Here is a 72,089-nt window from a genome sequence, read left to right on the forward strand (position 1 = left end):
TACCAAAGTGCATGGCCATATACTTCCCTAAACTTTTTTTTGTCCCTTTTCCTAATCTAAGTCCTTCTGCAGATTGTTTCTTCAACACCGACTACCCCTCCATCTATCTTTGTATCATCCACAAACTTGGCCACAAAGCCAACAATTCTGTCATCCAAATTATTGACACACAACATGAAAAGAAACAGCCCCAACACCGGCCCCTATGGAACACCACTATTCGCTGTCAGCCAACAAGAGTAGACTGCCTTTATTCCCACTGATTAACGTCAACTGATTATCTATCCTGCCTGTCATTTCCTCAGAATTCCAACAGAATTGTCAAGCAATATTTCCCCTTCGGGAAATTGAGCTGATTTTGGCCTACATTATCATTTGTCACCAAGGTCTCCAAAAACATCCTTAATAATGGACTCTAACATCTTCCCAACCATTGATGTCAAGGTAACTGGCCTATAATTTCCTTTCTTCTGCTTCCCTCCCTTCTTAAAGAGTTGAGTAACATTTGCAATTTTCCAGTCTTCCATAACCATTCCAGAATCTACTGATTCTTGAAAGGCATTCACTGCTAATGCCTCCTCAGGCTCTTCACCTATCTGTCAGAACCCTTGAGTATAATTCATCTGGTCCAGGTGACTTATCTACCTTCAGATCATTCAGTTTCACAAACTTCTTCTCCTTAATAACTTCTGCTCCGATGCTCTTGAATTTCTGGCATAGTGCTGATGTCTTCCAGTGAAGACTGATGCAAAATGTCCTCTTTTGCTCTTATGCTGTCTTTGACTTGTGAGCCACAGCATTGCATTTGTTTTCCTTACTACTGACTCAACCTGCAAGTTACCTTGTACAGAATCCTTCACTTGAACTCCCAAGACCCTTTATACTTCCAATTCTGAATTCACCCATTTAGAAAAATGTCCACACAGTTATTCTATTAAAGTGCTTGACCATACACTTACCTATACTATTCCATCTGCTTTTTTTGCATATTTGCCTCATCTGTCCAAGGTCTGAAGATTCATTACTTCCTTAACACTCCCTGCTTCCCTGCCTATTTTTATATCATCTGCAAACTTGGCCATAAAGCCACCAATTCCATCATCCAGAATGTTAACATAATGCAAAGGTAGTGAACCCAACATTGACTGTGGAACACTAGTTACCAGCAGCCAACCAGACAATTCCCCCTTTATTCCCATCTTTATCTTCTGCTAGTCATCCATTCTTCTGGCCATACAAGTATCTTTCTTGTAATAGCATTGGTTCTTATCCTTTGTGGCATCTCATCAATGACTTTCTGAAATCCTCAATTCCAACAGATTTGTCACACAAATTTTCCCCTTAAGGGAACCAGGGTGACAGTATTTGATCATATGCCTCCTAGTAACCCAAAACCTCATCCTTAGTAATGGACACCAACATCTTAGCAACCAGGCTATCTGGCCTATAATTTCCAGTCTTCTGTCTCCCTCCTTTACAGGTGGAGTGGTATTCAAGTTTTCCAGTCCTCTGCAAACATTCCCAATGTAGCGATTCATGTAAGATCACTAATGCCACCAAAATCTCTCCAGTTACCTCTTTCAGAACCATCTGGTCCAGCTTCCTAACAACTTTACTATTAATAATGGCCAATACACTCACCTCTGCTCTCTGACACACACATTTTTTGGCATACTGCCAGTGTTTTCTACTGAAAAAACTAATGCAAAATACTTTTTATTCATTTCCTGCACCATTTCTTCCCCTGTCTCAGTTACATTTCCAGTGTTGCTTCAGCAGTCTGATGACCACTCTTGCCACTTTGGAAAATTTTTAGTATCCTCTTAATATTGGCTAGATTACCTTTTTATTTCATCATTTCTCTCCTTGTTTTTTTGTTTTCTGTTGGCTTTTAAGAGCTGCCCATTTATTTTTGCTATTTTTAATGCTTTTTAGAACAGGGGCTCCCAACCTGCTGTCCATGGACCTCTTGCTTAATGGGATTAGCTGCTTTAGAATGTTTCAATGGGATGAACTATCCTGCATCTTTCAGAGGACTCCTAGAATCTCTAGCTATTGTTGCTCTGCCATCATCCCTAGTGTCCCCTTTTAATCATGTTTGGCCAGCACCTTTCTAATTTCCTTTATTCCACTGTAAAACTAATACACCTGAATTTAGCTTCTCCCTCAAATTGCAGGGCAAATTCAATCATAATGATCACTGCCTTCTAAGGGTTCCTTTACCTTCAGCATCCTAATCAAATATGGTTCATTACACAACACCCAATTCAGAGTTGCCTTTTCACTAGGGGGCTCTACCACAGCCACTCTAAAAAGCCATCTTATAGGATGCTAAAAATTCCTCATTATAGGATTCAGCACGAACCTAATTTTACCAATCTACCTGCATATTGAAATCCCTCATTACCATCATAACATTGCCATTTTTGTACATGCTCTATTTCCTGTTGTAACTTGTATTCCACAACCTGGCTGCTGTTTGGAGGCCTGTATAACTCCCATGAGGGAGTCTTTACCTACAAGGATTATACATCTTCTGATCCTGTGTCACTTCTGTAGGGAATTGATTTAATCTTTTAACAAAGCCACTCAATCCTCACTGCTCACCTGCCTGTCCTTTTGATACATGTATTTTTGAATTTTAAACTACCAGATGTTGTTTTCTTTCAACTACAACTGGACTCAATACATACACACTTACAACTCAATCATACTTTATTTTACTTGTGCACAGGAACTGCATACCTCCTATCACATTACCCTGAAGCCAGGAATGAAAAAAAAACTTTTATACAACATTGGCTCATCAGTTACAGTTATTGACCATTTGGTAAGTAACCTTTGAATTCCTTACTTGCAAGATCAATCACCATTCACAGATGTTAAAAGTCAATGGAAGCTACAAGCTGATAACTGATAACACATTGAAGCTAAAGCAATTGCCCTCGAGTTGTTGGGTACATTTCACATCCTTCCATTATTCTCATCTCATTTGTATCTAGCACCTCCTGTGCAAAGGGAAGCCATGTTCTTCAAAGACCTTTCTAGAAAAGGTCTCACTTCAGAAGCCCATCTCATCTGCTGTATACAGGGGTGTCTCCAGCAGTCTCTCTTCAAAGGGCACTTGTCTGGGATGAGTACAAATGCCCCAGGCTATCCTTGCCTAGACATTGTTTTTAACCTTGTGTTACCATGACTCCCATACCCACATCATGCCTGTGAATTTCTAACTGTTGAAAGATCTACCTTATGTATACTGCCTGCACTTAAAATAGAGAACATTCATTCTTGGAAAACCATGAGACATAGGAGCAGAATTAGACAATTCAGCCCAATGTGTTCCACCATTTCATCATGGCTGATCCATTTCCCTCTCTGCCGAATCTCCTACCTTCTCTCCATAACCTTTCACACCCTGACTAATCAAGAACCTATCAATCTCTGCCTTAAATGCACCCAGTGACCTGGCCTCCACAGCTGCCCATGGCAACAAATTCCACGGATTAAACATAGAAAATAGGTGAAGTAGGCCATTCGGCCCTTCGAGCCTGCACCACAATTTATTATGATCATGGTTGATCATCCAACTCAGAACGCTGCACCAGTCTTCCCTCCATACCCCCTGATCCCTGTAGCCACAAGGGCCATATCTAACTCCCTCTTAAATATAGCCAATGAACTGGCCTCAACTGTTTCCTGTGGCAAAGAATTCCACAGATTCACCACTCTGTGTGAAGAAGTTCTTCCTAATCTCAGTCCTAAAAGGCTTCCCCTTTATCCTCAAACTGTGACCCCTCGTTCTGGACTTCCCCAACATCAGGAACAATCTTCTTGCATCTAGCCTGTCCAATCCCTTTAGGATTTTATACATTTCAATCAGATCCCCCCTCAATCTTCTAAATTCCAATGAGTACAAGCCAGTTCATCCAGTGTTTCTTCATATGAAAGTCCTACCATCCCAGGAATCAATCTGGTGAACCTTCTTTGTACTCCCTCTATGGCAAGGATGTCTTTCCTCAGATTAGGGGACCAAAACTGCACACAATACTCCAGGTATGGTCTCACCAAGGCCTTGTACAACTGCAGTAGTACCTCCCTGCTCCTGTACTCGAATCCTCTTGCTATAAATGCCAGCATACCATTCGCCTTTTTCACCGCCTGCTGTACCTGCATGCCCACTTTCAATGACTGGTGTATAATGACACCCAGGTCTCGTTGCACCTCCCCTTTCCCTAATCGGCCACCATTCAGATAATAATCTGTTTTCCTATTTTTGCCACCAAAGTGGATAACTCCACATTTATCCACATTAAATTGCATCTGCCATGAATTTGCCCACTCACCCAACCTATCCAAGTCACTCTGCGTCCTCTTAGCATCCTCCTCACAGCTAACACTGCCACCCAGCTTCGTGTCATCTGCAAACTTGGAGATGCTGCATTTAATTCCCTCATCCAAGTCATTAATATATATTGTAAACAACTGGGGTCCCAGCACTGAGCCTTGCGGTACCCCACTAGTCACTGCCTGCCATTCTGAAAGAGGATTCACCATCCTCTGGTGAAAGAAATCCATCTGTTTTAAACAGATATTCCTTTATTTTGAGGCTGTGCCCTCTGGCCCTAGACTCCCCAAGGAAATATCTTCACATCCACTAACTAGGCCTTTCGACAGTTGATTGGATTTAATGAGATCCCCTCATTCTTCTAAATTCCGGTGAGTACAGGCCTAGAGTCTTTAATTGCTGCTCATATGACAAATTTCATTCCTGGAATCATTCTTCTGTGAACCCTCCCCAATGTCAGCATGTTCTTGGAAAAAGGTGCTCAAAAACTGCTCAATACTCCAACTGAGGCTTTACCAGTGGTTTATACAACCTCAGCATTACATTCTTGCTTTTATATCCTAGTCCTCTTGAAATGAATGCTAACATTGCAGTTGCCTTCCTCTTCACTGATTTAACCCACAAATTAACCTTTGGGGAATCCTTCATGAGGGCTCCCAAGTCCCTTTGCACCTTGAATTTTTGGATTTTCTCTTAGTTTAGAAAATAGTCTTTCATTTCTTCTACCAAGTGCATGACCATACACTTCACGACTATTCCATTTCCTATTTCCCCCCCATTCTTCTCACTTGTCTAAGTCCTTCTGCAGCTTCTCTGCTTCAACACCAGCCCCTCCACCTATCTTCATATCACCTGCACACTTGGCCACAAAGTCTTCAATTCCTTTATCCAAGTTATTGACAAACAACCTAAAAAGATGTGGTCCCAACACAGACCCCCCGAGGACCACCACTAGTCACCGGCAGCCAAACCAAAAAGGCTCCCTTTATGCCCACACTTTTACTTCCTGGGAATCAACCGAAGTTCTATTCTCGCCGGTACCTTTCCTGTAATACCCTGGGCTCTTCTTTAGTTGCCTCATGTGCAGTACCTTGTCAAAAGCCTTCTGAAAATCCAAGTGCACGTCCATCAATTCTCTGTTGTCCATCCTGTTGGAATTCTTTGAAGAAAGAGCAATAGATTTGTCAGGCAAGGTTTTCCCTTAAGGAAACCATATTGACCGTGGCCTATTTTGTGAAGTGCCTCCAAGTACCCCAAAACCACATCATTAACAATGGACTCCATCTTCCCAGCCACTGGGTTCAGGCTAACTGGCCTGCAATTTCCTTTCTTCTGCCTCTCTCCCTTCTTGAAGAGTGGAGTAACATTTACAATTTTCTAGTCCTCTGGAATGATGCCAGAATCTCGATTCTTGAATTATTACTAACGCCTCCACAATCTCTCAAGTCACCTCTTTCAGAACCCTGGGGTGTAGTCCATCAAATCCAGGTGACTTAACTTCAGGCCTTTTGCTGCTTGTAAACATCCCCATTCTCAACCCCACCACTCTGGTTCCCACTACTCTACCAAACTAGGTTAAACCCTCCCCAACAGCCCTAGCAAATCTGTCTGCAAGGATATTGGTTCCCCTCAGGTTCAGGTGTATCCCATCTCTTTTGTACAGGTCACATCTTTCCCAAATATGACCTGCAGAAAATCTGAAACAACCCCCCCAGCACCAGTTCCCCAGTCACACATCTGCCAAATCATTCTGTTCAGTCCTGATGGCACTGGCAGCAATCCAGAGATGTACCCCAGAGGTCCTGTTTTTGTTTTCTACCTAGCTCTCAAAATTCTCTTTAGGACCCCCTCTTTTCCTTGGTACTAACATGTACCAAGACACCTGGTTGCTCACCCTCCCCCTTTAAAATGTCATGAATGCAATCCAAGGCATCCTTGATACTAGCACCCAGGAGGAAACATACCATCTTGGTCTATCATGTCAGACTCTCCTATCTACTCTATGAAATCTCTCACCACTGCATTTCTCCTTTGAGCCCTTCCCTTCTGAGCCAGTGCCAGCAATTGTTGCTGCAACTCTGCTGTTATGTACGGAATGGTATAACTGTTATTGAGAATGGCCACATGGTTACTCTGTACTAGCTGCCCGCATCCCTTCCCTCTCCTGAGGAACCCATTCACCTGCCTCCTGCAACCTAGGAGATACTTCCTCCTTGTCATCTTAGTTTCCCTTATGAGCCAAAGGTCAGCCAGTTGCAGCTCCAGTTCTTTAACACATTCTGTGAGGAGCTGCAGCTTGGTGCACCTGGTGCAGATGTGGTTATCTAGGAGGCTGGAGGCCTCCCAGGATCTCACACAGAGAAAACAGTCTGTGGAGCCATTCTTACCAGTTCAACTACACATTGGCAGATGAAGATGAGGAAAAGCTTACCAGATACCCATGTTGCTGACACCTGTTGAGCCAAAGCCAACCGTCGCCCCACTAACACGGCCCCAATCCAACAATGGCCACTGTTCACACTGAGAATATGGCTATGAAGCACCAACCTTTAAAGCTGTCTCCTCAACCTGGGTGAAGACACTTCACCTCCGAACTCAGATTGGCTGCTGTTCAAGCTCGAGGATTGTATTCACCATCCTTTACAATTTCATCTATGTTGCCCTTAAATTCTTATCTCTTTCTAAACATCACTTTATTCTGTATTCTGGAGACTTCTGCAAGCTCTTCTACACTTTCCATTTTACTTACACACACACACACACACACAATATATAAAGCCCAACCCACAACCTTAGTTATGCAGTTTACTAGGACCCTGGACCCAACGTGGCTCAGCTGAAGCCCATCTCATCAGAACAGCTTCTTTCCTCAGAAACTGGTACCAATGTCCCACAAATTTAAACCCACTTCTCCCACATCCAACTTCATATCTTATTAACCCAATACCAATTTTTTCTGGGCTCAGGTAACAGTCCAGAGATAAGATAATGTCGTCCCTGGCTGCTCAACTTTCTTCAGCAGAACCTCTTCTTGTTCTTCCTATGTCATTAGTACCATATGGACAACTAGATCCTTCCCTTCCCACTCCAAATTTCTGTGAAGATCAGATGAGATGTCCTGAACCTAAGCACCAGGAGAACAGTTTTTGGGTCTGTCGAATTCTTGACAGAATTTTGTCTATTCCTATCTATACTATCCTAATTACATTTCTCTTCCTTCCTCCTCTTGAATGCCTCCTGAACTAGCGTCATGGTTCAGTTACTGATTCTTCCTATACCCCCCCCATTCTCATCCTTCGAGAATAATAATCACTGACCTGTTGAGCAAGCCCAAGGGCTGAGACTCCTCTAGCACAACTTCTTTGATCCCTCTGCCTCCCCAAGTCACACCCCTTTGTCCCTGTGTGCAAGCTTGCCAGATTTCCTACATAAACGGCCAGATAAAAAGTATTTCCTTAACAGATGTGCACTGAGGCTCTGAAGGTGTTCTAGTGCTACATAAATCTACACAAATAGTTCCATTATTTAGAAAAATTAAATGTGATCATTTAAACTACAAGTATTAACACTACTTGCATTGACTTGGCAGTCAATTCTTGGATTTTAAGAGTTATTGAAATCATTTGAAAGCCATTTATTACTCAAGGAAAAAATAGACCATTATTCAAAATTTTGATTTTCTTACAGTAAAAACTGTTTTCAAAAGAATGCTTCATAACAAACATCTACTGGAATGCACAAATTAGAAGTTACTATGCAGATACAGATGCATAAAATCACCCAAATCCCTAAAGGAAATTTTCATTCGAATTCCCTTCATTAGTATTAGCATATCTAAACATTTCTATGTCAGAATGAAGACAGAGCCAGACAAGATTCTGAATAAATGCATCAAAAACACCAAAAGGGTTCACTTGTGAAACTAGTCATTGTGGCACATCTGCTAAACCAGCAGAGATCATACAAGTTTTTCCAAATTGCTACTCTGCATGAAGTATATTCCAATGCATTTGAAAGTGAAGGAACAGCATCCACTCAGCAATTTTCATGTATTGTACCCACCGCATTTTAAAAACTACAAAGGCAACTGCCAGCAAGTTAGAAAACAAATGCTTGAAATCCAGGTCAGGCAGAAGAGAACATGTTAACACTTCAGACTATTCATTAGCAGTTGGAAAGAAAGCAAAATTTCATTAGCAGGGAAAGTCCAGGGAAGGGTAAGACAAAATAAAATTGCCCTCATCTCACCCATTGTTTTGCCCATCCCTCCCTCACCTCTGCAACTGAAGTAATTTTTCTTCCCAATTTCTGATCAGGGTCTTGGACTTGAAATGCTAATTCCACTTCTTTCCACAGATGCTGCCTAACCAGCTGAGAATTTCCTGTATTGTTTTTATGTCACATTTCTAGGATCAATTTTTGTTTTGATTCAGAAGTTTCAAACCATTTCGTAGGAAGAATGCTACAAGTATATTCAACGAATTAGACATCTGCATGTTCATTTCAGAATGAAGCAAGCACAGGATACAGCTAGCTAAATGATCATGCATTTGATAGAATGCATGAGAAATACTCTTTGGACCACAAGGATCATTGCTGTCAACTCAAATGTACTGTTGACAGAAGCAACAATTCCCTTGAACCCAATTCACCATAACATTCCTGAAGTTCTAGAAGACAAAAAGTATGCCACTAAACTATTCCTTTCTTCCCTGAGAATAGTATTTAGTGGCACTCAAGTGCCAATTTAGATTTTTCAGTAGTGGCATTGTACTTGTCTTGTTGTAGAGTGAGTCCCATAATAAAGATACATAATTCAATTAGAAATCTTGCAGCTGCATGAGTTATCAACTCTCCAGGACAGTTTCAATATCAAAATAATCCCCCAACTATTTTCCAAGATAGATTTAAAAGAATCAGTTGTTCACAAGCAGAACATTTAATCTTCTTTAATGCACACCAGTAATAATAAAATTGCAATACATTTATGTAAAATAAATGTTCCAGTTTATATATACAGAAACAGACTGTACATACCCCTCCCAGACCCAACATCACAAAACATACAGGCAAAGCACTGCCCAGCTAAACAAGCACAGCTGTGCATCTAAAATCTTAACTGCTCTGTGTTGAAGAATGTTACTTTAATCCATCCTGGACTATTTGAAGTGTTGCAAGCAAGCTGACAGATGCTCTCCATTTATGTTTAAGCATTGTAGCTCACCCCACAATGCTTTGAAGGTCATGAGCAAGTCACTGAACTTGTGATGAGAAACTTCCATTCATTGCCCCTTCCTCATAGTCCATTTGGCAGAGGATCATGTTATTCTTCAGAAAAAATTTGTCTCCCACACAAAACCTAGAGAAAATTGCAAGGTACACTGGTGAGCTTGACATTTCACAATTCGTATTCCACAACAATGTAATTTGGACCAGAGTGCATAACATTGGAGTTTGATACCACTGTATTTAATCATAGCACTGAATATGTTTATATACATTTTAAGTTTTATAGCTCAGGATCAGAAGGAAGTTTTTACAACTCCACCTGGCATATTTCAAATGCAAAAATACTATTTATAATTTCTAACATGCTTTCAGCAAACAATACTGCACAGACCAAAATCAGTTCTGCATTGCAAGATCTTGAGATTAAACTGCTGTGTACCTACAATAGATGCAGATTCAATTTCATTGGCTGCTATCACTAGTGCATTGAAGATTTTAAACATATCACACTTATTTCCTTATTATGGAAGGCAAATTACTGCCTGTAGTCAACATGATTGAGCAGGTTTTCAGAATGAGGTCTCCTGGTAGACGTCTATGATCTTGAATGGTCAAATCTGCTTTCAGATTTTCCAGATCTAACCTGTCTGTAGTAGGTTACCATATGATAAACTGGTGACCAGAAGGTTCCCTACTGATATTTCTGTAAATGCTTTAGATTTGCTCAGATTTTTGTCAGAAGACATCTTAATTGGCCTCTTAATTGGCCAATCTCCAGAGTGCTCAGGAAAATCAAGAGGTTGGAATTTCTGGTTTCTTGTCAGCCAAAGGCAATATAGAAAAGCAAGCAGACTCTTTCCAACCCAATACATGCTACTGAAGTGCTCAAGATGTGTTAAAATTGCACAAGTTAACCATTTATTCTGCAGAATTTCCTTCCCTTAAAAGCAACTCAAAAGGCATGTTCAATTGTTGTCAATTAGAATTCATGCAATGCCTGTTACCATGTAAAACATTCAGTTTAACACCTGCCCACATTTAGGGATTAAAGATTGGTAAACTTTTAAAGGACAACTGGAATCACAAAACAAACATTCCAGCTGGGTGTATTATAGACAATAGATGAAGCCTACATGTTTAATTACTAACATAAGGCAATTGCTCTCCCAAACCTACCTCTGGTTGCAAAGTTGACAGGCAAAGCAGTCCAAGTGGTAGACATTATCACGGGCTCTCATCACCATCTCAAAAGCAGGAATCAGTTTACTGCATGCTGCACAATTCCCAGTGGTACCAAAGAGCCTAGACAAATAAAACGATGTAACATGCAATGAGAAAAAAGGTAATTGGATAAAAAGCAAAACCTAAATTTAGGGCCTTGATCTTGTACTGCAGTTATTAATTGATGTATCTTATTAAGTAAAGAGCAATTAGGCAGAGTGGCACCTTCTCTTCAGAAGTTTAGTTTCAAGCCTTATTAGCATTCAAGGCAACAGTTCCATTCAGATTGTAGATTATTGCAAGGCACATCATACAAATCACCACCACTTCCATTTGCTTGTGGACAAGGATCCTAGAGCACTACTAAGAACAAATAATCTCTTGATCTTGACTATTCAGATGTTAAACACCTAGCAAGCAAATGTTTAGAGGCTACACAAGGTGCATAAAATGCCAAACACCCCAGAAGTCTTAATTCTGGGCTGTCAAGGAGCATCTGTGGAGAAAAACATTTTGGGTCAATGAACTTTCATATGTATGAGAGAGAAATGGCATTGTTTTTGCCTTTCCCCTTTATGTTTAATGCAGGACTGCAAAGATATGGAAATTTGCACATGAACAATCAAGGAAAAACCCAGTGACATTAAAGCCTGATTTATACTTCTGCGGCAATGCATCGCAAAAAGTACTGTGTCGCTGCAAACCCTACGCAAAGCCAACGCAGAACCCTACGTGAGAGCCTGTGTTGCTGCGACGCGCACCTCTCCCAAAATGTAACCGCACATTGCGGCAACACAGACTGTAAAAACTCAGATTGGTCCGCTTGGTAGCATCGCATTTCATCCTACGCTGCAATAGCTTCCCACTGGGCGACTGAAGGGCAGGGAAGGAACTCTGGCTGCAATGCTTTCCATAAAGCTTTACAGACCTCCGAAATTATGGAGGACACATTTGCTTTTACAAAAAAAGACGCTCGCGTCTTGTTTACCCCAAGAAAGACTACCATGACCACGAAGCCTTGCACAGGCGGGTGAGTGCACATGCGTGATGTGTGTGAATTGCAGAGCGACGCAGACACACCAACGCACAAGTATAAATGCTCACAACACGCGCAAGTCACTTGCATAGGTTACGGTGTCCAGTTAACGCAGAAGTATAAATCAGGCTTAAGGCTACGTCCACACTAGACCAGATAATTTTGAAAACACCAGTTTCGCATAAAAACGACAGGCATCCACACTAGGTTTTTAAAAATACCCCTGTCCACATTAAAATGGATATTTGGGCAAATCTCCTCCACTGGGCATGCGCAGGACACACAGAAAACAAGCAAAGAGGAAACTGGATACTTGGTGCACATTTGCCCAGTTATGGACTAGAAAAACTTAAGGAAATTGCCAAACGAAAGACTTGGTGCGCATTTGTCCAGAAACATTTCCTACAGCCGTAGTCTCTTCACCGATGAAAGAGACGACAGCTACAACTAAATGCAATAAGGCTTGTTACTGGGCATGGGTGAAATTTGCTGTTACCTCATTTGTTTGCCTTTACTTTTGCCATGTCTTTGTGTATTATTTTGCTGTATTTAACATGTGCAATAAAACGAGTTACTGGGCAAAAGTGACAATTGCACCTATTGAAAGTTTGCACAAGCAATACATTAATAAAGCACCTTGTTAACTGTATAAAACATGTCTGCATCAGTGTTATCTTGTATTTCCATACAATGTTACATTAGGATGTTACACATCTATTGTCAGATATTGTTGTGGTGTTGGAGGTTGCATCAACAAAACAATGAAATGCCGCACTGCCGCCACCATTTGTTCCGGCACGTCACGACAGCGGTTTTAAAAATATCTGGCATAGTGTGTACAGATAACCAGCTATTAGACATTTTCAGATTTATTCACTCTGGAGGGCATTTCTGAAAATCTCCATTTTTGGGGGAGGAAAACGCCATTTTAGTGTGGACTGAGGGTCAAAACGAGGAGAAAAAGCTTTGCTTACGGATTTATCCGGTCTAGTGTGGACATAGCCCAAGACAGAAGCTGAAAATTGTGCAAAGCCTCTAATGCTACCTGAATAGTTCAACACTTCTGTTTGAATGGCAGGGAGCCTTCTCATTATATAGTTCCTAATTAGCACATTAGTTGGATGCAGCTTAGGTGTCACTTAAAACATTAAGAATTTCCCCCCTCCAAAGACAATCAGAATACACCTCATTCCTGAAGTATGAATCAAGTTGCTTACTTTATTCAACTGTGTTGACTCAAGTCCGCAAGAGTCATCTATCAATATTCAGTGATGTACTGGTGCATTCTTAAATTTACTCTTGCCCCATTCTCCCAAATGGAGAATATCATATGCAAGTTACATTACCCATACTTCAGAACAAAACCCCTGAACACTTCCTGGAGAAAGCATACCATCTTTCTGCCCACCAAGCCTTAAAGTTGGCATCAAATCCATACGCAGGTCAAAACTACAAACGAATTTATATACCTTAAATTAAAAAAATAGCACATCTGTAATTCCTACATATTAACAGTCCCTTCCCCCACCCTCAAAAAGCAAATTGGTTCAAACTCGCATATTAATCTGGTGTTCCCAATGGTCAAAAACTTGGTGTAATTAGTCTAGTAATTAGAGTGAACCAGATGTTAGTGCAGGTGGTAATTGTCTAATCACCTTTGCAATGGTGTTTGTTATTTAGAACTATTTACATGCTCCATTCCCTCAGGTTATTGGTGGTGTGAGAAGGAGACTGATAACATGCATCTCTATCTCTTGGTAAAGCACCCCATTTCAAATTTTAACTTCATTCAAATATCTGCATTGGTAGCTTTAAACAGCACTTTGAGAACCATTGTACTTCCACAATCCAAATTACTTCTTGCTAATTGTCCCTAGTCACCCAGTTTTTTTTTTACTCCACTAGAATCAAATTTAGCATCACAATTTCATACATTACAGATCCCAATCCAAATACAACAGATTTATAGGGCAGTCCATATTCCAGAAATCCGCATGCATTACTCGCTCTTTATCTTTAATGAATCTATCAATCCACTTCTTCAAACATGATCAAAGCTTCAGATTAGTAAATGCTCCAGCATCATCTTCCAAAGGATTGTTCTGGGAAACTTGGTTGGAATGGCTGACCCAGGAGTTTGTGCCTATTCCATGGGCCATCAGCCCTTGTTTTCACTAAAAGGCTAAAAGGTGGATGTTCCATGCTTTAGCATCACAAGTGTTCCTTCAATTAAAGGACTTTCTTCCTTCTCATTTGCACTCAAGTGCCCCACTTGTACAGAACATTTTTCTCCTCAAAGTTCATACAATGTTTGACATCCAATATCCAGCCCCACACCCAACCATTTATCACCATCCTTTGGATTCTTGTACTTCACTTTCTTGATAAACATTACGAGAAGACCTTTTAATCCTTCAGTTTTAGTTGACCAACATACTAATTCAATAAATTCTCCACCCTCAGATCACACGATTTTTAAAATCGATATTTTATGACGAATACCAAAGACATGTGCAGATCAACTGACTGGCATGTTCAACAATATCCTTAACCTCCTGCTTCAGCAGTGAGGTACCCAACTGCTTCAGGCAGACTTCGATTACTCTGGTGCCGAAGAACATAGTAACCTGCTTCAATGACAATCGTCCATGATGACGAAGTGTTTTGAGAGGTTCGTGACAAAACACCAACTCCTGCCTGAGAAACACCAATTTGTTTACTGTCACAACAGTACGCATCATTTAATTGGCTACTCGCTCAACTCGAACATTTGGACAGTGTACACTAGGATGCTCTCATGGACTACAGCTCAGAATTCAATATCATCCCCTCAAACTTGCTCAACAAGCTTCAAGACCTAGGCCTCAATAGCCCATAAAGCAACCAGATCCTTGATTTCTTTACTTGCATACACCAGTTTGGATTGGCAACATCTCTTCCACAATTTATTTCAGCATAATTGCACAAGGCTGTGCACTCAGTCACAAGTGTAAAGTGAGTAGAGCAGGTGGCCAAGGCCAAGCACAGCTCCAATGCCAGACTTGTTTGTTGTTGACACCAGTGTCATTGGCTGACTCAAAGGTGATGAATCAGCATATAGGACAGAGATTGAAAATCTAGCTGAGTGGTACCACAACAACCACCTCTTGTTAATGTCAAGACAACCAACGAGTTGATTATAGACTTCAGGAGGAAGCCAGTGGTCTATGAGACGGTCCTCATTTGGAGATCAGAGGTGGAGAAGGTCAGCAACTATAAATTCCTCAGTGTTATAATTTTGTAAGATCTGACCTAGATCCAGCACATAAGTGCCATTAAGAGGAAAGCATGCCAGCGCCTCTACATTTTAAAGTTTGTGAACATTGAGCACGTCATCTAAAACTTAGACAAGCTTCTATAGATGTGCAGTGAAGAGTACCACACATCTACAGCCTAGTATGGAAGCACCAATGCCTTTGCAAGGAAAAGCCTACAACAGCCCATTCCATCACAGCTAAAGTCCTCTCCACCATCGAGCACATCTACAAGGAATGCTGTCACAGGAAGCAGCAGCAAACACCCCCACCATCCAGGCCTTACTCTTCTCACTGCTGCCATCAGGAAGGCACTGAAGCCTCAGGACTCATACCCTGAGGTTCAGGAACAGTTATTACCCCTCAACATTAGGCTTCTTGAACCAGAGGGGATACCTCCACTGACCCCATTGCTGAACAGTTACCACAACCTATGGACTCATTTTCAAGAACCTTTCATCTCCTGTTCAATATTTATTTTTCTTCTTTGTATAGTTTTTGCAATTTGTCATCTTTTGCAAATAGGTTGTTTGCCTTGTTGGGTGCAGTATTTCATTGATTCTTTTGTTTCTTTCATTTATTGTAAATGCCCTCAAAACGAATCTCAGGTTTGCATATGGTAACATAAATGTACTTAATAAATTTACTTTGAACTTTAAAAAAAAGTGCTTTAAATTTTGAGAAGATTCCCAACCTTAGATTTCATCTTGCAGAAATGGTTTCTCTCATCTCCTTTGTTCCCAGAATGTTAGAATCACTCAATTTACAGATACAAACCCTTGGCTTGTCTCAATTATGTTCTCAAATCTATGCAGTAAAGCACAGTCAATATGCTTTTTAATCACTGCACATTCTTTCGCAGTTCTCTTTAAAAGCCAGAATTCCATTAACCTGTGATTTTTAATGTCCCAAGCCTTCAGGTCCGGAACTACTTAGCAGCTTTACCATTCAAAAGCTTCTTTCTAGCTGCCTCATGATTGACTACTGTTATAATTTATTTGAGATGTGCACCATTTTCATTCTCAATGCTATCATTTATGAACCAAACTATTTTGTATTTATTAAGACAGTACTTTTTATCCATTATCCAAAATTCTTTAAAGAGCCAGTGGCTATGCAGACCCCAATTCATGCCATGCCAAAGCCTGCCTGCACATCACCCTTCATCTCCAGCCAGCCAGATTTGCATCTAGCTCGCGTAATTCCTCGATCATTAAAGTTATTCATAACTTGACACTTTCACAAATTTAGCTTATTGAACCACATCATAGGAACAATAGGGATACATTGTGCATGTTCAGTCAAGGTTCTCTTTGGCAAGAAAGCACAGTGCACTGTAATTTATAAACATTTTAAAAGCACAAGGAGTGGATTTGTACTCAGTTGGAGCCTACAGACCAACTTGCTGACAATTTGTAAACATGAATTATTTCCTTACTTCCTACCCTTTAACCTTCCCAGAAACTTACAGCAAATGATTACAAGCCACACTGAGAAAGACCATCTTACCAAGTTGTAGAACAATTCTGGCAATTGAACTAGTGTAGGCCATCAAAGAATGATAGCTTTGTTATTATATTTGACTCAAGAAATTCTCACTACCACTACAGCTCCCACCCAAATTCCAGATCACATCTACATACTAAACCTTCTAATTAGACAAAGCAGTATATAACCCAAAAATGTAAATAAGATATAAGACATCAGTCATATATGTATATATACACATTTAACAAAATTCACATTTGCAGAAGGAAAAAATGGAACTGCATTCAGTACACCCTTTAATCTGAATGGTTCTGACAACTAATAAATTGCACATGACTGATTTCTTCCAACTAATCAAATTGGTGGTTGCCAATTTAAAATGAAACCCATTCTAAGAGCTAGCTATGAAATTTACAGGGAGATTTCACTATTGTGGTGAGGTGAAAATTAGTCTATACAGTTGCAAGTACCTAAAGATTAACTAATAAACTCAAGATCAATGACTGGATAAAAGCCACTATTAATATCATGGATCAGAGGTTAACATATACAGAAATATCTGGAAATTACAACCCCAGCATGGTAGGAGAAATTGCACATCTCTTAAGGGAGAAACCTTTGATGTTAAACAATGCACACCAGTGGAGTGGACAGAGAGGATAATGAACCATGGGTTTACTTTTATTGAGGTAGATTACAGGCTAAAATGAGACTTTCCCCCCTAAACAGCTAAACTTAGAAATGCCCTAAAATGAGCAAATCTAGTACACACCCAGCACAATTATGGAAAAGAATGGAAGTCAAGTTGGTTCAATCGAGAAATGTCTTAGCAATATCACATGAACAAAGACTTCCAAAATCCTGCCTTATTTGATCACTCGTGCAGCAAAACCAGTTAAAGCAACTGAATGGTCGGACTGAAAATAGCCAACACTTAACTTTTAATTGCAAAATAGCTCAACACAAGCTTAGTCATACATGCGAGGTGCACAAGTATTCAATTGAAGCGAGTCATACATAATTTTAATGTCTTGTGTTAATATTTAAAACAATGATTTAACAAGTCAGTTAATAGCATCCTTTAAGCTCCATAGCAGAGTTAGAGAGCAGTATATAAGCAGTGGGTTTTAAGCAGTAGAGGGGTGGGGGGAGGCAGGAACAAAACAAATCCCCGCTCCTTAGAATCAGATTTTAAAATTCCCTACATTTTCCTAGTTTGAAAAGTCAAAACATTTTGAACAGTTTGCATCTGGAATACAATGCTTAAACCACGGACAAGGCAGAATTAAGTAACTGGATTTATTGGCTTGAGTGGAACCAGTACCTAGTCAAGGTGTCAGCAAATCCATGCAAAGTGAAGCCACAATGATACAGCTCCTCAGGACTTGTATTCTTTGGGACCAAACTTTGTTTAAAGAGCTTCCATTCACTCCCACATTCAGGCTGTGCTCTGAAGAGAACTACAAAGGATGACATTTTAAAGTTGGCATGATCTTTCCTGTGCAGTTTGAAGACTGAAGAATGCATTACTAAATTCCAATTGGTTTCAGCTTGTTTTTAAACACTGCATTAAAATAATAAAGTAACTTAATTTTGAAATGCATCAGGTACAGGTATATGCAGCTTAGTCCCATGTTACTGGCAAGAAGTTCTTAAAATGACCAAGAGAGGTAGCTGAAGAGACAGGAGGCATTAGTAACAGTCACTAGATTCTGGAATGGTTCTGGAGGGCTAGAAAATTGTGAATGTCACTCCATCCTTTAAAAGAAGGGAGGCAAAAGAAAGGGAATTATAGTCTAGCTAGCTGGCTGCAGTGGTTGGGAATATGTTAGAGTCAGTGAATGTTGTTTACCTGGATTTTCCAGAAGGACTTTGATAAGGTGTTACACGTGAGGCTGCTAAGCAAGAACCCATTGTTTTACAGATATGACTAGCATGATAGAAGATTGGTTCACAGGTAGATGCCAAAGAATGGGAATAAAGTGGGTCTTTTCTGGTTGCCTGCCAATGACTACAGAGGTCAGTGCTGGGTCCACTACTTGCATTACATGCAATAAACTGGATGATGGAATTGGTTGTTTTGTGGCCAATCTTGTAGACGATAAAGATAGGTGCAGTGCAGTGTTGAGGAAGCAGGGCATCTGCAGAACTTGGACAGATTGAGAGAATGGGCAAGGAAGTGCCAGATAGAATATAGGGAAGCCTGTGGTGAAGGGAAAAGGTAGATATTTTCTAAATGGGAAGAAAATTTTAAAAAGGTGCAAAGGAACCTGGAAGTCTTTTTGCAGGATTCTCTATGGGTTAACTTACAGGGTGAGTTACTGATAAGGCAAATACAAATGTTGACATTTACTTTGAGGGGAAAAGAACACAATAACAAAGGTGTAATGCTGAAGTTTTATTAAACATTAGTCAGACTGCACTTGGAATATCAAGAGCAATTTTTGGCCCCTTAGAAGATCTGCTGGCATAGGAGAGGGTCCAGTGGAGATTTATGGATGGTTAACATACGAGGTGCCTGTAGTCACTGGAGTTTAGAATGAAGGGTGGGGCAGGAAGAAGAATCTCTGATACCTATCCAATAGCGAAAGGGTTAGATACAGTGGATGTGGAGAGGATGTTACCTATAGTGAGTCCAGAACCAAAGAGCACAGCCTCAGAATAGAGGGACATGCATTTAGAACTGATGGGAGGAATTTCTTTCACCAGGTGTTGAATCTGTGGAATTCATCGCCAGGTCTGCTATGTAGGCCAAGTTATTGAATATATTTAAAACAGATTGATGCCCTGGTTAATCAAGGACCTATCAAAGGTTACACGGAGAAGTCAGGAGAACGGGCTTGGGAGGGATAATAAATCAGACATGATGGAATGTAGAGCAGACTCAATGGGTTGAATGGCCCAATTCTGCTCCTGTCTTCAGGTCTAAACTACACTAATCCCCATGTATTTGAAACAATACTCAACCAGACACAAATCAAAACATCTGGAATCTGGACAGGAATAAAGTGACCAAAAAGTTATTTTTTTTTCCAGTAAGCATTGTATTTGTCTTAAACAGAAGTCCAGGATGCCAACATACAGAAACACACGAGACTGATTAGCTATAAAATTTGGAACACTAGGGCAACAAGTCTAATCTATGGCCAGTCTTGAAGTTTGAATGCAAAAAAAAAGCTGAAATTGATCACTGATGCATTCACATTTGTAAACGTGGGTGGTGTTCTTTATTCTTAGAAATATGATTTAGTAGATCAAGTAGTGTCCGAGAGGAATACAATGAGGCCATTTATCAGGACTAATCAGGGATCTGGGCACAAAATATTGACTAGACACTACCCTACATGTGGAGTTCCTCCAGCATTTTGTATGCTGCCCTGGATTTCCAGCATCTGCAAAACCACTTGCGTTTATGATTCAGTAGATGAAGTCATCTGAAATGAGGGGTTATCAATTTTAACTTGGGAATCAATGGAATACATTTTTAAACCACCTTAAATACTAACAGTGCCAGCAGTGTCAAGTCCATTATATCCAATTGACCTTCTGTCCAGAAGGAAATTCAATATTGCAACTGAGAAATGACCAAAGTTTTATGCAGAAGTATATCAACATTACACCGACTTAAGAAATGGATGCATTCTTGCCCATATGCCCTTTTAAAGAAAACTTGGGCAAATTTGTAAATTGAATGTCATCAGTTTTTCTTATCCCAATTGCATTTTTAAGCAACTAGATCTTTTAATCACCTCCCAGTGAAGAATTCTTGGATTTAGAACAAGTAGTGATTAAGGTTTCCATGATTGGTGCAATGTAAAGGGAATTTGCAGTGATACTTCACATATTAGCTAACCATCCTGGTTTTCTGATGAAGGTCACACATGTGAGGTGCTGACAGTAGTCTGGGAAAGTAACTATACTTCATTTCATAGATGATACATTATGCAGAGGGAGCAAATATTCGTGATGGATGAGATACCATGCATGCAGGCTGCATTGTCCTGGTCTGTAAAGAGCTGTGTTTTGTTGAAGCAGCCATCATTCAAGTAAATTTATTCCATCTATATCAAGAGTGTGATGGTGGGAATGTTTTGAGTACATAGAGACTCACTTGTATTAGAATACCCAGCCTGGGGTGGTATCACTGATCCATTTGATTTTCTGGACCATGAATAACCCCTGCCTAATATTACTGATGGCAGGGTAACTACACCATTGATTAGCAAATGGTTAGACTCCAGGTGAGATGTTTGACATTTGTGGTGAAAAATGTTACTCACTATTCCTTACAATCATGCCTTAGTCTATTCTGCAAACAGCAGGACATTTCATGAGAGGGGCTCAGTTCTGTTTGCATCATATATACACTTTATACCCTCTGCTCGAAGTTAGTGATGAAACAGCAAGTTGGTTATCCCACAGATACTGTCAAGGAAATCTGCAGCAAAGCCCTGCTGAAATTATTAACCACCCCCCACCCCCAGGAGCCCCAGCCACATTGTTTCTACAAAAGGGGGGCCCTTTTACCAAGGTTCCATCATGATAGTGCCAAACAATGAGTTACAAGGACAGCCAACCTCAAGTTCAACTCAATGCTGGAGGAACTCAGTCAGGCAGCATCTATGGAGGGGAAAATCCAAAAGTCAACCTTCTGGGACAAGACCCTTCAGAGCACTTCAGCCAATTTCAGAACAATAGTACAAGTTCACTGATATTCATTTATTCTGGAAACTATTTGAATGTGGATACAATATTAGATTTTTCAGAACAGAAAGATGGTGGATGTAAAAATGGTCTCATCAATTTGAACTGCAAGGCAGGACTGTTACAGATTTGCAGATTGTGATATTGACCCAGATATTTTTTTGGCAGCATGTAAAGTGTCCTTCAGTTTATCAACAACTCCCTAGCCATCATGTTCAATCCAAAGCAAATGACGTTTTTCCAGTTTTGTTAATCTGTGCGCTATGGAACAATGATTTAGTATATTACCTTGGAAGCAACAAATTAGTACCAAAATTGTAATCTTCAAGGAGTGTTAAGTTCAAATTTTATGCTCTTTTGCAACTATATTTACCTCAAGTAGTCTCTACGGCAGAGAATTAGATTTGCTTTTGTGTAGAGAGTTGATCCAACCTCTCCAAGGCGGCAGTCACAACAGGCACATTTTAGACAGTCTTCATGCCAATATTTGTCCAGTGCCTTTAGCAGATATCGATCCTTGATCTTGCGATTGCAGCCTGCACAGCCCTTCTGTTTTCCTTTTGGTTGCACAGAAAGCATGGGTACACCTGTGAGCCAGAGGAATTTAGTTAGAAGGATTAATACTCAAGACTTCCTTTCCAAAAGATCTGAGGAACAAAACAAGCCATTATAAACTGGACTTGATATACATCACCCAGATAGCATCCTTCTACTTTTCTCTACATCCATTGGGTACAGAAGGACTAGTAAAATTGGATGTGCATCTTACATTTAGGAATTATTGAAAGAATCAAATTTGCAAGGTATTTTATTCTACCAAAATATTGGTATTTTTGTTGTTTGGTCATAAACTACAAGTTTTTATAGCTGATTTAAAACTTTTGAATGGTGGTATGGTTTAGAAAATATATCAGGCAAGTTAACCAAAACCTCCAAGTTAGCCTGGTAGTTCAAATCCCACCTCAGATAAAAAAAACTTCAATTAAGCCAGAGTTTAAAAATTAGTCCCATTAATGTGGTCAAACGCCTGCAGACCATTGTTAAAAATCCACATAGAACAGAACATGAACAGGTCCTAAAGCCCATGTCTGCACTGAAAATGCCATCTAAACAATCCTGTCAGCTGCACAAGATAGGAGTGAAATGAGGCCATTTGGCCCATTGTGCTTGCTTTGTCATTCCTTCATGGTTGATTGATGATCTCTCAGCCCCATTCCCTTGCCTTCTGCCTGCAACCTTTGATGCCCTGCTGAAATAAGAACCCATCAGCCTCCACTTTAAATATCCCCACTGACTTGAATATTTCCACAGCCATCTGTGGTAATGAATTCCACATGCACTACCTCTGGCTAAGGAAATTCCTCATCTGTTCCAAATAGAATGCCTCCATTCTGAGGCAGTGCCTCCTTCCTAGATTCCCACTTTCCAAAATATCTTCTCATCCACTCTCTAGCCTTCCTATATTCAATAAGTTTCAATAAGACCACCCCATCCTCATTCTTCTAATCTCCAGCAAGAGACATCAAGTGCTCTTACCTTTTGTGCATCACATTGTGCTCTGGTAATACAGCCATCAGAACCCAATACTGTTTCTAATTCTGAACTCTGTCAAACTGGCTAAGCCTTACACATCAAGTTTATTGTTATTTCAACTGTATACATGTATACAGCTAAATGGAACAACATTCTTCTGGACCAACATGCACACAGTACATATAACAAAGTAGTATTACCACAAATAAATTAGCAAAGTGCATTTATGTCACAATCTAAAGAGTAAACAGCGTAACACTACAGGCATTTCATACAAGGTGAGACCTGGGTTGTGGTAGTGATGGGGGATAAATACGAGATAGATCCAAGTCTCTTTAAATGCCTGTTAAACATTGCTATTATACCACCTCCCAGGCCTCTTCCATGCACCCACTCAAAAAGTCCAAAGTTTCGTACTTTTATCAGCTCATCCCTCAGCCTCCAATACAGTCCTGTCTACGACCAAGCCAATATTGAATAATTGTTTTAATGACCACACAATCTTCCAGATCAGCAAACCTGGAGGAATCTTGTTAAATTAATGCTCACTGTCTTACTCAATTGTCATATTAGAACAATCCAAATTTAGACAGGAGACCATGCCCACCCAAAGCCATACTGACTATCCTGAACTAGTCCGTGCTTTTCAAAATGAGAAGTGCCCAGGAAACTTCTGCAATAAATCCCAACCACTGACAACGTTCACCTGCCTATTTACTGGTTTCCCAACTGAACTAAAAGGAAACAAATTGGCTATTCTCCAGTCTTCAGGCACCACAATTATGAATAAGGAAAATACAAAGACCTTTATCAAGATCCCAGCCATCACCTCCCATGCATCGCTCTATGGGATAGATAATCAGGCTCTGGGGACTAATTCACCTTAAATGTTTACAGACATCTAGATATTTGTATCTTTTAGGATAGGAAATCTTCCCTCTAACCAACCTGGCCCATGAACATCCAGACCTCTTGCAGTATTATCCATGGCCATCTTAATTTACCCTAAATGTCTAACAAGGCTGCACCATGTTAAAACACTGGGTTTTAATGCCTGGCATCAACCTGTGAATTAATCTAGACAAGCCTTTCCTGACCCTGTGAAGCCCTTGTCACAAACATCACGCCACTTGACTAAATTGAGAGAGCTGTCTTGGAAGAACAAGGTAACAGATATGCCAAGTTTGTTGGATTCTTACACCACTGAGAAGTCAGGCCAGTTCAAGATAACAATACAAGAGTTTTCAAATGGAGTATAACTGGGAAGCATTTGAAATCTCATAGCAAGCCGGGCCAGGGGAACCCATCAACCAATTACAGGCTACCTCCAGGTTACAAACACCTGGAATTGGAAAGGGTACAGAAGAGGTTTACCAAGGTGCTGCCTGGATTAGACAGCATATGCTATAACAAGAACATGGACAGACACGGGTTGTTTTGAGGGGAGATCTGATAGAGGTTTAAGATATGAGGAGGCATAGAGAAGACCATCTTTTTCTCTGGGGTGAAATGTCTAATACCAGAGGGATTACATTTGAGGGGGTAATTTCAAAGGAGATGCGAGGGGCTTTTTTTTTTATATAAATATAAAAACAAAGTGGTGGGCGCCAGAAATGCACTGCCTGGGGTGGTGGCAGAGGCAGATACATTAGACTTTTAAGAGATGTTTAGACAGGCTAATGAATGTAAGGAAAATGCAAGGATATGGATATTGTGTAAGCATAGGGGATTAGTTTAATTAGTCATTTGATTATTAATTTGTTTGGCTTGGCAAAACATTGTGGGATAAAACGCTGGTTCTTTTGCTGTACTGTTCAATGTTCTAACTTATGACATCTTTATATACAAATGAGTTACCATTAAAGTCTGGCATATATACAATTATTCTTACAAACTGCAGAACGAATTTCCCCTCCACTATTAATTGTTCCTTTAGCCTTGTAGGCTTTTAATGGAATTACAGTATAATTGAGATGTTACCACATCAAGTGAGTTTTGCACATTTTTCAATAGAAAGTAGTCTTATAGATAACTGTAAAAATGGAACTTGTTCATTACCTGGGGATAACCCAAAATCAGTACTCCACATTGACTGATGAAATGAACACATCCATAACCAGCAACTTGGGTACCATCAGCACTGTCCAAATCCTGAGCAACAGCCTATATAATCTGACAGGTAGTGATCAAGCCAACATCATTGGACTGACTTGGCCTGTCCACATTCCACCAGCTTCAGATGCTCTTGTCCATGAAAGTATTAATAGATGACACTGTACAGTTCTTGTAAACAAAGTCCACCCGTCATACAAGATACTGAAAATCTTGTTCCACACTATAGATGACTGTCCACTGTAGGACATTCCATTTACCACTCCAATCAAACCCGGAGTTAACCCTAATGCAAAGTAAGCCAACATAATGCTAACTTGAGGCTGATTGAGTGCATGGCAAGATAGCATGGTCCAGACAGCCAAGATGAACTGGGTCAGGTCACAGATCTCTCAGTGGGTGAGCATCTGGGGGACAGTGACCACCGCTCCCTGGCCTTTAGTATTATCATGGAAAAGGATAGAATCAGAGAGGACAGGAAAATTTTTAATTGGGGAAGGGCAAATTATGAGGCTATAAGGCTAGAACTTGCGGGTGTGAATTGGGGTGATGTTTTTGCGGGGAAATGTACTATGGACATGTGGTCGATGTTTAGAGATCTCTTGCAGGATGTAAGGGATAAATTTGTCCCGGTGAGGAAGATAAAGAATGGTAGGGTGAAGGAACCATGGGTGACAAGTGAGGTGGAAAATCTAGTCAGGAGGAAGGCGGCTGATATTAAGGGAGAGGTGGTGTTGGAGTTGTTAAAATACATTAGGACAGATAAGTCCCCGGGGCCTGACGGAATATTCCCCAGGCTGCTCCACGAGGCGAGAGAAGAGATTGCTGAGCCTCTGGCTAGGATCTTTATGTCCTCGTTGTCCACGGGAATGGTACCAGAGGATTGGAGGGAGGCGAATGTTGTCCCCTTGCTCAAAAAAGGTAGTAGGGATAGTCCAGGTAATTATAGACCAGTGAGCCTTACATCTGTGGTGGGAAAGCTGTTGGAAAAGATTCTTAGAGATAGGATCAATAGGCATTTAGAGAATCATGGTCTGATCAGGGATAGTCAGCAAGGCCTTGTGAAGGGCAGATCGTGTCTAACAAGCCTGATAGAGTTCTTTGAGGTGGTGACCAGGCATATAGATGAGGATAGTGCAGTGGATGTGATCTATATGGATTTTAGTAAGGCATTTGACAAGGTTCCACGCGGTAGGCTTATTCAGAAAGTTAGAAGGCATGGGATCCAGGAAAGTTTGGTCAGGTGGATTCAGAATTGGCTTGCCTGCAGAAGGTAGAGGGTGGTGGTGGAGGGAGTACATTCAGATTGGAGGATTGCGACTAGTGGTGTCCCACAAGGATCTGTTCTGGGACCTCTACTTTTCGTGATTTTTATTAACGACCTGGATGTGGGGGTAGAAGGGTGGGTTGGCAAGTTTGCAGACGACACAAAGGTTGGTGGTGTTGTAGATAGTGTAGAGGATTGTCAAAGATTGCAGAGAGACATTGATAGGATGCAGAAGTGAGCTGAGAAGTGGCAGATGGAGTTCAACCCAGAGAAGTGTGAGGTGGTACACTTTGGAAGGGCAAACTCCAAGGCAGAGTACAAAATAAACGGCAGGATACTTGGTAGTGTTGAGGAGCAGAGGGATCTCGGGGTACATGTCCACAGATCCCTGAAAGTTGCCTCACAGGTGGATAGGGTAGTTAAGAAAGCTTATGGGGTGTTAGCTTTCATAAGTCGAGGGATAGAGTTTAAGAGTCGCAATGTAACGATGGAGCTCTATAAAACTCTGGTTAGGCCACACTTGGAGTACTGTGTCCAGTTCTGGTCACCTCACTATAGGAAGGATGTGGAAGCATTGGAAAGGGTACAGAGGAGATTTACCAGCATGCTGCCTGGTTTAGAAAGTATGCATTATGATCAGAGATTAAGGGAGCTACGGCTTTACTCTTTGGAGAGGAGGAGGATGAGAGGAGACATGATAGAGGTGTACAAGATATTAAGAGGAATAGATAGAGTGGATAGCCAGTGCCTCTTCCCCAGGGCACCACTGCTCAATACAAGAGGACATGGCTTTAAGATAAGGGGTGGGAAGTTCAAGGGGGATATTAGAGGAAGGTTTTTTTTACTCAGAGAGTGGTTGGTGCGTGGGACGCACTACCTGAGTCAGCAGTGGAGGCAGATAAACTAGAAGTTTAAGAGACTACTAGACAGGTATATGGAGGAATCTAAGATGGGGGCTTATATGGGAGGCAGGGTTTGAGGGTCGGCACAACATCGTGGGCCGAAGGGCCTGTACTGCGCTGTACTATTCTATGTAAATCCCATGACCAGATTGGGTCTGCTGTTATAATACATCTGACAATTAATGGTGATAGACAAACAAGAAAATCTAAGAATATTCCTAAACAATTGTCAGACCTTACTGGTAAGTGCAAAAGATTGGACTGTTTGCAGCCATGCTTTGCCTGAAATATTTAGGAATACTTCCTAGGAGAGCTGAAGGTAGTGTTGTTTCAGAGACAATGCAAAATTGTCCACATCTACAGCAAATCCAGACAGGAAGTGGCATCCTGTCAAGCTCTCATCTCTAAACCAGAAAGGCTATGATAGAAGTGAGATCCTGCAACTTGTAGAGTAAATCTGATCACCTCAAGATTTGCCAAACCACACATAGTTGTGTCCGGAGAGCTAGACCATCACAGCACCAGCAAAGAGACCAGAGTTCCAGGTGCTGCCAACACCCTGCATTCTAGGTCTCAAATAAGAACACTAGGCCAGAAGGAATGCACTGTAACCCAAACCGTAACAAGGCTAGTCTGAAGGCTCCAGGAGATAAAAATCATCCTTGTACCAGAGAATGCCAGGAAATTCAGTCAGCAAAGCAATTCTGGAGAGTCCATTCAGCAGAATATTAAAGCCCAAGGAAAATGTGGTACTGACAGCACATGCAAAGTGGACCAGGAAAGCCTGTAGCAGTAGCATTAATGTAAGTCACCTCCAGTGAAAGACCACTGATGTTTAGAGCAGGTACCCCAATGTTTAGGAAAGTGAGCAAACTTGGAGTCAGCAAATTGTAATGTGAAATAGGTTCTCCCTAAACACTAGCTTCACAATAACAATTTAAAATTTCTGTAAACCACCTAGTGACTACATGGCATATGTAACAACTGAATTTTCTTGGTTGCAAGTTAATTTTGGGATCAGTGATCAATTTCGAAAGCTGTTTGTCAGGACTACAACGATACAAGCTATATAAGCACTCATTTCCACCAAGTTTATTTTTTTCCCTTCAATACTCAACTGGATAAGATGTGTTGATTTGTCAATGGTTCCAAAAAATTTCCTAAACCACATTTAAGCCCTGAAGGAATGCAATCCAACAAAAAATTGTCACTAACTTGCTATCATAGAATCCAACTCAAATGCATAAGCATCAAGGTGTTTAGGTTTAATTGACACTTACTAACATTTACAAGGCCCTTAACAGTTTTCCTTTGACTCCAGATAGAAACAAATAGATTGGCTTTCTACATATGATCTCTTGCAGAAAAGTTCCATTTTACTGAGTGCCAAGATTCATAATCCTACATTCAGCTCTAATCTCAAGGAAACTGGAACCCAATTTGAGGCAAGCCAACTACAATAGACTTTTTTTCAGAGAGACTAATGTTACACAGTCCACTTCCATTAAATGTTTTCAATTACATGAAATGAAAACCAATATCCTAGCCAGAAAATCCATTAGTTCACTATCTATGAAGAATGGACAAGTCTGAATTATAAATTGGGTATTAGAAAAATCAAGGAAAGTGAAGCATTTTACTCTTCAGAGGGAAACTCCAATGGACAGTCAAAAAGTTTAAACTGTAAATAGGCTATTAAAAATGCTACAAAACTACAGCTTTAAAGTCAGAACTAGGTAATATGAAAAGGGAAAGAAATGAAAACATTTCCGTTGGCTCGCCACCAGTAAATCCAGCTGTCTTCAATGTGGTAGTGGCACTGCACTAGGTACTTAATTAGGAGAAGTCTACATAATTCATAACCACCAACATTGAGTTGGGTTTTGCTTTGAGAGTGGGCTGATGTAATGACATGGTTACATGAGGATTTTTAAGCGCGCTTTTGTGTTTAGGGTTTCATTAAGCATAAAACACCTCACTGTTTTATTTGCACAAATCTACACTGCCACCTCAGCTTGTGATCTAGGTTCAGTCCTGGCCTCTGGTGCTGTATGGAGGTTCACAAATTCTACCTAAAATTATATAGCTTCCTCCCACATACCACAGATATTCTGCCTATTACATTAATTGACCACTAAGCTCCTGCCAATGTAAGTGGGTGGTGGAAAAATCAACAAGACAAATTCAGGATTGAGGTAGATGGGACTGTTGCAAAAGATAAAGACTGGCCTATGTCACAATAAAATACAAAGTGGAGTTGAAATCCTCAATCCCAGGTGATTTGTGTCAGGGTTCAAGATAGGGATCAAATAGGCAAGCATTACAGTCAATATTTGGATTAGATAGCAGACAATAAACTGCAGTTTACCTCAAACTTGCCAAGCAGACAATTTGACTCAAGGACTTCTACCCTAGTGCATAAATCCAACACTTTCTTGGATATGGATGCAGTTACTTCTTCTGCATGATCCTACAGTTTTGACTCCTGTTCTGGGTTTAACACAAAGACAATACTGAAATATTTGTAACCAAGTACCAGATACAGTATCCGGATAGACTTTTGGGTGAAATGCCATCTTTCAGGCATCAATTTGTTTATCTGCTCTGTCAATTGTGGGGGTTAGTGGCAAATGCTTTAATGTACAGGAGCTTGAAAGGCATAGTATCACCATTAACTGGTTCACTTATTTCATAATGACAAAACCACACTTACACACAGAGTCATTGCAAGGAGGCCACATTGTCAAGGAGATTTACCAAGACGCTGCCTGGATTACAGAACATGTCTTATGAGGATAGGTTTTGCCAGACAGAGCTTTTCTTTGCAGCAGAAGATAAAAGGCAGTTGATAGGTGTACAAGATGGGGCACAGCCAGCACACTCCTCTCAGTGGTAATAGCCAAACTAGAGGGCACCTGCTTAAAAGTGAGCGAGGAAAGTTTAGGGGAGATAGAGGTACGAGTTTTGCTTTCAAACAGCGGTGGGTGCCTGGGGTGGTGGTAGAGACTGATACAACACATATTTAAGTGACTCTTAAATAGGCACATGGATGCAAGAAAAATGAAGGATATGGGCCATGTAGAAGAGGTTAGATTGTGGAATAGGTTTAAATAGGTGAGTAAAACTTTGTGGGCCGAAAAGGCCCAGATTGTGCTGCACTCTACATTCACGAGCTTTATTTGTTCCCTCACTACAAATTTCTAAAGCATATTTTGAAGTCTGTCTCCACTTTTACAGGCCTGAGTGATTTGAGAAGGTGGGTGAAGAAAATGTCTAACATGACTGCTTAGTCAATTGAGTATACACTCCAGTATTTCTAGTCTTTATCTTCTTAACTCTGCAAGTTAGTAAACCATTTATTACCTTCATCCAGCAGCTGCAACTGTTCAGTGAGTTCAAAGTATTGGTATATTATCTATCACATGTACCAAGGTGCAGTGAAAAACTTGTCTTGCATACTTTTACACAGAGCAAATCACTAGACAGTGCACTGAGTTAGAACAAGGTAAAACAATAATGCAGAAATGTAAAAGCTTTCAAAAAAGTGAATAGGTGAATAAAAGTGCAAGACTATTAACGGGAGATTGTGATGCCAAGAATCCATCTTATTGCATGAGATAAATTCACGAATCTATAACAGTGGGACAGAAGCAATTCTTGGGCCTGGTGGTGTGGCTTTTGTATCTTCTGCCCAACGGGAGATGGTAGAAGAGAATGACTGAAATGTGGTCAACAGGAATTCTGCAGATGTTGAAAATTCAAGCAACACACAAAGTTGCTGGTGAAGGCAGCAGGCCAGGCAGCATCTCTAGGAAGAGGTGCAGTCGACGTTTCAGGCCGAGACCCTTCGTCAGGACTAACTGAAGGAAGAGTGAGTAAGAGATTTGAAAGTTGGAGGGGGAGGGAGAGATCCAAAATGATGGGAGAAGACAGGAGGGGGAGGGATGGAGCCAAGAGCTGGACAGGTGATTGGCAAAAGGGATATGAGAGGATCATGGGACAGGAGGTCTGGGAAGAAAGACAAGGGGGGGGGGGGAGAAACCCAGAGGATGGGCAAGGGGTATATTCAGAGGGACAGAGGGAGAAAAAGGAGAGTGAGAAAGAATGTATGTATAAAGTAACAGATGGGGTACGAGGGGGAGGTGGGGCATTAGCAGAAGTTAGAGAAGTCGATGTTCATGCCATCAGGTTGGAGGCTACCTGGACGGAACACAAAGTGTTGTTCCTCCAACCTGAGTGGCTTTACAGTAGAGGAGGCCGTGGATAGACATGTCAGAATGGGAATCCCAATCCCATTCTGACATGTCTATCCACGGCCTCCTCTACTGTAAAGATGAAGCCACACTCAGGTTGGAGGAACAACACCTTGTGTTCAGTCATGACACTAGGCCCTCCACCTCCAACATCTGGTTACACATGCAGTTCTCCACAGTGGTATCATCTGCAAACTTGTAGATGGAGTTAGAGCTAAATCTGGCCACACAGTCATGAGTAACCCTCAGTACAGATTGATTGCATCTGCACTCCTAGACATCTGAAAATCATGTTGTCTTGAAATTGTAAATGGCCAATTGTAGATGGCCAATTTTAAATTTGCAAAATCCTTGCTTATTGAACACATTTTATTTAGAGATTCTGCACAGAACAGACCTTCCCAGCCCAAAGACCTGTGACCCCAGCTTTTAAATACTAGCCTAATTACAAGGCAATTTACAATGACCAATTAACCTACTAACTGATACATCTTTGGACTGTTGGAGGAAACCCACCTGGTCACCTTACAGATGGAGGTAGAATTGAATTCTAACATTGAACTGTAATAGTGTCACACTAAACACTACACTATCTTGGCAACCATTATATGCCCAATAATACAAATACATTAAGTTTTGCTTCATTTGCAAAGCATCGCTCAGCCACCAGCGTTATTAAAATAAGTGATGCTCAGGTTTTATTTCGAAGTGAATCTTGCATAAAGACTAATAGGATTTTATTTAACATCCATCATTTGCAATGGGAAATTTGGCTGAAGCTCCCCTTCCTGGAGAATAAGCACTAGAATGTGCCAAATTTCTGGAGAAACATTAGGATTGCATAAAGATCCACAGCAAACAGGGAGCCTTTGGTTGCAGTGTGTAGCCAAAGTCATATCAAAGCAGCAAAATGGTAGTCGATTACTCCAAGAGCAGAGATGCCTTCAATACTTAAGGTATAGCATGGTGCCTGTACCTCAAAGTCACATGAGAATTGTAGTGACTGGATTGGAGCAAGTGCCAAGCTCTGCCAAGTTTAATTGTTAATCAGCCATACACATGTATACAGTCAAAGGAAACAGCATCCCTCCAGGGTCAAGGTACAAAACAGTACCGGTCAGAGCACATTTAGTGCTTATAGACACAATAGCAGGAAAAGATAATATAGCCCAAGTCCCGGAGTACCAATGGCCTGTAGATTACATGAGGATGCTGCCCTGAAGGCACACTTCTGCAAGACAAGCATGCAGCAGTTCCTCATGATACGCTGATGCAACTGCAGATGAACGCAATCAGGGTCATTTTCCATCAAGTGAACACTGGAGGGCAGCATCAGTGGAAGAAGGGGCCAGCTCCCACCACAGCCTCTATCTCCCACACCTGCTCCTGGGTGCTGCAGCAGGCAACACTGTGGCACGAGGGCTCGGTCCATGCAACAATCGAGACCACCCAGTTCTGTCAATTTCACCAATGAACCTGACTGGCAGTATTCAACATTATTAATGCCCAACAGGGTCTTGCAACAAGGAAAGCATCCAAGACCATCATTTGTTTGACGACACTGTATCTGACACCACCTTCTCTGGGTGGTTCTAGCAGGTGAGGACACTATGCAACACCTGATCATCTTCAGGAAAATGGCAGCCTGCTAATAAATGTGGGAGTCCAAATTTAATCATGTTTTCCTTTCCAGACCAATGCATTCTGCTTTCACAAGTGTCTATGGAAGCTTTCATGAGGGAATAAGGTTCAATAAAATGCTGTCTACAGTATTTTGTTTACAGAACCCTCTACCTGGGGACTGACTGAATTGTATATGATACTTCAAGTTTAAATGAATGATACTATGAAAATAAATGCCAAATTGCACTCCAGACTATTGTAGGAGTTATGGTCCTGGCATTGTAGAAACCAAACATCCTTTGGCTGTAGTTTTACTAAGGAATATGCCAACAAAATCATTTATTCATGCCATGGTGCCCATCATTCATTCTGAACAGGCATAGGTGTATCAAGGCTGAGAATTGTTATAATCAAAATGAATTCAAATATTACATATCGCAGCTTGATTACAGTTTAAATTGCCAGTTATATCTGCATTGGAAAGAGTTAACCCCATTCTTTACCCATCACACACAAGTGCATTAATAAAGTTTTGATATATAGCTTCATCATGGAGGCAGCATTCTTCCCAGTTCAATGACTGAAGTCAAACTACATCTTCTATCCCTCTTACCTCAAGGATAGCTTCTAACCTGCTAAGGCTATGAATGGGACAAGATGAGGTAGATTGAGGTCAAGCCCATTTTGAACTTCATTTTGTTTAAATTCACTGCACTTCTGAAATTCTAACTATCCTGCACTTTTGTTTTACCTCAATGCTGTGATGAATTGATCTACATAAACACTGTGTGAGCTTTTGAAGAAGAAAGCCCTCAACTCCGAATGGAGTCATCCGGACGCCGTCATGACAGCGTTTTTTCAAGCAGGCTTTCTTATTTTTTACGAAGCTGAGTTGCTAGCTCAACGCTCAACCCAGCACGGATGAAAAGCGTGCAAGGGAGTCAGCTGGATTCGAACTCAGGAGCCTTTGCTCTGAAGTCCAGCGTAGATGCCATTACGCCACCAGCCAGTGGGTGCAAGCTTTTAATGCACCTCAATAATATGACTAAAACCAATTTGGTAAACACAGATTTCACCTGGCAACATCACAAATCAAGTTACAGTTGCAAAGGATTCATGGGATAAAGGCCACAGGAGCAGAATTAGAACATTTGGCCTATTGAGTCTGCTCCTCCATTCCATTGTGGCTTATTTATTATCCCTCAACCCTATTCTCCTGCTTTCTTCCCCTCAACTTAATGACACCCTTAATAATCAATAACCTATCAATCTCTGCATATGGGGATTTTATTTAGCTAGAGGATGGTAAATCTGGAATTCACTGCCACAGGTGGCTGTGAAAGCCAAGTCACAGGGTATATTTAAAGCAGAGGAGGTTTATAAGGATGTTGCCTGGATTGGAGAGCATGCCTTATGAGAATAGGTTGAGTGAACTTGGCCTTTTCTCCTTGGAGAGACAGAGGAGAGGTGACCTGATAGAAGTAGATAAGATGAGAGGCATTGATCATATGGATAGCCTGAGGCCTTTTCCCAGGGTTGAAATGGCTAACATGAGGAGATGGCTTTAAGGTGCTTGGAAGCAGGTACAAGGGGGATTGTCAGTGGTGGGTGTGTGAAATGTACCACCAGTGAAGGTGGTATAGGCAGATTCAATAGGGCCTTAAGACCTAGATGAGTACATACAGCTTAGAAAAATAGAGGCTATATGGTAGCAAAATTCTATACAGCTTAAACTCTAAGTTACAACATTGTGGGCCAAGGGGGCTGAAATGTGCTGTAGATTTTCTATGTTTCTATCTGTTCAAAAGGGCTGTCCTTGTTTTGAAGCTGTGCCCTCTTGTCCTAGCTACCTCACTGTAGGCAACATCCTCTCCATGCCCACTATCTAGGCCTATCAAAATTCAATACACTTCAATGAGATCACCTTCTAACAGGTAGAGACTAATCCTTAACTGCTTAACAACCAGAACAGTCTGGCCATCTTTTGTCAAAGAGCATAGGGAAAACAATCGACCTACCTCAAATCTTCAGCGCTTATTTTTAGTTCAAGCAAATTAGTTTTGTAGGCATGACAGAAGGCTTTGTTGCCAAGTTTGCAGATGAGATTGGCAGAAGGACAGGTCACATTGAGGGAACAGGAATGCTGCTGAAGGATTTAGATTAGGAGAATGGACAAGTGGCAAATGAAATGCAATGTTGGAAGGTGCATGGCCATGCAATTTGGTAGAAGAAATAATTGTGCAGGCTATTTTCAAAATGGGAAGAAAATCCAAAAATCTGAGATGCAAAGGGACTTGGGGGTCCTTGGAAGTTAACCTTTAGACCAGGGTGTTCTGCACAAGTTGAGTTCAGTGGTGAGGAAGGCAGATGCAACATTAGCATCATTTCAGCAGTCTAGAATACAAGAGCAGGGGTATGATGCTGAGGCTATATAAGGCACTGGTGAGACCTCGCCTTGAGTATTGGGAACAGTTTTGAGCTCCTTATCCAAGATGTGCTGGCATTGGAGAGGGTCCACAGGAGGTTCACAGGGATGATTCCAGGAATGAAAGGGTTATCACACGAGGAACATTTGATGGCTCTGGGTCTGTACTAGTGGGAATCTGGAAGGACAAGGGGGTTTCTCATTGTCCAGGCTTTTCAATATTCAAAAGGTTTCAGAATAGGTGTGGAAAGGACGTTTCCCCATGGTGGAGAAGTCTAGGACACAGGCTCAGGATAGAGGGGCGTCCATTTAAAATGGATGCAGAGGCATTTCTTTAGGCAGAGTGTGATGAATTTGTTACAAAAGGCAGCTGTGGAGGCCAGGTCATTGGGTGTATTTAAGTCGAAGATTGATAGGTTCTTGATTGGCTATGGCAAAGATTACAAGGCCAGAGAGTGGGACTGAGGGGGGAAAATGGGATCAGCCATGATTGACTGGCAGAGCAGATTCAATGGTCTAATTCTGCTCCAGAGTCTTATGGTCTTGTATACACTTGGAAATAGTTAAATTAACTGAAAATTTAGGTCATTTAATCAGGAGCATGGCTTTAAACAAAACAACCAGAGCTGTGCCAAACAAGAGAAAATGTACAGATGCTGGAAATCCAAACACAGGCTGGAGGAACTCAGCAGGCTAGGCAGCATCCATAGGAAAAAAAAAAAGTACAGTTGACATTTCACCGAGACCCTTTGGCAGGACTGGAGAAAAAAGATGGAGTAGGTTTAAAAGGTGGTGGGGAGATAAAGAGAAACAAAGTGGTAGGTAAAACTGGGAGAGGGAGGAATGAAGTAAAGAGCTTGGAAGTTGATTGGTGAAAGACTCAGACCTGGAGAAGGGGGGAGTCCAATAGGAGTGAACAGAAGGCCATGGAAGAAAGGAGGAGCACCAGATGAATTTCACGGGCAGGTAAGGAGGTAAGTGAGACAGAAGGGGATGGGGAATGGAAGAAAGGGGGTCCATTACTGGAAGTTTGAGAAATCGATGTTCATGCCATCAGGTTGGAGGCTATCCAGACAAAATACAAGGTGTTGTCTCCATCAGCAATGCTGCCCTCAACCTCATCTTCCATTTCATGTGCATCTGCTTTTACCCCATCCTCCACCACCCTACCAGCGATAGGGTTCCATTTGTCCTCACCTACTACCCCACCAGCCTTCACATACAGCACACAATTCTCCAGAACTTGTCATCTCCAACAGGATACACACACACCCCACTCCCAACTTTCTGCTTTCCACAGGGATTGCTCCCTACATGACCCCCATGTCCACTCATCATTCGTCCCTCCCTACTGACCTCCCTCCTCGCACTTATCCTTGCAAGTGGAACAAGTGCTAAACTTGCCCCTCCACCTCCTCCCTCACTACCATTCAGGGCCCCCAAACAGTCCTTCCAGATGAGGTGACACTTTACCCAATTCAGTTGGGGTCATATACAGTGTCTAGTATTGCCTCCTGCATATCAGTGAGACTCAACGTAGATAGGGAGACCATTCCACTGAGCACCTGTGCTCTGTCCACCAGAAGCAGGATTCTCCAGTAGCCACCCATTTTAATTCCACTTCCCATTCCGCTATGTCAATCCGTAACTTCCTCTACTGTTGCAAGAGGTCACACTCAGGTTGGAGGAATAACACCTCATATTCCATCTGGGTAGCCTCTAACCTGATGGCATGAACATCAATTTCTCAAGCTTCCAGTAATGTCCACCTCCTTCACCATTCCCCATCCCCGTTTCTCCTCTCATCTTATCTCCTTGACTACCCATCACCTCCCTCTGGTGCTCTTCCATTGCCCCTCCCTTCCATGGCCTTTTGTTCTCCATCAGACTCTCCCCTCTCCAGGCCTGTATCTTTCAATCAACTTCCAAGTTTACTTCATCCCTCCTCCTCCCAGCTTCACCTATCACTGTGCTTCTTTCTCTTCTCACTGACCTTTTAAATCTACTCATTTTTCCTCCAGTCCTGCTGGAGGGTCTTGGCCTGAAACATTGACTGTACTTCCTCTGCCACCAACCACTCCCCCCCCCCCCCCCCCACAGATGCTTCCTGGCCTACTGAGTTCTTCCAACATTTTGAAAGAGTTATGCCAAGTCATTTAGAGACCAGTGAAACTGCCATTACAAGCCGCTGCTCTTTTCACTGCCAATCTCCAAACCAACTGCTAAGTTTGAAGTAAATATTACATTCCATTAACTGAAAATTTCCTACAGCATTCCAGAATCATTCTGGTACATAACAAATCAGAGAGCTGCCCATTAAATCACAAGTTTACAACCAAATATTACATAACTCACTATATTTCAGCAAATTGTTTGTGGCCAGAATACAATAAATTCTTCCAGAAACAAACCTTTGAAGTGCAAACCAAGGCAAACCAGTGAAGATTTAGAAAAGTCAGCCTTGTATTTAACATCCCATTAAGATGCCTTTCAAAATGTCTCATTACTACTGCAGTTCCTCAGACCGTAATGCATCCCTACTAGCCAAGGCACAAATTTCTCAAGTCAACAGGAGGGAATTTGGGCAATTTTATTACTGCATACTGTACCAGTGCTATTGGTTTATAATTACATTCAGATTGCAGATCATGGTTGAATTTGAAGAGACTTAATTTGCTTGGCAAAGACTGACAAAATTGGGATGGGGGGGGAAAAAGAAGTTGCAACTTTTCTCACCCCCCCCCATATGCAAAGTTTTACACCAAATCATACGTCAAGATGCAATGTACACTGTTTATCATTAACCCTCAGAAGCTGCATCTTTGTTTGAGCTGCTTTATTACAGAATGTGCAAGTTGAATTGACCTAACCCATAGGCTTTAAGATCAGATCTTACATCTCAATCCAATATACAATTTCAATGTTATAATCAACCTAGTACAGTCTCAAATCACCTCTTACCAGTCAAGAATTGGACAACAGCAGAATTGCAGCCAGAGATCAAAATCTATAGAGATTTACAAATAGTACATGGGAAATGGGTTTTAGATACTGAGAGATCACATTGCAGCTTCCTATAGTCAAGGACAGAGCATGAAATCACTACTAAGGTAGGAAGCTGCCAAACAGTAACCAAAGAGTACATGAAGCTTCTGACAGAAATCCACCTATTAACCACCATAATTGATAAACTCAACTCATTTACTTTGTCAAATCAGTTTAATCCAACAATGTTTTTACAATATATTCATAATATCCAGTAATACAACTAGGATACGTTTTCATTGCAGATCAAGTATTTAAGAGGATGAGAACATTTCCTCGAGTGCAGAGGACAGTGTGTTTAAGGCTGCAGATGTGCATCAAGGGAGGAGACTTTAGCACCAGCTAAGTCTTGGTGCTAGTTTACGTACTCCAGTGAGATTCATGACCTGTATTCAGGAAATTGACAAGACATTGTGCCGACCACTGCCCAAGTGACTACAGGCCACAGATATAGTTCCAAAGCAAGCTTTCTACTATGGACAGCCAGTGCAGTAGAGTTTTAACTGAACAGAGCATACTGCAGCAACCAAGATGGGCTCCAACCTTCATAACATTGGACAGGAAGAACCTTAGCATTTAATCTTTGATGTTTGCATATCCAGGCCCTGTACCAGGACAAGGGAAACTTTAGGGTGATTCCTCCCTGTTGTGTGAAATCAGGTTCACAGGTTTGAGTGGAGATAGACAACACTCACCACTAGTAACTAAACATTCAGTTACTCAAGTTACTCGGTTACAATTACTTATCTATCTTGAGTGCCTAAAGTGGCAGGATGAAACAAACACTAAATATACATTGGCAAACTCTTATCTAAATGTGCACCCAGGCCCACTTTACTGCAGCACACCTCCAGTTTACTGTTTCCATGGCACTGATCCCTCAGCCCATGGCAACTGGACAGCACATAGGATTTAAACTCTACTGGTGCCATGCCAGTCAAACAGCAGCTTGTGCGAGGGGCTGCAATGCTCTTTAAATGGGCCAATCCCTAGCTAGCATGGGAGAGCAGCCATCACTGTACAGGTAAGATGAATGCTTACTGCAACAGTTCCTCTCTCTCTCTCTCTCTCTCTCTCTGAAGAGGGAGGGAAGCAGAAGTAGTGAAATTATAGGCCAGTTAGCCTGACTTCAGTGGTTGAGATGTTGAAGTCCATTGAAGATCAGGTTTCAGGGTACTTTGAGGCACATGATAAAATAGGCCAAAGTCAGTATGTTTTTATTTTTAAAAAAGAGACAATCTTCCCCGACAAATATTTTGGCATTCTTTGAAGAAATAACAGGATGGACAAAGGAGAGTCAGTGGATGTTGCTTATTGAGATTTTCAGACGGCTTTTGACAGGAGTCTGCTTGACAAGAGCTATGGTATTAAATGAAGTAGGCAAAGAGTGGGAATAAAGGGGGCCTTTTCTGGTTGGCTGCTGGTGATTAGTGTGCTGCGGAGCTCTGTATTGGAAACACTTCTTTGCATGTTATAAATGAATGATTTGGATGAATGAATTGATGGCTTTGTGGTCAAGTTTGAGAACAACACAAAGATAGGAGGAGCAAGTAGTGTTAAGAAAGTTGGGCGTCTGCAGAAGGGCTTTGACAGATTGGGGAATGGGCAAAGTGGCAGATGGAATATGGTGTAGGGATGTGCATGGTTATGCACTTTGAGAGAAGAAATCAAGGCATGAACTATTTTCTAAATGGAGAGAAAATCCCCCCCAAAAAAAAAAAAACAGGTGCAAAGGGACGTAGGAATCCTCGTGTAGGATTCGCCAAAGGTTAACTTGCAGGTTGAGTCGGTGGCAAGGAAGGCAAATGCAATGTTAGCATTCATTTCAAGAGGAGCAATGCTGAGGCTTTGGCCAGACCACACTGAGTATTTTGAGCAGTTTTGTGCCCCTTATCTAAAAGATGTGCTGACATTGGAGGTGGTCTCGAGGAGATACACGAGAATGATCCCAGGATTGAAAGGGTTTTACATGAGCATTTGATGGCTCTGGGCCTGAACTTGCTAGAGTTTGGAAGAATGAGGGGGATCTTAATGAAGCCTTTTGAATATTGAAGATCTAGATAGAGTGGCTGTAGAGAGGATGCTTCCTATAGTGGGTGAGTCTAGGACCAGAGGGCACAGCCTCAGAATTGAGAGATATCCATTTAAAACTGAGGAAAAATCTATTTTATCAGAGGATGGCAAATCTGGAATTCATTGCCATGGATGGCTGTGAAGGTCTAGTCAATTAAATTTAAAGCAGAGGTGGATAGTTTCTTGATTTGTCAGGGCATTAAAGGTTACAGGGAGAAGGCAGGAGAATGAGCTTGAGGGGGATAATAAATCAGCCATGATGGAATGGTGGAGCAACCAGGATGGGCCAAATGGCCCAATTCTGTTGCTATGTCTTATGGCTTGATGGAGATCGAACTTATTTTTTTCATATCTGGCTACAAAGAAAGTGCTGATCGCAGAGCTCCCTTTTTAGTAATTATTACTTCCTAACTGTTGATTACAGAAACAGCAGGGTGGCTTTGAAGTTGGCTGGGTATTAAGTTTGCAACATGCAGTGCTTTTCATATTGTTTATTGGTGTCACTTTGAACCCTATTGTTTATAAACAGCACAGTCAGTTGTTCTGTCCAATATGCCACGGGATTTTGTAGACTGTTGTACTCACATCAGATGCAAGTCTCAGAAAACAAATTCAGCTTCTCATTCACCAGACACCCTGCACTTCAAAAAGGGACTGGAAAATTACAGGCAGACTCCATTAGTTCAATGACAGTTTAAAGAAAATGCTGGGGGTCAGTCAGTGCCTGTGGTGGCAGTGAAGCCAAGTTTCAGGTGCCCAGCTTTCAGACTTTTATTTGTGTCTCAGTTGAAACAATCTTCCCTTCTAGTGTCTGGATTTGCTCATTTCCTTCCCCAGATATGCAACAAGCCTTCACTCCTTCAGCCAGTACTCAACAGTCTTCCATTATTCTCTCCACCCTTCCTTTTTCTCTGCAAGTGCTTTTCAATGAAGAGTTGTCAACTGCATCCCATGGTTGTATAAAGTACACATTCTTCAATAAATGTACTTTGGAATTAGTATTTCAATACAATTTTAATTTCAGCTTTAACATCAGTTTCCGATTCACCAGCAATCAAGAAATTAGAAAAATTAGAGCCATGATTTACTTTTAGTTTAAAAAAAATAGGGATTGCTTTGAAAGATATTTAGGAATTGTATAATTGAGATTGGCAATTGTAGGATGCAATTATAGGGACTATTGAAGGGTTCAAATTACCAATATGGCATTCAAAGATTACAAGTTAAATTTATCAAAGAACATGCATATCACCATATATAATCCTGAGATTAATTTTCTTTCAGACATCTTCAATAAATCCATAATAGAATCAATGAAAGTCCCCAACTTGGATGTTCAACCAGTGTACAAAAGACAAGCTGCAAGTACAAAAATAAAATAATAAATACACAGTAGAGATGGAGTTCTTGAGAACAAGTCTGTAGGTTGTGGGAACAGTATAGTGATGGGGCAAGTGACGTTGAAAGTTATCCCCTTTGGTTCAAGAATCTGTTGAACCTGAACCTGGTGGCAAGTCCTGAGGTGCCTGTATCTTCTTCCTAATGGTAGCAATACAAGGAGATCATGTTCTAGGTGGTAGGGGTCCTCAATGATGGATGCCGATTTCCTGCAACAACGTTTCATGTAGAAATGCTCAGTGGAGAGGAGGGGTTGACCCGTGATGGACTGGGCCGCATTCACTACCTTGTGTAGGTGTTTGCATACCAGGCTGTGATGCAGCCAGTCAATATAGTTCCTCTACACATCAATAGAAATTTAAGATTTTGATGTCATGCCAAATCCTCAAACTCCTAAAGGAAGTAGAGGCACTGCTGTGCTTTCTTTGTAATTGCACTTGCATGCTGGGCTAAGAACAAATCCTTTGAAATAATGACACCAAGGAATTTAAAGTTGCAGACCCTCTCCACCTCAGATCCTTCGATAAGGACTGGCTCCTGGACCTCTGGTTTCAATAGACAATAGGTGCAGGAGTAGACCATTCGGCTACTGGACCTCTGGTTTCCTCCTGAGGTCAATAATCAGCTCCTTCTTGCTGACAGTGCAAGTTGTTTTTGTGGTCTCACTCAGCCAAATTTTCAATCTCACTCCTATATTTTGACTTATCTTTGATTCATTCTTTAATGGTGGTGTTGTCAGCAAACTTGAATATAGCATTGGAACTGTATTTAACCACGCAGTCACAATTGCCTATGGCACACCTGCATTGATGGAGATCATTCAGATGTTGCCAATCTAAACTGACTGGGGTCTGTACATGGGGAAAGAGAATCCAATTGCACAAGGAGGTATTGAGCCAAGGTCTTGAAGCTTATTGATTAGTTTTGAGGGGGATGATGGTACTGAATGCCAAACTGTAGGCAATAAAGAGCATCCTGGTGTATGCATCTTTTCTGTCCAGATGTTCCAACGTTTAGTGAAAAACCAATGAGATGGCATCTGCTGCGGACTTGTTTCTTCAGTAGGCAAACTGGAGCAGATCCAAGGAGCTTCAGGCAGGAGGTGACATGTTTAATCACCAACCTCTCAAAACACTTCATCACTGGATGCAAGTGCATTTGATTGACATTCGGCTCATTTGATCCTAATGACTTTGCTTGAAAAAAAGCAAAAAAAAATCCACAGGAACCTCCAAGCAAAGAATTTCAACACCTGAACATTTCAGTGTCTGCTTAGGAGCAACTTACCACCTCTGTCATGCTTCGTATGATACAGTTGTTCCAAATGCAAAGGACAGTCTTTTGCAACAGATTTGTACATTCCATTTTGTACAAAAAAAGTACAAAATCTTAATAGATCTTCAAGAAGCCAAGCCCAATATTCACCCTGGCAGAAGAACGAACTCCAATGCAAACTCATGCATTCACAAAATCTCATCTTGGTCATTCTTTGATAATGCACAAACATAGTTGTTGCAGGAATTAATAACTGTTGACTTTAGCAAGCACACTGATCAGAGTAGTAACTCTTGATATTCGACCTGATACCATCAGCACAGTTTAGGCTCCTGATACGTACTGCATCTATACAACTTTTGCCAAGGGCTAGCACACATATTCGCCTTTTGGAACGAAAGCCCATTTTTAAAATCTAAGCACATTAGCTAACATCTTTCAACTGCTGACAAGATGTTCTGGGGGCTGAGCATCCACGGTTCCCAAGTTCTGCCACATCTTACTAGATGATCAGATGCAGAAGACATTCACCCACTAAACCAGTAGGGGGTGATTGGGGATAAGCTAGTCCAGGATAAAATCTAGGACAATAAAGAAATAGAAGCAACATGAAATATAACTGGGACTGCGACACCACTAGTGGATATCATTTAAGTCATCTTGTGCTCCAGCTGAAGAGCTAGATGCTCTGGTGGATAACATATCACAGCCTACAGTTATTGACCCAAATCACACAGACCGGTCAGTAATTATACCAGAATTGCCAGCATTCAGCTGTTTGTAGACAAGTCCCACAGGTCAGTGTCCAGGATAAGCTGGAACTCTCCATGTCACTCAGCTACATTGGTTTCAGGGTGGAATGGCAGGTATGATGTGGTGAAATTCTGCTTTGTTTTGGGAAATGCAATCTCAGCCAGAAAAAACAGACAGGCATCAGGTCCTTGATTGTTTAAATGGGATCTCCCCAGAGGATGAAGAGCAAAGGTTGCCAAATTCCAACAAAGTCCTGGTCAAGCAGCCAGTTAAAGTACGGTTTAAAAATTCTATCTTAAAATATTGCAATCACTCAATGCATTGCAGAAAACACAGAACATGTGCATGAAAGCAAGACTAAATCTAGCCAGCCATTCCTCCAAGCCCAATAAAAATGAAACCGCAACTGATCGGAAATCATGCAAGAGGAGTTAATGTTTCTTTAATTACTGAATATAAACTATGTTCCCATTGTATTCATCTTTTAAAAGGGCAAACACTGACTACAGCAGCCATAGCATTACAGCATGGAAATAGGTCTCTTGGCCCACTTACCACACTGGTCAAGAACTCATCCACAATTCTCCACATTCCCAACTCCGCCAGATTCGACTATTACATACACTAGGGACAAGTTATATTCTTCAATTAATCAGCTCACACACCTTCAGGATGTGGGGAGAAAACTGAAGCACCTGTAGGAAACAGTCACACGCGAACTCCAAGTCAGTTTTTGCCCAGCTCACTGGAGCTGTGAAGCAGCAGTTTTAGTAGCTGGATCACACAAACTCTGCTTATGGGTAAAGATGTTGGGAATCAAGACTACTGGCTTTTTTTTTTATATAAAAATAAAAAAGACAAGTTCAGGTCTTGGAACAGTTTACCGACATGATTTGAGAGAAAACACGGCAATCCCATGTGTAATCACACAATTCTTGCAGCAACATCATTGAAATGACTATTATTGAATAATATCCAGTCAGTGATTAATATAGCAAAAAAAAAGCACAGTACACTTTATGATTAAGAAAATAACACAGGTTAAGTCATTGATACAGAAATAGACAAGCAAGCAACAGCTCCTAGAGATATACAAATAAGTTAATCTGGAACCCCTGGATTGAAACTGAATTTATTGGATACAAGGAACTTGCAGGCCAATTGCATCAGACTTGGCAGGAAACAGACAAGAGGAGGTGGATACTGGAACCTGGAGCATCAATCTACTGGTGGAACTCAGCAGGTCAAGCAACATTGTGGGGTGGGGAGATAAGGAGGAAGTGTAGAGACAAATTGATGCTGTTAAAAAAAACATACCACCTCTTGGCCTACAGTTCTCAACTATTTCCAAAAAATGCAGGGAAAAAATTAGTTTTTAAAATAACTTTAATGGGAGAAGGTTTGAAATCTCCCATATCTGGTGACTGTCAGCAAATCTTGGTACATTTGGTCATCTCCCAAAAATTACAGATTGGAGGCTGGCAAAAGTGAGGGAGAGTAGAAACATAGACCACAAACCAGTTAGCTTGACAATAGTTTAAAAACTGCTAGAATTAATGAATTTAGCAAATAGGATTGGGCAGCATGAAAAGGGATTAATGAAGGGAAATGTTCAGAACTATTGAATGAGTTTAATTAGTGGAATGAAAACTAATTACTGTATTCAAATTTTAGAAAGTCTTTAGTAAAATGCTATATAAATAGTTTTCAAATGCATGGAATGCTATACTGACTTAGATCAAAGGTTAATGAACAAAATTTGCAATAAATAATGGGTTCATTTCAGGTTGGAGACCAATAGGGCACCTCAACCGATGACTGGGACCCAAAATCTTCAGTCTATGATTTAGCTATGGGGAATCTAATGTTAATCAGTTTCAAGATTTGTACAAATCTGTGTGGCAGTGTAGGCTGTGAAGTAGATGCAGAGGGACTTTGAGATATAGGTTGAATGAACAGGCAAGGACATGACAGATGGAACATACTGTAGAGAAATGAAATCTCCCACTATAGTACAAAAAGGTAAAGTTTCATTTTAAATAACAACATTAAAAGATGTTTATATTCAGAGGAACCCAATGCCTTTGTACATCACTGGAAACATGTAGGTATACCAAGCAAATTGGAAGACAAATGTTACACAAATCCTCCTAAAGGTCAGGGGCTGGCATTGTTCCTAAGGCCCTGATGTGGGAATACATAAGTGTATTGATTTGGTTTACTTAAAGACATGCAACAGGGGCATGAAATTTCACCAAATTGTTCAAGATGTGATCTGATTATGAGAGACTTTTAGTTTAGAATATGGGAAAAATAGGAAACTACTGCTAAAATACACGTCACATGCAGTCATAGAGGCGCAATGCCCACTCCAGTCTTTAACAGTGCAGGAGCAAGCAATGCATTTTCTCAGTGAGGAACTGAAGAAATTTTGATTGTTATTATTTTGCATATCAGGTTTAATTCAAAATATGAAGCAATACTCAAAATGTATTGACCATATAAAACTTACAATATGCAGCTGCTTACTGGAAAAAGATAACAGAACATGACCCCAAAATACATTCTTAGAGGGGACTTGGGGTCATTGCAAGTGAAGTATGAAATACAGTAACACTCCCATTACAAACCTGTGACCAAAACATCGCACTCCCTTCTAAGTTTTCTAACAGGAGCAAGTATTTCCAATAAAATGTTAGCATTTTACAATGTTTCCTCAATTCTTAAGGGGACAAAGACATATTGGAGTGCAGTTTCAAAAGAGCTCTCGGGAAAATCTCAACAACAGCCAGCATCTGGGGGGAGAGAGAGAGAGAAAAAAAAAAAAAAAAAAAAGTCCTGCTGAAGGGTCTCAACCCGAAACGTCGACTGTACTCTTTTCCATAGAAGCAGCCTGGCCTGATGAGTTCATCTTGCATTGTGTGTAGCATACAAATTAGGATAATACATTATCAATAGCTAGGAAAAATTGACCACTACTAGATTGGGCTGGTTTAATGCAGCTCATTATCAGTCTCAATTACCAATATCAACAATTATCCACAAGAGCAAAGTTGCTCTGAAATATCATAGATTATGCAAAGTAACACATGGACATTACTTGTCAATAGTTTCTTACTCCACACAAATACAAACATGATATATACAGAGCCAAAACAAGGTGACCAAAAGCTCGATCACTATATCTGCACAGTTCACTCACTAATCAGAAGTTGTGGTCCCAGGTTATTAGGTCAATAAACATGGAGCAGAATTAAACCATTCAGCCCAATGAGTGTTCACCATTCGATCTTGTTTGGTTTTCCTTAATTCCAGTCTTGATTAGTACAATCACTTTACAGCATTAGCTGTAAGACTGGAATTTAATTCCCACTGTTTGTAACAAGCTTGTACATTCTCCCTGTGAACATGCTGGTTTCCACCCACATTCTGAGGACATATGGGTTAAGGTTAGTGAATTGTTGGCATGGTTTTTTGGTGCTGAAAGTGTGGCAATACTTGCAGGCCACCCAGCACAATCCTTGCTGATTTGAAGCAAAGGACACATTTCACTGCATGTTTATCTGCGTGACAAATAAAGCCAATCCTTACGAAACTTCAGCATTATACCGCATCCTTGCTCTTCTATACTATGCAAAAAGATTGCACACTTGTATTTGTCTTCCCTATTGAGCAAACTTTAGGGAATCCTACACTAGGACTCCTAAATCCCTTTGCACCTCCAATTTTTGAATTCACTTCCTGCTTAAAATAGTTTTTTGCCTTTATTCCTTTCCCAAACTGCATTACCATACACTTTCCTGCACTGTATCCTACCTGCCACTTCTTTGCCCATTCTCCTAATCTGTCCAAGACCTTCTGCTGACCCATTGCTTCAACACTACTTGCCACTCCACCCATCTTTGTATCATCTGCAAATTTAGCCAAAGCCATCAATTCCATTATCCAGTTCATTAGCATAATGCAAAGTGGGCCCAACACTGACCCCTGCAGAATACTAGTCACTGGCACCCAGCCAGAAAAATCCTACTTTATATCTAATCTTCACCCTCTGATAATCTGCTGTCCATGTCTTTTCTGTAATACCACAGGATCTCAGCTTGTTTAGCAGCCCCACATGTAACACCTTAAGGGACTTCTGAAAATCCAGGTAGACAACATTCACCAACTCCTTATCTATCCTGCCTGTTACTTTCAAGAATTCCAACAGATTTGTCAGGCAAGATTTTCCTCAAGAAACCATGCTGAGTTTGACTTCTCACAATATGCCTCCAAGTACCCCAAAACATCATCCTTTAGAATGGACTCCAGCATCTTGCCAATCACTGAATTCAGCCTAACTGGCCTATAATAGCCTGTCTTTTGCCTCCCTCCTTTAAGAGGGAGTGACATTTGTGATTTTCCACTTCTCCGGAAACATTCAAATATCTAGTAATCCTTCAAGAAACATTAACACCTCCACAATCTCTTTAGCTACCCCTTTCAGAAACCTAGAGTGCATTCTATTACATCTGTGTAATTTATCTTTAGAACTTTCAGCTTCCCAAGCACCTTCTCCTTAGTAATAGCAGCTGCATTTCCTTCTACACCAACACTCAAAACCTCAGCACAGTGTTGATGCCTTCCACAGTGAAGAGTGACACAAAATACTTAGCTCATTTGCCATTTCTTTGATCCCCCATTACTACCACTCCAGTGTCATTTTCCTGTGATTGATGTCCCATGTTACTTTTACTTCATGTATCTGAAAAAACCTTCTATATCCTCATATTTGCTAGGTTATCATATTTCATCTCTCCTTATTGCTTTTATTTTGGTTGGCTTTTGTTGTTTTTTTAAGTTTCCCAATCCTTCAATTTCTCACTAATTTTTGCTTCATCATGTCCTTTAGTTTTTATGCTGTCTTGAATTCCCTTGGCAGCTACTGTCCACTCATCCTCCATTCAGAATGTTTCTTTGGGATAAACAGATCCTTCTTCTTGCGAATTTCTCTTAGAAACTACAGCCATTAATCTTCTACCATCATCCCTCTTAGAGCCCCCTTCAAATTAACTGGCTATCTTCTCTCATGCCTTTGTAGATCCCTTTACTCCAATACATCTGACTTTAGCTTCTCCCTTTCAAACCGCAGGGTGAATCCCATCATATGATCACTATTACATAAGGGTTCCTTTACCTTAAACTCCCAATTAAATCTGGTTCATTAAATAACACCCAATACAGAATTGACTTTTCCCAAGTGGGTTCAACTACAAGCTACTCTAAAAAGTCATCACATAGGCATTCAATAAATTCCTTCTCTTGAGATTTAGCACCAACCTGACTTTGACAATCTACTTTATATTGAATTTGCCCACGACTACGATAATGCTGTCCTTTGTAAATGTTTTTTTCCATCTCCTTTTGTAACTTGTACCCCACATCCTGTCTAAAGTTGAGCCCTGCACACAACTCACATCAGGGAGTGTTTTTTTTATATAAAAAAAACCCTTGCAGTTTTTAAAAACTCTACCCTGAAGGATTCTACATCTTCTGATCCTACAGTATGTCATTTCTTTTAAGAATTTTCTTTTTTCCAACCCACAGAACCACCCCAGCCCACCTGCCTGTCTTCTTGAGAAGATGTACATCCTTGGATGCCAAGCTTCAGCTGGATCTTCTCTCAACCATCCACAGCCCTGGTTATGCAATTCACCAGGACTCTGGTCCAAGCATGGTTCCACTCCCTTCTTCCCCATTTCTGGTGCCACTGCCCCACAATGCCCTGAAGAATCTCAGCCTGAAAAGTCAGCTGCTTATTACCATAGATGCTGCCCAACCTGCTGAATTCCTCCAGCATTGTAAAGCTCTGGATTTCGAGCATCTGCAGAATCAGTGTACTGTATAAGATTTTCCACAAATTCAAACCCACTTCTCTCATAACAACCTTTGAGCCATACTTTAAGCCATAATTAACCCATTCAACCAATGGAAAGTTGTATTTAGAGACCCATCTATCCAAATGACTCTTATATGACTACAATGCAACTAACAATTTGAATTACAAGTTTTACCTTGCATGACCAAATATCACATAGCTGGACAGTAAGCATGTAAATCCATATCTCACCTGTCCAAAATGTAGAAATACTGAAAGAATCAATTAAGATTTTCTTGCTTTTCAACCTCTTCAATGCTATCACTTTCCAAGCTGCTCACCTTTCTTCATTCACTCCCACTGGTAAAGTACCAGGTTTAAGCAATCTTTGCTTAGAAAATTCATTTCAGAATAGAATTTTATACAAGGTTAAAAATCAGCTGAGTCCATGTCAGGTTATGACTGCCCTTCAGATAGCATTGCTGCGATTCTGGTAGCATTTTAGTGAAAACCCTTTGACATTATAATTTTAAGATCCACTACGCACAATCTACACCCTATGTCACCATTTTCACTTCCTACAAAATGTACAAACTGGATAGTTCAGTATCATTGACGAACAACAGGATGCTTTTGCTTTCATTTACCTACTTACCAATTGCCACATTACAAAATATTAAAGGCATGTTTCTTAGAGACAGTGAAATCACTTCATTACACAAAGGAACTATCCTTTTGCAGAGGATCCATTCTGAAATTGAAAAAGCCAAAAGATTAATTTTCCACAAATTTGCTACTTTTGACTTTCTACATACTTTCTCATGCCACAAATTAGATCATATCCTGTTAAGGCTTAACATGAATTTTCAAAATAAACTTAATTTAACTGGACCTTTAGTTCCTTGAAAAATAACTTAACACAAGCATTGACAGCAAAAGGTAATCCAAATTTGGTGGAATTGTACTGGGGAAATAGCAGCTCCATGCATATCAAATTCAAATATTTAGAACAATGATTCCAATTTCACCCTAGATTACAAAATGAATATGATCAATGTCTTTGGTACTTGTGGTTCAATAGGAATTAATCTTGCTTCAAAAGCTTTATAAATTTAAATCCCAAGGTAGCATAGAGTGTAAAAGAAACTTGCATTTGCAAACCTCTCCCTTTCAGGGAAAACAACTGAGACATTTAGGTTAGTGTTGCCTGTGCAAGAAATAACGATAATTCATCCACTACAATTTTCCAAAAATGTCTTAGTAACCTTTACCATGAAATAGGTAAACACTGGCCAGGACACCAAATATACTCTTCAAAGTAACTTTTTTGCAGCCAGAGGTTTACAAAAATATTGGGCAAGGCTGGAGGAAAATTATCTGTCCAGTAGAATTTCAAACTACAGATTTTAGTCTTGCAATTTTTCTCAAGTTAAGCAAACTGTAGGAGCTCCAGGATAATTGACAGGAGCATAACTGCCTATTATAACATTATGTGAAAGGATCATAATGGCAATGCAAATAAAGAAATTCTTTAAAAAATACATAAAGCACACTGAAGCCCATTTTGTGATACAATAGTCAGCAATCTTGGGGTGTATACTAACATTTGTAAAGGTTTTAAGCAGGTATTTTATGAACATTACAGAGCTATTTGCAGATCAGACTAGCTTAGTATGTTCAGATTTTGTTTGATCTTTCCAAAAGGGAATATTCATAAACAATCTAGTAATCTACAAAGTAATGTAGTCAAGTTTATTATAAACTAAATATATCAAATTGATTCAAGCTTAATTCCTTAGGTTATCTGCAGTAAACTGAAGTTTAATCAATTAAAATAACCTTAGGGTACCAAATAACATTGCTTCATCAAATGAGACTGAAAATATTTGTGCATATTGCATTATTTGGAAGTCAATGTCAACTAATAGATCCAAGACCTGTGCCAATCAATATCCAACTTTAAAGCTCAACTAAGGGCAAAGTATCTTACACTAAAGGAACTAACAAAACATTTAATGCGTGGAATGCAAGCCCATATGAAGCCTGGTCACCTTTTTGGAATGTGATGCAAAATATTAAAATAGCTCAAATGTGAGAAAGCATTGAAAGATTTTTCTTACATTGTTATTGACCAAATTACCTTACTCTAATCATTTTAAATAACACATCAGCACCATCATACACCTCACATTAGGTGTGTACTACAAAACAATGCAGCCAGTGTCAGAACCAAGTCAACCTCATTAAATATCACATTGTAAGGGCTATCCATTTTGAAGAAATTGCCTACAAATTACCCTCCACTTTAAGCTTTAACAATTCATGTTTGCATGTACAATATCAGAATCCCATGCTTCAACAAATCAAAGATCACTTTTTAGTAATAGCTATTATAAGTATAATTGGAAGACACAGACAAGTACACTTTAAAAATAAACTACAAAGTACTTATTCAGCTGCAGAAACTGAAGTATCCAGTGAGGAAAGAAAAGGACTACAGTCAGATACAATACTTGTATCATAAAGATAACTTGCTAAATTATACTCAACCAGAACACACTACAGATCTGTATGTTATTAAAAATAGGCACAACCCCTTAACATTTTCCAAGTAATATTGCTATTATCAATATTAGTCAAATATAAACATTCCTGCAAGTCTTCACAAATTCTTAAAGATCATTTATGTGAATCCAGGCTCAAACTGAGTCATGATTAAAGCACATTCTTAAAACTGATACTTGAATCAAGTACAGTACTTTTCAGACTTATGAAGGTTTCATCAAAACCACTCCAAAAAATACATGTTCTTGCTAATTCATCCATTAAATGTGGCATATTTTGCAGTTAGTGGAGGATAAAAGCACATTTAGGATCAATGTTGTACTTCAAACAATGCAATTCATGGCCAGTTAGTTCCACCTTTACCACAGACTCGGCATACTGCGGAAGTTAGCCCAGATTATATGCAAATATAATGGCTTATTACAGGTACAAGACAAAACCAAAGTAGCATCCAAAAATAGGGACAGGGATTTTTAATACGACTAAAAATAGATCCATTTGCAAAATTTATTAATGAAGGAAAACATAGGGTATCTAGTCCACGAGTTCTCCAGGTAGGAGCAAGGTGAAAATTTCTCAGTTATTGCTCACAGTGACTGGTTGAACCCAGCAAATAAAGGGTGAAGCTTTTAGGCAATAAACAGCAGGTGATCACACTCTTCTGGAAGTCCTAATGCTACTAAAAGCCACTCACAGTGCAGTGTAATTGGGCTTCAGTAGTTAATGCAGTATTGACTGCATTATATGGTCCTGTGTATCCTCTTTTACTAATGCCATTTGTATCGCCTTTGTACATTTACCATAAAGCATAGCCAATATCTGTTAAAAGCAATCCAAATCATGAATCATACAAAAAACTTTTAGTAAGACAGACATCCAAAGCAGGAAATTTACAGTTGACTTGGTACATGGTCCATTTTAGAGAAACAGGATTTAATATTGCTGACTAAACTTGTCATGTGTTATGGTTTTCATCAATTACCACTTAGGGAAACAAAGCAATCTACCCTGTATTTTCACTGATTTAACCTCAGACATACTCCAGTACAAATAGTTTTAACTCCCATCAAGAACAAATATGTTCAAGGGGGCTAGGTGCCTTCCGCTACCCTTGAAATTTAAGGGGGGAAAGTGACTTGAGGAGAGGGGGAGAAGCGTGTAACGGGACAAGTATTTTTACCACCCCCTTTCCCACCTTTTACACGCACCAAGTTGTTCAGACTTTAAAGAGTTAAGTGTCGGTTTACTTCGCTCGAACCAGTAGGAAAACAGACGTCTGACAAGTCACAGATTAAGCCCAATCATTTTAGTACAGAGTTTATGATGATGCATTAAGGTAGCATTTTATAGATGGAAAATAAGTGTTTTAAAACACGCTCGTCTCGGCATTTTGTTTAGATGTGAAGGATATGTACAGTGGTAGGGGAGGAGAGTCGGAAACGGTTTATTAAATGCAAGAGGATTGGAAAGTAATTGTGTTAATTGTGTCAATTTCATCTCCGTAGCAACCGGGCAAGCGCCAGCCAGCAACTGATCTGGGAAGAGAAAACACAAGGACAGAACTAGCTTCAGTTGTTTCTTTATGAACCGTGATAGGAAATTAAAAAGGTTGAAGCATTTCGGTTCCTGTGATCCGGCTGCTAATATTTTATACACCTAAAAGCACCAGCCTCAGAATTTACCACTGGAACTTTTGCAGAGAACTAGCGGAACAAAAACAATTGCGTTTTAAACCACCTCACTTAGAAATACAAAAGGTTTGCAGTACTGTGGCAGGGAAAACGGTAGTATAAGGGGCGATATCAAACCACCATCACACAAAGTGAAACAACACAAAAAGGAAGGGGGGGAGGAGGAACCACAAACAGCGCGTACAAAGAATAAAAGCAGTTTATTTTGTACAAGGACGGAGAAAATAAAGAGCTTCAGAAGCGATTAGAGTCCGGTGGGGACGAGACTCAGATCGGAACCATTAAAGACGCAATGTTTGCAAAAAGGACACGGAAAGAATGCAGAAAGAGAGCTTGAAAGTGACCACATAAACATCTACCTTAGCTCAGTGGCCGTTCTCGGACAGACTACGGTAACAGCCGACACATTTAAAAAAACAACAAAAAAAACAGTGCCGCATCTCACCTTCCTCCTTGTCTAATACCATGGTCCCGTGGATGCAACGGAGTCCGGGGCACGGCGCTCCTTTCTCGGCTTCTCCAGCCAGCGAGCTTCGGTGACTGAACTGCGATCTATCTTGCCTTTTGAAGACAGGGGGAAAGCCGCGACAACCGACCTTTCTCAGTTAGTGAATTATACAGTGATCGCACACCTTCAACGATCGTTAGCTAAAAAATTGCACTAAACCGCTCTCAAAAGCCGGCAAACAGCGACTATCAGCTTTTTCCTTCAATTTATGTGGTTCTATACCCTTTAGGGTTCCTGGCTGGTGAATAAATGCACACATTTCCCAGTATTCCTCAGGTTCCCTGGTTAATTAAATCAATTCATTATGCTCATATCTGATTAGCAGCCCCCGAATCAATTATTCAATACACAAACATAATTGCCTGTGCCAGAGGTGTCTAAGTTTTAGCTTATTTAACTCCAAGGACACTAATTACCCCTAGGGCAAGGGAACTTTTCTCATTAATTCTGACAAATACAAAAGCCCATTTAAGGAGTGTGCGTGGTTGGCTCACAAAGGGAACATTCTGTAACACACGTGCATTTAGCAATAGAGAGAGAGAGAGAGAGAGAGAGGGAGAGAGGATATAAGGGGGGGGGGTCGACTTTTGCTATTAATTTTTAAATGGGCAATCTTATTTCTTATACGACGCAAGAGTAAACCACCCTCGAATCCTTTAATTAAACCTCGAAGATAAGTGGGATGGGGGGGGGGGTTGTTGAATGATTGGATTCATACCGATCTTCTCATGAAATGATAGGAAAACTGCCAAGATCCAAGAGTCTTTCCTTTCTCTCCACTACCACCCCCACACCCAGAAACTGACAGAGACAGACACACACACTTTCCCGTTTTTAACATTTATTCCAACTTTAATCCTAACTATTAGGAATTAGGCATGCAGAGCTATCCAACGACAGTTCTAAATTACAATCAAACGGTTACCAATTACACAAATTATTGACGGCAGATTCTCTTTTCAACTGCAAATTAAGGCTATTAAGAAAGCCTTTTTTAATGCAAAAGTGACTAATTAACCAACGGATGGGAAATCTGCAGCCCAGATATCAAAAAAGTGCTCTGTGCACATTGCGGAAACACAAGGGAACCAATTAGTTTAATTATCAAAACAGCTAATTAAAATTGCACAGTTCCTAATTAGTTCTTTGCTTTTTCCTCTAATTGACAGGATGGAGATAAATGGGCAGCCGATGAAAAAAAAAGAGTGAAGGAAAACAGAGAAACTCTGGTTGAATATTTATGCTGACTTTATCTCGGTCTGTGTGGCAGCCTTGAAACTGGGAAATTAATGACCTTAATTCCCAAACTCTTTTACACTAACTGCGCTCCCCTCTGCGTTCCCTAAGCATTCTGAGTTTTATGGGTCCAGCCACCCCGCCAACAATTTACACGGGAAATAAAAAGCTCTGGGAGGTGAGGAGGATCCAACAATTCACCGCCTAATGTGACAGTTCCCAGTTAAAGACACAGGGGCCTCTTTGTGCGTTACATTTAATAGATGCCAGGAATCCGATCTTCATTACGCATCGCTTGCAAACCGTTGTGGCAATGTTCTTTGTGACTTCCAATCAGGTTAATTAAACGGGTTTCCAGCTCCGTAGCTGGGGAGGGAGAATCGCCAAAAATTGACGCAAGTGATCAGACGATTGATTTTCATTTGCGACCTGACGTATTTTGATGCAAAACTGCATAGTCGCGGAGCGTAAAGCAAAATTGATGCCAGGTACTTTTAAACGTAGACTGACTAGCCAAGCAGACTTTGCTGCATGAGTCGTTTAAATGAATTCTAGTATTATTTACAATAACATCACTGAAAGCTGTTACCGATATTGAAAAGAGATGGACTGCTTTATGTTTACTTAGATATATGCCAGGACTTTGGGAAAGTATGCATAAAATGTACTTGCGCCTCTTATTTACCTCGACCTGCTCCCCGGCCCTGGCTAACCACTCTTCTCCCGAAGGAATAATGTGAACATGCAACTTACAGTATGGGAATTACAGATCTCCTTCTGTCAACGCCTCCCCCAAAACAAAGTGTTTTGGAAAGTCAATGATTTACAATATCCGGATTACTAAAAACCAAAAATTCATTACAGAATTATGTGAATTTTGGCCTGTTGACAGTTCTATTTTCCATGGGCCACTTACTGATTCCACTGCACATTCAGTCAGCAGTTATCTGGATTTTTATTCCCCTCACATGAAGGGTACTAGATCCTCGCGTACCCCCTTTTTAACAGCTCAATTTCCAGTAAAATATCTAACTAGACTACTAAAGGTTTGGAGTGCGCAGCATTCCAAAACTGCTAATAATTAACTGACGACTCGCTAGTACTAAGTTTTCTTCATATTCCGAGGTTTTGTAAAAAACTTGTTTCATAACCATATATGCATTATTAATGAGCTTTATTAAAAACGGTTATCTTTACACAACAGGTACGTCACGGGAGTTATAGTACTCAATGTCCATATGGATCTGTAGACAACTTGTGCCGCAAATTATGAGAGGTTGCAATGCATTCATGCATTTTCCTTTGTGTTTCACCAGAAAGCTAAATATGTCCGCATAACTCACTCATGAAATTGGCAATAGTTCAGCTTGAATTAATTCTGTAAATTTCAAGTTTATTTCTGAAAGCAGGATTTTCAGCAAAGGTGATTATTCTCCTCAATTGTTGTCAAACGATAGTGCCCACACAAGTGTTTTGTATGCTTGCTTAATAAAAAGCTCATTTAAAAATGGGGGAAAATTAAAAAATCTTGCTGGCAAAATAATCACAGATAAACACAAGATGGAGTAGCTCCATTCTTCTGAACTCAGTTATGAAACCTATTATCCTCACCTTTGCTTTCTGGATTGCATTCCTTTCTATTAAAACATTTTCCCTAAATTTGATCTCATGTGAAATTCACCACTCCTTTAAAATCAAAATGGGCAGGTCTTTGTGGGCTAAATGACATTTCTAAAACTTAAATGCTCCGTGTCATAACATTCCTGAATATTCTTGTTCCAACAAGCATTGTCATAAATAACCAGGAGGGTCTCATTATGATTTGATTGACAATGGCCTTATGGTTGTGGCTAGACTTTTACCTAATCCAAGATGTAGCCTTACTCTTGCTGTCATGGAGGTGTATAAGATGCTTAGCTGAGCATCTTTCTGCTTGACTCAACAGTTCAGCTGGATGATGGTGAAGATTCATGACGTTGACTGTAACTGATCAAGTTGTACTGGTCAACATTCCTCCCTCAGAAATTACTACCAAATACAATTGATTGGTCATCCACATTGACAAAATCACAAACAACGGGACTGGTGAATGCATTTTCTATCTATTGATCTGCTCGGAATAACTTGATAATGGTATTTTAAAGTAATTCATTATATGGAAAGTACTGAACTGCTAGATACAGTGAATGAAGGTAATAACACATCCTAATGGTAGTTTACAGCATATTTTAAGAATAACACATTTTTGGAAGAATGTTGATATTCATTATTGCATGAAGTGCTGAAAGAGAAGGTCAGATGTTACAAATTCAAGGCTATAATTTAATTGAAAAATGCTCATCTTTGACTGACATTTATAAGTCATATGCTGCTTAGTTATTTAGTATATTGGGTAATTTTATATGACTTTCAGTGGCAAATATCCAAATATTTCTGGTCTTCATATTAAGTGATAGATTTAAATATTTCCATAAGTTTTACGATGAATAGTATAGCTAGTGCCCATGCCAAACTAGGTACATTTTCAATATGACAGCTTGATATAATCAAAATAATGATAAAATATGGTTATTCTAAATTTATCAACTTTGTTCAAAACAAATTCTCCTAAAATGAATTCTCCCATATAATTAAACTCCCATGCATAAAGAATAAACCAACGTATTTTAGTTCATGTGTCCTTTGGCCTGTGACTATCCATTTGCTAAGTTAAATGAAGACTGGGCAAATGCAAAATAAGAGATCATTTACACTTCTACCTACAGTGTTTCTGCAGCTGCTTAGTGGCTACTACCAAACTGTAGATGATTGTTTCAATTTAACAGTTGGGAACTTTGTGAAGGAATATCACCAACAATGCCTCTTGTAGCTTGAAGACATGGAGGCAAATTTGAAGATTTATGGGGCAGACAATATGCTTCATCTTGGAGATACTGAAATAAACCCCATGGCCAGTGGAAAGTCATTTGCTAATGGTATATCATCTGTATGGAAATATGGAAAATAAATGACTTTAGTGAAGCATATTTAAACCACTAGCACACCAGTAAATACTTGATGTAATGATTTACACTGAAACAAAAGAAATCTCTAATCTTTACATAAACAATTTGGTGAATCAGAATAATTTACTTTATGAAAGAGACTATTGAAATCAGGTGAATGTTTATAAAAGGAACTAATTTAATTTTTGCTTCTTTTCCAGAATGCTTACACGTTCCAGGATTCTGCCAGTAACCCATAGGTGTATATATTTCATGTCTGCAGTTATTTGATTCCTCCATGGATGTAGTAGATATGTGGTTTTACTTTTATTTTTCATTCAGGTGCAAATAAATATATGATGAAGAGGATCTGGTTATTTCCCGTGCAAAGACTTGTTAATTAATTTGGAATTCTCTATATAGCAGAATACAAAAAAATATGTAGAGACATTGGCCAGAGACTGCTTTCAAGAATCTCAAAATAGGGGAAGAATAATATAGTAATTAAATAATATAGTTGATATTATTTGATTTATCTTGAGACATAAAACTACCAATTAATATTAACATAACTTATACAGTTGCTGAGAACGCACCCAATGGATTGACAACTGCACGGAGTATTTTTAAGTTAACTTGACAACATAGATGAACTTCAATCTCAGCACAGCAGCTAGTTCTTCCTTCAGAACCAATAATTAATATTACTGCCGTGTTAAACTGGACAGCTGGATGGAAATTGGCCTAAACTATTTACACTTAGACACTTAGCTATGAAAGAAAGATTTTCATTTCATCTGTCTGCTCTGAATTTGAACACAGGTCACAGAGAAGAATGGACATACTTTGACCAGCTGTGAAAACTAGCTCTCCTGGAGACGATATATCATTACATTTTAATGGTGGTTGCGACAGGATTTGGCAAAGATTTGACTCCTGTGGAGTAAGGAAGCAGTTCTGCATTTCCACACCACAGGAAAGTTACTTGTAAATAAATAAAAATCACTACATACCTTCTGTCAGTTGGCGGATGTTGTTTTCCTACACTTCACATCACCAGCCATAATTTGATAGGGGATGCCAAATAAACATGCCCCATGAATTTATTAATGAAGCCAAAACCTGAACAAATTAAATCAGGATATAAGTAAATACATATTTTTGTGCTTACTTGAAACTCAGAACATAATCATATTTCTACTACTAGGCATTTTAAATGGTCAAGATACCATATATTTTCTCCTTTGATTTTTCCATTGAGGTACACATTCATAGAAAATAACATTTCAATCTGTTTATTGCTTTAGTAACTCTAGGAAACAGTATTTTCAAAGGCCTGTTACATCAGCAACTTAAAACCTTGTTCATTAAACTGAAGTAAAATCCGTGTTTTCTGCCCAGAACACTGACTGAAAATCATGTCGCTTTCTGTCTGAAACCTTCATTGTGTCTTTCATGAGGAGTTATATTCGAATTGGATTGACTTGAGTTTTGCATGACAAAGAAGTTTTCTATAGAGAATTCCATATTTCAGATTCCAACTGGACGACATTTGATAACTTTTCTTATTGAACATTTTATAGTTTTAATGATTTTAGTGGAATCACTGAAGGATACGATACACAAAGGAGGCCATCTTGCTATGGTCAAGTTACAGTATATAGTGGAGAAATTAACCCTTTTGCTATTTAAAATATCCTTTGCAACACGCACAAGATGCTGAAGGAACTCAGCAAGTCAGGCAGCTTCTGTAGAAATGAATAAACAGTTAATATTTAGGGCCGAGACCCTTCTTCACAAATTGTTAAGGAAGGGGGAAGAAGGCAGAATGAAATGGTGGTGGGATCCCACTAGAAATGACAGAAGTTGTGGAGAATGTGAAGGCTCCTGGAGTGGTAGTTAAGGACAAGAGGAACTCGAATATCACTGTTAATGCGATGGGAAGATGGGGTGAAAATGAGGCGGTTAGGGCCATGGAGTTTAAAGTTATTGCGGAGATTGAGAGCATTAGAAGCGTCATGGCATAGGTTTCTTGGAGCATGGGCTGTTCTACGTAGCCAAAGAAAAGGCAAGCATAGCTGTGACCCAGGCCGAGAAGGATGCAGCATCCTTCTATGCTGCTTATTTACATGCCTGCTTGAACACTTTTTAAATGTTGAGATTGTATCTGATTGATTTCTAATCACTCCTTGTCTTTAAAGCAGATTTAAATTTTGAGCTTTCCTTACAAAGAGAATGTTAGGCGCCTAGAACGTGTAGCACAGGGGACGTAGTGGTCATTTAGAAAGGTACATGAACAGATATAGATTGGAAAGCTATAATCTACTTGCAGGCAGATCTGCAGTTCAAATTGTCATCATGATCAGCATAGACATTGTGGACCGAAGGGCCTGTCAATGTCATGTACTGTTCCATGCTCTAAATCTCTATAGAACTCTTTCCTCTCACCTTATACCTGCACGCCCTTGTTTTTGACCCTTCTACCATGGGGTAAAAAGATTCTGATTACTTACCCTCTTGCAATTTATAAACATCTATCAGATCACTCATTAGCTTTCTTCACTCCAGGGGAAATAAAGTGCAGCGTATCCAATACACACACACACCCACCCACCCACCCACCATAAATGACCAACCCTTAATGGACTTTCCAAAACGCATCAGTTCTCACAAATTCCTTCCACCGATGCTCTGCCCAACTTTACAACTGATCTATTACCTACTGTAGTTTTAATCAACCTTGCCATTCACAACACCACCAACTTACTAATCATACCTTCAACATTTACATTCAAGTCATTACTACATCACAAACAACAAGGGTCCCAGCACCAATCCCTGTGGTACACCACAGGGCACAGATCTACAAGCAGAAAGGCATCCTTCCATCACTACCTTCTGCTTCTACTGCCAAGACAATTTTGGATCTAATTAGGCAGCTCTCTTTGGATCCCATACATTTCAATCTTCTAGATCAGCACACCAAGTGATATCTTACCAGGTTATTATAAATACATGAATGAAGTCCCGCCTCAGTTCTAGTAGAAATAACCATGTCCTTGCAATCATTCTTCTTTACCAAAATATTCCACTCCTGGTGACTTCCTTGTGACTCCCCACTGCATCCTCTTGATCAGACCGATGCAGTGCTCGTTGCATCTAACCAACACAGTACGCAGTTTCAGTAATCTTTCCTATTTTTGTTTTCAATGTTCAGCTAATAATGAAAAGCATAGTTTATGACATTTTATCTTCCTTCTTGGTTTGTCCTTTTATATTTACGGATCCATGGACACATATACCAAGGTCTGTCTGTTGTTCCACGCCCCTAAGTATCTTTTCATTTATTATTTATTCCTGTATTGAAGCTCCTAAAATGCATTGGCTCCTACTTATCCATTTGTATTTTTCTACACAAATCTCCAGACCAATGTTTCCCAAAGTGGGTGACATCACCCCCTGGGGATGTGGGAGTTTCTAAGGGGATGGTGGGAGGGAGTTCTTTGTGGCAAAGGGGGACAGCTAAGGGATTACAGACGTAATTTAAGAAATTAATTAGTTATTATAAACATTTGATCCTCGGTGCCTCACAATTGACTACAATGCTCATGTAATCACCTCAACTCTTGCTAAACCATCATCTTTTTTTTTAGATATCACTCAAAACGCATTATAGTTGTTGAAAAGCAATGTGACACTTCTGTATTTGGCATATCTTGAGAGGACTGGGCTGAAGAAATTGTATAACATCTGGGTCCAGCCTGCGCATTATTGCCAGTCATTACTGTAGCTAGTATGATTCCTGTACTCTAATTACACAGTGACACAATTCCTGTGAATTAGGGTATGGCATTGAATGGAGTAAAGTTCAGAATATGCCCTTTCAGTATTCTTGACTGCATTTCTCTAGACCAAGACCCAACTGAGAAATCGCTACCCCATTTTATATACCTTCAGACAGTGAGTCAAGTTTTGACTGAGCTATGATGACATTGTAATTCCCCTTTACAGATCACTGCGCCTGAGGATGGACTTAAACAATAGATTGACTGTGATTATTAATCCATAACAAAAGCAGACCAAATTAAAAAGAAGTGTGGACGATCTAAAATGTGGATTTATTCAGCATCAAGCAACCAATAGCAGCCAACGTGTCTGTTGTGTGAAAAAGTTTTTTTTCCAAATAATGCAATCACATTGATGAAGGAAGAGCAGTAGATGTAGTGTATATGGATTTCAGTAAGGTATTTGATAAAGTATCCCATGCAAGGCTTATTGAGAAATTAAGGAGGCATGGGATCCAAGGGGACATTGCTTTGTGAATCCAGAACTGGCTTGCCCACAGAAGGCAAAGAGTGCTTGTAGACGGGTCATATTCTGCATGGAGGTCGGTCACCAGTGGAATGCCTCAGGGATCTGTTCTGGGACCCTTACTCTTCGTGATTTTTATAAGTGACCTGGATGAGGAAGTGGAGGGGTGGGTTAGTAAGTTTGCTGATGACACAAAGGTTGGGGGTGTTGTGGATAGTGTGGAGGGCTGTCAGATGTTACAGCGGGACATTGATAGGATGCAAAACTGGGCTGAGAGGTGGCAGCTGGAGTTCAACCCAGATAAGTGTGAAGTAGTTCATTTTGGTAGGTCAAATATGATGGCAGAATATAGTATTAATGGTAAGACTCTTGGCAGTGTGGAGGATCAGAGGGATCTTGGGGTCCGAGTCCATGGGACGCTCAAAGCTGCTGCGCAGGTTGACTCTGTGGTTAAGAAGGCGTGTGGTGTATTGGCCTTCATAAATCACGGAATTGAATTTAGGAGCCGAGAGGTAATGTTGCAGCTATATAGGATCCTGGTCAGACCCCATTTGGAGTACTGTGCTCAGTTCTGGTCGCCTCACTACAGGAAGGATGTGGAAGCCATAGAAAGGGTGCAGAGGAGATTTACAAGGATGTTGCCTGGATTGGGGAGCATGCCTTATGAGAATAGGTTGAGTAAACTCGGCCTTTTCTCCTTGGAGTGATGGAGGATGAGACCTGATAGAGGTGTATAAGATGATGAGAGGCATTGATCGTGTGGATAGTCAGAGGCTTTTTCTCAGGGCTGAAATGGTTGCCAGAAGAGGACACAGATTTAAGGTGCTGGGGAGTAGGTACAGAGGAGATGTCGGGGTAAGTTTTTTACTCAGAGAGTGGTGAGTGCGTGGAATGGGCTGCCGGCAATGGTGATGAGGGTGGATATGATAGGGTCTTTTAAGAGACTTTTGGATAGGTACATAGAGCTTAGAAAAATAGAGGGCTATCGGTAAGCCTAGTAATTTCTAAGGTAGGGATATGTTCGGCACAACTTTGTGGGCTGAAGGACCTGTATTGTGCTGTAGGTTTTCTATGTTTCTATAACTCTGTCCAGGCTCCTTGAATATTTGAAGGGAATTCATGCTGATAAAGCAAGTAAGAACTTAACTTATTTTCAGTCACTTTGTGAAAATTTTCAGAAACAGAAAACACTTCAAAACATATTTGTGAGCACTTCACAAAAAAAAACAGTGATGGTTTGCATGTTTCATACATTTCATTGCTCATTACGAAGTTTGGAAAGCCCCATTTAGTTGGAGAAGAACTGATTCTGCCAGCAGTAAGGGAGGTTCTGAGTATGGTTTTGCATAAGTCACCAGACAAAATAATTAAAGTAATTCTGCTCAGTTGCAACTGTTCAAAGATGAATAGATGAAATGTCTGAGAAAACACATTGTGCAACATATGTGAGACAACAGAATTTTCTCTGCAGTTGGATAAGTCAACTTTGCCAGAACTCGTGGTTATGTTTGCTCCATAAAAAAATGAAAGCATGGTTCAAGAGTTGATATTAGGAAGAGGGCTAGAACAGATGTGAAGCGGGAGTCAATATTTTGAGTTGTTGAACAACTTTTCAAAGAGAAGGATATTCTGCTCACCAATATTCTTGCCTGTGCAATAGATGGGGTACCATGAATGACAGGACACCACCATGAGATTATTACTTTCTAGAAAAAAGCTGTGCCTAATACATTTACCATTCACTGCGTAAATCACTGACAATATCTTGTCACAATTAACCTGTGAGTAGCTACTCAAATCATTAAATACTGTTATCACAAAGGGAAATAAAATCAAGTTCCATGCTATCAATTCTCAACTATTTCAAGAACTTTGTACTGAGAATGATGAACATCTTGAGCCCTTGCTGTTGCACACAGAAGTCAGATGGCTGTCCAAAGGAAACTGCCTGGGATGCTTTTATGCACTTTTTGAAACTGTGATAAAATTCTTTGAAGACTTGAATGCTTAGTTCAAAGTTCAAAGGAAATTTATTATCGAATCCATATATGTCACCTTATACAACTACAACCCTGAGATCCATTTTCTTGTGGGCATACTCAATAAGTCCATAATAGAAGAAAAACCAGAATTTAATCAATGAAAGACTACACCAAATTGGGCGTTCAACCAGTGTGCATAAATAACAACAAACTGTGCAAATACCAAAAGAAAGAAATAATAATAATAATAAGAATAATAAATAAGCAATAAATATTGAGAAGATGAGGTGAAGTATCCTGCAAGGATTGTTAGAACATTTCAATGATGGGGCAAGTGAAGTTGAGTGACGTTATCCCCCTTGGTTCAAGAGCCTGGTGGTTGAAGGGCAATAACTGTTACTGAACCTGGTGATGTGAGTCCTGAGGCTCCCGTACCTTTTCCTGATGGCAGCAGTGAGAAGAGTGCATGTCCTAGGTGGTGCGGGTGCCTGATGATGGATTCTGCTTTCCTGTGACAATGTCTCATGTAGATGTGTTCAATGGTGGGGATGGGTTTACCCATGATGAATTGGGCCATATCCACTACTTTTTGGAGGATTTTCTATTCAAGGACATTAGTGATTATTTACCAGGCTGTGATGCAGCCTGTCTATATACTCTTCACTACATATCTACAGAAATTTGTCAAAGTTTTAGATGCCATATCAAATCTTCATAGAGATACTGCTGCACTTTCTTTGTAATCACACTTAAGTGCTTGGCCCAGGATAGGTCCTCCGAAATAATAACATTGAGGTATTTAAAATTGCTGACCCCCTTCATCCTCTGATGAGGACTGGCTCATGGACCTCTGGTTTCCACCTGAGGTCAATAATCAGCTCCTTGGTCTTGCTGACATTGAGTAAGAGGTTGTTGTTATGACATCACTCAGTTAGATTTTCAATCTCCCTCCTTTATGCTGATTTATCACCACCTTCGATTCAACCAATGACGGTGGTGTCATCAACAAAACTTGAATCTGTCATGGGAGTGGTGGTTAGACACACAGTCATATGTATAAAGTGAGTAGAGCAGAGGGCTAAGCACCCAGCCTTGTAGTGCACCTGCACTGATGGAGATTGTGGAGAAAACTTTGTTACCAGTCCAAACTGTCTGGAGTTTGCAAGTGAGGAAATCGAAGATCCAATTTCACAAGGAGGTATTAAGCTCAAGGTCTTGAAGTTTATTGATTAGTTTTGCAGGGAGGATGATATTGAATGCTGAGCTGTAGTCAATAAATAACATCCAGCTGTATGGACCTTTGCTGCCCAGATGCTCCAGAATTGAGCAAAGAGCCAATGAGATGGCATCTGGTGTGGATCTGTTGCTCTGGCAGGCAAACTGGAATGGATCCAAGTAATTTCTTAGGTCAGAGTTATATTTCATCACTAGTCTCTCAAAACACTAAATCACAGTGGATGTAAGAGTTTTATGTTAGTCATTGAGGCAGGTTACCTGGTTCTTAATAGGCACTGGTATAACTGAAGTCTGCTTGATGCAGGTGGGTACCTCAGACTGCCGAAACGAGAGGTTAAAGATCTCAGTGAGCATTCCAGCCAGATGATCAGCCCAGGATTTTAGTACTTGGCTAGGTACCTCTTTTGGATTGGATGCTTTTCGTGAGTTCACCCTCCTGGAGGCTGCTGATACATTGACCTCAGAGACTGAAATCACAGGATCATCAGGGGCTGTGGAAGTTTGTGATGCTTCCTCCATGTTTTGACGATTAAAGCAAACATAGAAGGCATTGGGCTCATCTGGAAGCCCTGTTGTCACCTATGTGGCTTAATTTGACTTCGTAAGAGGTGATAACATCCAAGCCTTGCCACAGCTGTTGAGCATCCTCTGTTGAAACATGTTCAGTCTGGAATTGCCACTTTGCTTGTGAGATGGCTTTCTGGAGATTGTACCTGGACTTGCTTTAACTTCCTTGGTCATCAGATTCGAATGCCTCTGATATGGCCCTCAGCAGATTGTGGATCTCATGCTTCATTCAGGCTCCTGGTTGGGAAGACTCTGAGTGGCTTTGTGGGATATACCCTTCTTCAACTATTTTAAGAAAGTTTGTGACAACCATAGTGTATTCATTCAGATGAATCCTTGAATACAGCCCTGTCCATTAACTCGAAGCAATCCTGTAGCTGTTCCTCTGGTCTATGACCACTCTTTGTCATCCTAATCTCAGGCTGGTTGTTTTAATCTCAGAGGCTCTTTAGCTTCTGCCTGAATGCAGATAGGAGAAAGACAGTGAAGTGCTCAGATTTCCTGAAATGCAGTCTGTGCATGGAATGGAAGACGTTCCTCATCTTAGTATAACAGTGGTCTAATATTTTGGGACCTCTGGTGCTTCAGGTTATATGCTTATGGTAATTGGGCAGGGTTTTCTTCAAACAAACCTGGGTGAAGTCCCTGACAATGATTTGAAATGTGTTGGGATTTACTGTTTCTTGTTTGGAGACTGCATCAAGCACTTGATTATAGTTGGCCGATGGTGGTATGTAAATTTCAGTGAGGGTTATGGAAGAGAACTCCCTAAGTAGATAGAACGTTTGTCATTTGACTGTTAGGTGCTCACGGTCAGAGGATCACAAGTTTGACAAATCCACCGCATCGGAGCACCACTGAGAGCTTACACACCTCCACCTTTTGCATTCGGTAATCAACAAAAGAATATTAGGCATTACATTGCTTATTTGTCAGAATTATTTACAGAATTTAATGAAATCAATCTTCAATTGGAAGGAAACGATGTGGATCTTATCAAAGTCAAATCAGTTGTCTTCATGTTTCTGTCCGAGTTAAGTGCAACATTGGTCGTCCATGACTTTTTCAATTTCTGAGCCTCTTTGTGGTGGAAGAAAAAGAAACAATACTAGATAATGATCTTCAATTACACTGTGCCCAACTGGGTGAGCTGCATAATGACATATCAGAGAGATTTCAGGATCTTCTCCTAATCCAAATTCCAGATTGCAAGTGTTCAGGAATGGATTTATTACCTATGAGGAATTAACAGGAAGAAATGGAGGAAGAACTGATCTCTACAAAATGACTTCGAGCTGAAGCTGAGGTTCTAATATCATATCAAGACTTTTGGTTGCAGGAAAAAAATCTCTGAATACTATCCTGCACTGTGCAGTAAGGTCAAGATGTTCTTTATTGCCTTTCCCACATCATACTTAGTGCAGCGTGGTTTCAGTCCAGTCGCCCAACTTCTTTCAAAGCAACGAAACAGGCAACAAAATATATTATTACTGAACGTGAGGATCTGAGACTCCTTCTGAGTGACACTCAGCCCAATATTGAGAAGCTGATATCACTGTACCAAACCCATCAATCTCATTGAAAGGTGAAAGACCCATGAAGTTGTGAATTGTTGGACTACTAATATACGTTATGAAATTGTTGATGAAATTGTTCTTATTGAAGTTAAAGAAATAACTTTTTATTTTAGCTATAAATAGATTTGAATAAATTTTGCAATTATTTGTCCCTGCTTTGAATTTGTAGTTCTTATTTTCTTTATGTTTATCATGAATCAAATTTCTTTAAAGTTTTATGTAATAGCCAGAAAGGAGAGGGGGCACTGGCGATGTGGTCTGGGAGCTAGGGGGACAGCAAGCGAAAAAAGTTTGGGAGCTTCTGCTCATCTATACCTTCCTGCAGTTTAGAGCTTTCCTTCTCTCTGTCAATCATGTAGTCAACTTCTGTATCATCTGAAAACTTCCACATCATGACCCTAGTTTGGGACAGTACTCTGAAGCCTGTAGAAGCCCTCTGGTAACAGCCCTCCAGTGCAAAAAGATCTGTAAACTGTTATCCTTTGTTTCTGACTCTAAGCCATTTTGGGACAATCTGCCGCTCTACTGTGTTTTGACCCTTTATCCTAAACTTTAAGAACGGATTGGTCATTCACAGATCGTGAAATGAGTCTAAAAGAGAAGAAATTATTATTCTTCATCTCTCTATCTCAGACACATAGAACAACAGAATTTAAAGCCCAATAGCAGGCTATGCAACCATGAATATTTTAGTCTCATATGACTGTCTACCCACCCTACTGTTGCCTTTTCCCTTGTACTTACCTTGCTTCTCACAAAGTTTTTATGCTATTTTCCTGAACTACACTGTTGCAGATTTTCCGCTTTCTAATTACTCATTAGGTAAGAAGATAATCCATCTGAGACTGAAAATCATAACCTCTGGGGAAATCTAAATGCATTTTTAGTTCAAACTGGTTTTCAAATTTGGCTCACTTCATTGAGATTCCAATATTCAGGCTTTAGTTAATCATTTTGCATTCTTTATGGAATCAGGAATACTCAAAATCACTAAAAACACAAAGAAATTTCAGTTCAGTGCAAAATTAACAATATCATTTCGACCACAAATCATTGAACTCCCCACCTCCAACTTTATTTGCACTTTGTTTTCCCAAGCGATATTTGTCTATGTAGTAGCTCTTTCAGGCAGATGGGCAGGGTTACTGAGAACATACCTTATGGCATTCTGGATTCCACCCATGAAAAGATCACTTGCAAGAGGTAATCATCTTTTTTTTCCTGTGCCAAGTCTGAATGCTACAATTGTGAAATTAAACCCATTGAGGATTGATTTTAAACTTCCACAAGTTTGCCTGGAGGATTTATGTGGCAAAGACTCAAGCAAGATTTCCTACTCCATCCAACACATCCTCTCATCATTAAGAAAATATTAGTTTGCTGGGGATCAGTGCAGCAACACCCCAGTATTTTGCCTAAGAGGGTGTTTTAAATATACGAGCCTAGACAGCGCTATGTCTGTCATTAGCCTGGTAAACATGGTTATCATTGCTGATGCCTCAATTTAATCTTTTTCTCAACAGCATTCTCAAACTAGAGTCAGTTTCAGCAAAAATAAAATTATTGATCAGGAGTTGAGGGGGGTCCTTTTTACCTTTTTATCTCATTTATTGGGAGCACTGAAATCAACTATACTAATTATACTGACATGCTGGCATAGGTCTGCTAAAGCTTGGAATGGTGTAGCAAATCTGACGCTTTTTGATCGGAATGATCTACTTCCTCAGTGGATGTTGCACTTATTCACAAAGCCATTAACTAAGTCTTGAAGGAGGATTCTGAAGGAAATTATGAATCCTGAAAGATACACCATTCTGGGTCAAAATGTTGAATGGATAGTTTGAAGCCAGTTTTGTGAGGTTGATTTAATTAAATGATGGCTTCATTTAAAACTGTTAAGCAAAAACTGTTAAAATTTAAGTGTATATTAAAGCGTTCATAGAAAATTTCTTTTGAATTACTGCCGATTTATTTTTATATAAATTTGAAAATTTAAATAGATGTTTTCTTTCAATAAATATTTTTATCACATTATTGCTCATGTAAAAATCTTAATAACAAGGCAGGATGTAGTTGCTCCTAAGCTGAGATAAACATTTCACGACTGGGTGTAGGGGTGACCCCGTTATTATAGGTTTTTGGAGTTGGAACTTGTTTCAGTTTTACGTAACACGAGAGCACAAGGTTTTCACATTAAAGTCTTGAAAACTCAGTTCTACAAGGGTCATGTGGTTACTGAACCTCACCAACTGACACTGAATGTGTATTGTATGACATCAGAGTTGAAGTGTGCAAATTAATTTGAGATGGACAGAGTTCAATAACCAGCCCACCCATGGAATGGGGAGCTTCTAGAGTTCAAGGCATAGCCTGGGAAGATTACCAGATTATATGCATTTGATGTAATGTACAGACTTTTCTGTCAATCACAAAACTACCTTAATTGAGAGAGCAGAGCAGGGTTGTTTAGACAGTTGTTATTGCCATCTGCCCTTAAAGCTACCTCTATCAGAGACTGCATAGTAAAAATCTCAGGAGGGTACGCAAACTTTCTGCTGCTGTTTGTCAATTTACCAATGTATAGGGTTACTTTGTCATCTCAAAAGCTAAATTTTGATACTATTCTGAAGTCACAAACAACTTAATAACATTTCTCAAATTATGAAAATGTGCATCATGCACAACAATGGTCTTATCAACAATATTAAACCGCTTTTTTATCTCTGGACATAGCATCTCTTGACACCGCTTTCAGTGAATATTGTAGCACATTGGATTAATCATGTGCTGTTCCGTGACATACTAGAACTGGGTGAAAGCACTTCCCCAATAGGCAGGAGAAGCACAATGCATTTTTGTCAACGCAAAGCACAAGTTGCTGAAAGGATAGTGTACGGGGAGGCAAGGAGCAGTGAGATAGATACATAATGAGTATAAAAGCCAGTATAATGAGTGAAACAATAAGGGTTGGGCATAATATTGATTTCCATTTTATATTTTAGCGTAAATAGGTGTAATATATGTCGGTTTTTAGTAAGGGAAAGCATTGTAAATTCAAAAATTCTACAAATAATTTTGGTATATTTTACAGACTATATTAATCATTATACATAAATATTATTGTTTTAATAAGGTGTGGTGTTGCTTAACTATTTGAGACATATTTCAAACCTTATCACAAGATCTTCACAGGTATTAAAAGCTGAATCCACAGTGAAATACTTTTGCTACTACACTAGAACACATTGCATTGTGTTCTGCAAATACCTACTTTAATACCAATGCAAGATATTAGCATATAAGTGGGTCGCTTGGAAAAGTTTATTGAAAATATGACTGGTGTTTTGTACAGTCTTTAAATGTGACGCCAATCCTCCATGGAATGAAAGGACAATTTGAATTATGTAAAATCATCCACTTTAAATTTTGATGATTAAAAAATAATGCAGCTGAGCCTAAGGTGTGCTTGGTTAGTAGAAAGTAGGCCTTATATAATTTATAAACCAGCTGTTGCAACACTTATCTTTATATACTTTTCTAGGCCATTTTTTTTACAGACTGTCTCTGATGAAATTCTGTTGCAAGAACATTGACTGGGGG

The 72,089-nt window shown here is 40.1% G+C and overlaps 1 protein-coding gene across 1 annotated transcript; it reads right to left on the reverse strand.

The window, feature by feature from the left end:
• Nucleotides 1-8,979: 8,979 nt before the first annotated feature.
• On the reverse strand, nucleotides 8,980-56,588 carry lmo1 (LIM domain only 1). Its single transcript, XM_072273154.1, has 5 exons — nucleotides 56,518-56,588; nucleotides 54,534-54,649; nucleotides 21,690-21,903; nucleotides 10,751-10,876; nucleotides 8,980-9,704 (listed from the first exon to the last, which is right to left on the reverse strand). Exons 2-5 carry the CDS (start codon nucleotides 54,553-54,555, stop codon nucleotides 9,599-9,601), a joined length of 468 nt encoding a protein of 155 aa, XP_072129255.1. The 5' UTR covers nucleotides 54,556-54,649; nucleotides 56,518-56,588; the 3' UTR covers nucleotides 8,980-9,598.
• Between the last annotated feature and the right edge of the window lie 15,501 nt (nucleotides 56,589-72,089).

This window comes from Mobula birostris, chromosome 11, assembly GCF_030028105.1.
Source record: "Mobula birostris isolate sMobBir1 chromosome 11, sMobBir1.hap1, whole genome shotgun sequence".
NCBI lineage: Eukaryota > Metazoa > Chordata > Chondrichthyes > Myliobatiformes > Myliobatidae > Mobula > Mobula birostris.

Coding starts and splice junctions, on each gene's coding strand:
- lmo1 (XM_072273154.1), bottom strand. CDS start 54,555: ATGGTATTAGACAAGGAGGAAG. Junction 10,877..21,689: donor TGCCGTAGAGACTACTTGAG/GTAAATATAGTT, acceptor TTATTTGTCTAG/GCTCTTTGGTACCACTGGGA. Junction 9,705..10,750: donor TGTCAACTTTGCAACCAGAG/GTAGGTTTGGGA, acceptor AATTTTCTCTAG/GTTTTGTGTGGGAGACAAAT.